This window comes from Ruditapes philippinarum, unplaced genomic scaffold, assembly GCF_026571515.1.
Source record: "Ruditapes philippinarum isolate M1 unplaced genomic scaffold, ASM2657151v2 ctg92_1_1_1_1, whole genome shotgun sequence".
Classification (NCBI taxonomy): Eukaryota; Metazoa; Mollusca; class Bivalvia; order Venerida; family Veneridae; genus Ruditapes; species Ruditapes philippinarum.
The window spans coordinates 240,102-312,190 of record NW_026864804.1 but is presented as its reverse complement, the minus strand read 5'-3'; the positions used below and the strand labels follow the sequence as shown (position 1 = coordinate 312,190).

Here is a 72,089-nt window from a genome sequence, read left to right as displayed (position 1 = left end):
GAAATAGTAAAACTGATTTCATTTCCGACATGTAACGTATACGTAGAATCCATTCAATAGTTCATGTAAAGAACAACAAGAGTTTTCCATATGACACCGCATTCGACTTTAATTGGTACATGATAGTGCAATAATAACAGGTCTTTATTGATCTATTTGAAAGGATATTAAGAAAGAGCCTTTAAAAACATTGTCAAAGGATACAGGACATTTATGAGATAGATAATGTTAACTGAAGTTCTAGGTAAATGGGCATATTTTTGTCTTTAAATTCCTAACGGATTTATGTTTTCTTGCCTAGAAGTGGGGATGATATTTTAAAAGTATTATAAAGTGTCAAAGCAATACATCGGAGGGTAAATGAAATTAATGGGTTAATACAAAAAGCTAACTGAAGTAAGTCTAAAAGGGGCACATTTTGTCAGTTATTGAGTTATATCCTCATTTATGAACATGGGGATGATAGTCACAATCAAAAGTTTTAACAAATATATTAATGGATATATGAATACTTTTGGTGGTTCAAAATGTAAATTGGAATTCTTAGTCGATAATATTCGAGCAAAAAAAGAAAGCCAAAGCGATCCAAAATTATAATAAATTTTCAAGAAATTGTATGATTCTCACCAAGAAAAGTGTTCAATTATTTCAACGCAAATGTATTTTATGTACATTTGTATATTTTAGCATTAATCAAATATAGTTATTGTGTCATCCTGTTTTAACTTAGATAATATTAATATAGTTATTATTGTATTCAAATATCTTCACATTGCTTTATTTTCTTACTTATCTTTGTTACATAACATGCATTCATTACAAATGCTGACAGCTTTTTCCGGCCAATATTCACTTGCGAATATTATGATACCGTGTTCTTTCTAAAGATCAAGTTCAGATCCGATATTTTTCGACACAAAAGTTTTATCATGATAATTTATAGTCGCTATTAAAAATTTTGATTTTTGTTTACATCAGAGACACCGTAAAACTCTTCAATGCGAGTTTTATCTTTTCTGCTCTTACAAGGCAAACTTAATCTTTCAAATGATAAATAACCACTTTAACCCGTTCAGTAACAATCATAACTAAGTTGTTGCAGGCGTTTAATGTCACATTTAAAGTTTTTATCAAATTGTCAAAGAGCACCCAATATAGAAAAAATAAAAATGTTTCAAGTTTGGTTAAAATAAATCGAAATCAACAAACGAAAAGTGTGTTATTTAATGATTATATTTGTATTTTAAAGTGCATTGTTTAAAGAATTTTTTTAAGTAAAGGTTACTTGGTAGATAAATTGTGCCATAGATTTATCCAAGCATCTTGGTCGTCTTGTTATCTACCTTCGTAGGTACTTACGGTATGTATTCTGCATATACTATATTATCTACCGTGGGTTATTTCACTGGAGACAACAAGTCAGATTGGTTCCGTTGCTAAAACAGATAATAAAACGGCGCTTTATCTTAGGTTATTTTTACGGATATATTTGCTTAAATCCCGCTCGTTCTAAATAATGATTCAAAATTATCACCATGTACTTTTCCTAAAATATTTTTAAGAAATATTAAAATCAGATGTCCAAAGTACAGTGAGTTAGCCAATAGCGGATCATAGCCAATAACGGATCAGTCAGTAATTTAACGAAATATTTTTCAAACACTTTTGAGCTTAAAAATGTTTTTACCAAACAGGCATGTACATTAGGATGTTAGCTACTTGACAGCGGACAAAAAATGTAAACATCCGTGTAATTGATATCAGATTCACTCAGATGCTTAACCAAGCGTTTCCGTTTTTCGTGAAATGTAGCGCCGTTGAGAACGCATGTTTGAAATTGTTGCCTTATTTATCATAAACACTCGAAAGATATTGGATCAAAGCTGGTAGATATTTGATGCCCAATATGTTAACTACCTGCAACACCGACTGTTTAAAAAAAACTTGAGGAATTATTTTGATAGCCCCAGTCAAATGAATTGCACCGAGTTTTCCAATAGCGAATCATGCAATTTGTGAAAGACTTTTTACAGAATTATTCCTACAGAATATGTGACTTCAAATGTACAAATGTATATACATGTATATATAGTATGCTTTAACTTAAAAATTTTGTTAAAAATTTTAAATAAAACTAAATTATTTTATTACTTAAATTTTATTACTCTAAAATGGATATTGGCTGTAATTTACCCCCCCCCCCCCCGCTCCCCATAGGCTTTAGATAATTTTTTTCAGACAGTTCTTTGTTGTCACTACTCAACGTTTTATTTCAAGAGTTACTTCCTCTTTGAACTATGATTTTCTTTTAAAACTTCACATAAGTTTAGCTCTTATCATTCTTTTTATTGGAGGGATTAATTTTTAGATTTCGAATTGTTGTCTTTTCCATTGGAGCATAGGAATTGTCTGACATTGATCACTTGCATGTCATATGTCACTCAAATATTGAACTTATACATGGATTCTTGATGTTGATACAGAAATATATTTATATGATAAGTTTGTCCATAGTCTTGTCTTCCTTTAAATATTGTGTCCAGTAATTGATTAGTCGGGTGAAGCTGTCTCCTCTGACAGCTCTTGTTTCATATGCTAACAAAGACATCTCAATGCAGAATGGGTCAAAGTATTAAATAGTAAAACTATACTTAATGAATCCATGCTAGCTCAATGTTAATTTGTTTTTATTGTTTAAGATTATGATGCTTCCAAAGGCCAAAGGAAAAAGAAAAATATTGTACACAGAAGTCCAGCCCTATAACCCTAAAATTGTGTTGGTGTGTGACGTTAAACCCAACAAAAATACAATTTTCAGTCACATGTCTGTTACATATAACAATAAAAATTCTTTTTTACTTAAATTACATATTTTTGAAGCTGTTGCTACTGTTTTATAACAACTAATTGTGACATAGAAGTTCATATCAGAACTATTATTACATTGCCTTTTATGAATGATAGTCAGAATTGCTTTACACTAGTACATGTATTTTGTTATGATTTTGTTCGTTTTTTATTGCAGATTTTTCTAAGGAGGAGTAAAGCAGTATATGTTGAAAATTTTGTTTGTTATTCTTACATTTAGTATATCCTAATCATACTGACCACATAGAAGAACATGAAAATTTCTAGGTATTGCACTTTAAGCTTTTGTTTCACAACAACAACAACACATTAAGGTTTCAGTTACTTTAATCAAGTTTTACATAGGTGTTTTCATGAGCTGCTTTGTCCCCTGTTATCTTGAAAAAAAAATTAATATGCATTTAATGTCAACCATTTGTCTTGTGGTTGTTGCCTACACAAATCATTGAGAGCAGTTATCTAGTTCACCATTATTACAATCATAACATTACTATGTTTACCACAATCATTCAGTTGACTCTTGAATTCTTTACTTAGTGGTACCCTTTAAACTCTGATATTCAGGGGTGACATATATTTGTGCAATATTTTCTTTGTTCAAGACGAATTTTGACAGAAAATTCGTGTTTTGAGACAATCCCCCATTCGTATGTCACGTGATCCGCTAATGGCTGATTTTGACCCGTTATTGGCATGTTTACTAGATGTTTGAAAAAGGTAAATGCACCATGATGCATTCAGTATACAAAGTCACAAGAAGTATACAGTAAAAGAGGAATAAAAATACTTCAAATCTACATACATTTATTTAAGAATTTAAAAATCATTCGTTCGTAAACACTAAAAGTTTCACTAGTGATCCGTTATTGGCCAACTCACTGTACTTTATTAGGTGCTAATGTAAAGTTTTTAATTCAAAACTCAAACCTTGGAAATTTTGCAATGGTTCATTTTTTGCCATTTGAAGGTCATGTCACTATCATCATCATCATAATAATAATCACAGTCGAAATCATCATCATTATCATCATCTTTTTGCCTCTTTGAAAAAACAACAACGTCCGATCAATTCCTAATGACGGCAAAATGTTCAATGAAATAATTTTTATATATCTTCTTATTTCTGAATGAAATTTATTTAACAAAACTTACTGAACGTAAATGAATGTTGGGATATAAAGTGACAAATGTAATAAAAAACCGCATAAAATTCTTAGGAACGAGATATTGATAATTGTGTGCATAAGACTTGAACTGTTGCAAGCTGATCACTGATAACCCCATAAATGGGAAGGTGTATACGCTAAGAAAAAGTTCACCTGCACAAAAACCCATCGCAGAAAAGTAAAGATCTGCAGGACAATCAGGAATATTAAAAACTGAATTAAACAGCAGATAGTAAAGGTGATGGTACAGGACTGTTTTAAAGATGAAAGAAATTGATTCCGAATCTATCTTTGCATATCTCCCTAAACCCACCCTCTTTACTTACTAGTATCCTCAAACATGAAATTTAGAAAAGAGGACATGGATTAACTTAGTTCAAAAGTATCCCCAATAATAGTTAAAGATATAAAATCAGTACTCAAAGAGGGTTTTCTGAAAGACCTTAGATAAGGAATTAAAGAATTAGTTCAAAATTAGACACAACAATTAAGGGGTGGAATTACTGAATTAAAAAGTATGAATCCAAAAAGAACAACCACACGCGTACATTCAGTTATTTTTTTTAATATTCAAATCGATTTCGAACAAATATGTTCTTCGTCAGTGAATAAACAGGAAGTGAATAAACAGGAAGAGACGTCACATGACGTCACCGTCCGAGATGGCGGGAAACATACATTGTTACGTTACGTTATATTAAATTTCATTAAAAATTAATAAAGTTAATAAAAGATTTCGATATATATGTAAATAAACATTCAGCGGAAATTATGAAACAAGTATTTTCCTATATAAAATACATTAAAAAACAATAATAGGAAACAACGTGAATGTTACGTAACGTGTATACATGCATTTTTTTTTTTTTTTTTTTTTTTTTTTTTTTTTTTTTAATTAAAAAAAGTGAAATTTCCAAATTTAAGGCTGACATGAAAGCAGCTCACGGTTTTGTAAAAGGTAAACTTGCTCAATATGGACGTCGAATGTGTTGGATATCTGGTGACAGCGGAAAGCCCGAACGAGGATGTTTAAGAAATATTTTAGGCCAACCAAAAAGAGATTGGACTACAACTGACATAATCCGATTATGATAATTTGTCACAGAAAGGGCAAATCCTATAGAAAACTATAACCCGTAGGGTAAAATTAAATTTACCAACAGAAGCCTTGACATTCTATCAAATAATTGAACAAATAAGATAATAATTAAGAAATAACGGCAAATATACCCCTGTGTACAATTAATAAACACAATGGCAACGTTTTTTGGCAAAACTCGATACAAATTTATCCAATTACACGGGTAGAAAGAAATCAATTTCAACAAAATGAGTTTAGCCATTTCGATAGCAAACTTATACCTTTACAACTGGATATCTTAAATAAAGCGTTACATGATAATGATTGCGAAATATTCATCAAATGTCAAAACAAAATATTTCGACTTGGACTCCATGCACTGAGTGCACTGAGTACACTGCTCCGGGCAGAATATATATTTTTTCCCTTATGCATAAGTTTATTTTTTTATGATAATCACCAAAAGTGTAATATTAAATGTTTGTATTACATTTTCCAACGATTTTTTTTTTTTTTTTTGGGGGGGGGGGGGGGGGGGGATTAATGTTTCGATTTAATAAAGAGAACACAAATGTGTAAAAAAGTTGTAATTTAGATTTTTTTTAAAAAAATTATGCTAAAGAAATAGATTATTAGGATTATAAGGAAAGAAATATAATTATTTATCACACATCCGTGCCGATTTTGCGACTCCGTAAATATGGTATTGTACGGTCGTGCATATATTTTGACGTGACGTCATTAGCGTTATACAAACATAGTGTAAAGAGCGCAAATGTTAGCGTAATACTATAGGCGCGTCAATGAATAATGACTCTTATTTTAAGTTTAAACGGTTCTTTATTTTGGGTATGTGATAAAGAGAATATTAAATTTGTGTAAGTTCATTACTGAATTTATTGCACTCGTTGAATAAAATAATATATGCTCGCCAGAGGCTCGCATAAATATAATTTTATTCAACTCGTGCAATAAATTCAGTATTGAACTTAACACTCATTCAATATCCTCCATATTATATATTTTATGTGAATTTACTGACTCTAAATGTAGAGAAAAAATCTACAATGTTAGAGAGGAGTTAGGAAATGGAATGTTTCTTCAAAAAGGTAGACCCCTTGCCGCGTATACTAAGGATCTGGAGCAAGAAAACTTAAACGTTCTCATCATAGATTGCAGGTTGTAAGGTTTACACATTATTTGGTGGAGAAACAAGAGGGCGTCTAATCAAGAATATGGCCGATATCAACTCACATGTTCTTTTTGGCACTTTCAACTTATGTGATGTTTCCAGTATTACTATTTGAGTATTTATAATCACCCTAAGGATATACGTATTGCCTGCTTTTTAAATTTATATTTTGACGTCTTGACTGTGATATGACTGTGATATGCAGGCTTAATTACAACAGGTTCCCTTTCCAAATTCCATTTTATTTAGTTTCGCCCATCGTTTTCTCGTTTAATGCACCTGAATTCTTTTGCTTGGAGACCATACGCCGCTTTTTCATGATATGGCATACCATGTCACATAACCGCCTTATGAACACATCTGCGGATGTTTCTAATTCAAAATTTCACCATTTTTCATGTGTAAAATATTGAATTCTGATTTAGCCGGTGCTAGTGGGCGTCGACGGCAATTTGCACTTTTCAGTACGTCCGTGAACCGGCTCAATCAAACCGAGCCTGAACATTGTTGGCTTTCTTTAGGACTTTTTTGTATTCTATAAAGTAACTTAAAACATTAAAAAAAGTTAAATTTTACACCTGTAAAAAATATGTAAATGTACATTCGGTTGATTATACTACCAAAAAAGCTCGAATTCGCTACTAGTATTCCTTTTCACTATCTGTTTACATCAATATTGACCCAAAAAGGGATGTCAATAATTCTTTTATAAAGCATACTGAGTATCGCCTAAAATCTTTTACCATCTAAACCCAAAACACCTCCTGTCTAGGTGTTGAACATAATAGCGCGTAGTGGTAGCAAGTTGTCGCCTTGTAAGTGTATAGACCCGGTCGATAATGAAAAAAAGGCATTTGCTAATAACTTTTGTTTTAAAGGTTTTAACAACGTTCCTCGTGCATTTTATTCAACCACCAATCGCTATTTGTGTAATTTAGCTATACAGCACATTGCATGGAACAGGTTTTTATTAAAAGACAACACAGTCCCGTGAATAGGTTGATAAATGATTAATGAAAAGAAATATATATTATATAAAAATGAAAGCCAAATTGGTTTAAAATTTTGCGTTTTCAAACAAAATTAAATTAATTTTACTATCAAAAATCTGTTCATAGACAGTTAAAATCAAAAACATTCAATTTTGCTTAACTGCCATGTTATATTTCAATTTGAAATTGTGCGAAAACTTTTAATGAAATTACCTATTCTAACACTATCGGAAATTTTCCTATATAGACAAAGAAGGCCGGAAGCGTGCATTATTCTACAACAACAATGCACTCGCCGTTCTTATTATCTCCCTGTAAATTTTCACATTGAGGGCGCCATTTTGTTTAAAATCTGATAAATAAAAACAATTTTTTGTCGAATTTTGTTGTGAAAAACTATTCTAGAATGATAGAAAATGGTCTAACTAAGAAAATGAATCAGAACACCAATATCTTTTATCCAGTCGTTAACGCTGTACAGACGTTTAAAGTGTTGTTTACGTGACGTCACAATGTAGCGCCAAACAGCACGTTCAAAACAATCAAATCAAGTACGTTATTTTAATATCGCAGACGAATTAGGTTTTACATTTATTTCACTTTTAATAATTTGTATTTCGCTTGAAAAATTATAGAGTGAAATAAAATGAACAAACAAAGTTTTATCAACGTTTTCAAAATTTGTTATTCTCAAAATGATTCTACACGCGGTAGATTTAACGACAGTTTTTTTTCAAGCCACTGGAACAACCTTTAAAGAACGTTTCTATTGGAAACTCTGAGGCGAAACAAATTTAACCACCAAACATAAAGTCCAACTTTATAATAATAATTATACTTTTTCTTGACGTGTTAGAATGGAAATAGATATTAATTCTTCGTGCATTATTGTATAATAATGCACGTTTTTCGTTCAAATGCGTTGTAATTAATCACTCAGGCCTATCGGCCTTCGTGATTATATTCCTACGCATTTGAACTCAAACCGTGCATTATTCTACAACAATGCACTCAGAATTGATATCTATTTCCTAATTCTAACACGACCTGCATTTTTCCCTATTGAACATAGAAGAACCGAAAGTGTGTGTTATTATGCTATAAAATCACTGTTTGGCGTTCTATATTTAGACATGTGACGTAATCATTATACACGTGTCGTAACCACTAAAAATGTGACGCGCTGACAATAAGTACGGAAGCAAATCAGGCGTAATTTAGCTTATTATCATGTACTTCAGCATTTATTTGTTGATGTTATGTTAGAATCGAAATAATATATCCAAATCAGTGATTTTATTGCTTGATAACATCACTGTTTGTCGTTCGGATGCGCATCATTATATCACTCGGGCTACGCCCTCGTGATATAATTCCCCGCATCCGAACTCCAAACAGTGATGTTATTGAGCAATAAAATCACAGTTTGGGATATATTATTTCTTAAACAATGCACTCGCCGTTCTTATTATCTCCCTGTGTATTTTCACATTGAGGGCGCCATTTGAAAAATCTGATAAATAAAAACATTTTTTGTCGAATTTTGTTGTGAAAACTATCTAGAATGAAAGAAAATGGTCTAACTAAGAAAATGAATCCGAACACCAATATTTTTAATTCAGTCGTTAACGCTGTACAGACGTTTAAAGTGTTGTTTACATGACGTCACAATGTAGCGACAAACAGCACGTGCAAAACAATCAAATCAAGTACTCTATTTTAATGTCTCAAACGATTTAATTTTTACATTTATTCTTCTTTTTATAATTTGTATTTCGCTTGAAAAATTATAGAGTGAAATAAAATAAACAAAGTTTTATCAACGTTTTTAAAATTCGTTATTCAGAAAATGTTTCTACACACGGTAGATTTTACGATATTTTTTTTAACCCACTGGAACAGCCTTTAGAGAACGTATCTATTGGAAACTCTGAGGCGAAAACAAATTTAACCACCAAACTTAAAGTCCAACTTTATAATAATAATTATAGTTTTTTTTTGACGTGTTAGAATGGAAATAGATATTAATTCTTCTTGCATTATTGTATAGTAATGCACATTTTTCGTTCAAATGCTGTGTAATTAATCACTCAGGCCTATCAGGCCTACCCCTCCCCCTCCCCCCCAAAAAAAAAAAAAAAAAAAAACAACAACAACAACAACAAACAAAACCACCCTGTTTGATTGTGATGCTGGAATACCTAACGACTGAAGCGGTAAATCATTTATCAGCTGTTAGTAAAGTTACAAATTGAATCTAAGTATTGAAATGCCATACTCGTTTAGTAAAGTGTATTTTACATAAATCATGCTAAACAAATGTTCAAGATATTGTTTTGATTGTTGTTTTTAATTAAAATACTCAGACGTCAACACTAACTTTATGCCATGGTTATTCATGATGCCAGGAAGATTTGTTTCTGTCATTTTCCTTTTGTAAAATCTTCAAATATATATAGATTGGGAATTCTATGTCAATCCCAAAATTCAAACAGTGTGATATAACTTGTATCTAACTGTTAAACATATGCCTATATTAAGACGCATACGACAAATCATCCAAGGACTTGAGTCCAAAATCATCGATGGTCACATTAACAAACACAGGAACAGTCATTTTTTCATGGATATAAGGAAATTCAAGAAATTTCCAATTTGAAATCATATAAATTAATTTCTTTTTGGCAAAAGTACTGGTATACCGCGAGCTGAAGACCCTGTTAATATTGTTTTTCAACATTTATATAATAAAATACTGTCAGTTTGCGTATTTGATGCACTTAAATGTATATATATAAGACGAAATTAATTCAAAATCAATACTCAAAACTAAGTGGTATTCATTATTATATTATTGAGGACACCTCAAGGTAGCCCCCTCCTAATCTCACAGAATCTCAACTTTCCTGAATACCACTTAACTGAAGGTGAGGACTATCTTGACCGTTAGGCAATTATATGGGATTTACTCATTGAGTGCGAGTGTAAGTATCGATTCTGAATACGGGTCATTATTTCAAAAGGCAAAATGTCTTCATCACTTGAACAGTTACCTAAACCTCCAATATGCCACGATACAATAGATAAGGCATACTTTTCTCGTTTCTCCTACAAATTTAGTACTCCACGAGATTCCGGATCGAAAAAAATATTGTTAATATAGAGTTTATCACGCACTAATACTGCTCTTTTGCCCTGTTTTCTGGCCTCGATCATTTCCGGTATAAAAGCCCTTCTTCTCTCTTTCACTTCTTGGGGATACTGCTCAGTTACATTATAATAACTGTGTTTTAAATTTACATGTTTTAACGCGCTTTTAATCACAAGCTTTGATTCTTTGTCTTTTAGCTTAACAACGATCGGACGTTCTTTGCCGTGAACGAATTTCCCAATTATATGAGCCCTATCAATCTGTACCTTGCTATTAACCTCCGAAATTTTCAGAACATTACTACAAAAATTTATTATTTTGGCTTCACAATTTTTATTTTTAAAACCTGACGTCATATCCGGTATTGCAGACCATGTCGTTGACTGACTGGCCTCATCCGTTACGTCACGGTTTGCCCATGCTGATATGGTTTTACCATGTCCTAGATATTGATCACCTATGAACTCCGTATGAACTACTTCTTGACCCATACCTGTTAACGGTGATTTTGACTGTAATTTGCCCTCGGGTATTCAAAAAAAATATAAGATTATCACGTCTGTTTTCAAATCACAATTTTCTCGTTTCAAAACTTTGATATCATTTTGTACAAGCGTTATATTGTCCTTGTTTACAGTAGTGCATGTAGAAAGTGTGTCAAACTGTTCGCTTATGAATTTCTGACTATTTTCAATGTCGCTCATTTTCTGCTCCATACTATTCAAATGTGAAGTAATATCATTAACCGATTTTTGTATAGAATTTAACTGACTTCGTTTCTGAACAACATTTCCAGCCTTTGAAATATACACTGCAAAATTTCATGATACTTTTTTGTTGAAATACAGGAGACCCTGAGTTAAGATTCATATAATTATGTTGGCGTATAAGGGTATACGAGAGGTACTGTAAAAGATTGATTACCCTGATTGCAAGCTGCTGGTAATGGTGTCGACATATTTGTAGACATAGTGTTTTGTTGTGCAGATGTATTGCTCGCCATTGCGCCTTTTGTTTGCCTCTTTGTCTGAGAGTCCTTCTCGTTAGGTGTAATATATTTCCGTTTCTTACCCATCAAAAGCAATAAATTCAATCACTTGAATAGCTAGATCAATAGTCCATAGTCTACCATCAAATACAGTTCAATTTATCCTTTAGTTCATTGCTTATGTATTATTTTTTCACGCAAGTTTCAAGAGAAAAAAATTGTACCGCCATTCTCGCGCATGCGTAACTACCCAAATTATCATTGAAAACAATTTAGTTAGTTTAGCAGTGTTCAGTGGTAAATTATCAACTGCATAACAAGTATAATTATTTGATCAGGCAATTTCTTTCATTGGTTTAAATTTATAAGTATGAAAAACATTTTTATAAGTTTAATATCGCTCTCATAACCACTTTATAAACAGAAAATTCATCCGAGGGGGATTTTGTCCTAGGTAGCAATTTAATTGAGTGTATTTTGTCCACTTCAAAATTTCAAACAAGAAGGGGATTATGTCAACCCATGGAAAGGATTATGTCCAGATGTACACAAAAACATGTAGGGGATTTTGTCCGAAAGGGGATTTTGTTTGACATTTATTTTATTCATAATTATCTACCTTCTATTTATGAAAAAGAAATAAAAAAAATAACGATGCAAACCGGTCGGTTACCCAAAGCTGAATGAACTTACACAGACCAAAATACATCACAAAAATATCGTGCACTCATGTCACGCTTTACTAAATATCCAGATAATGACTAGGTTACCGTAAGGGAAAATAATTTCCTTCTAATTCGTTACTCAATCGAAAGAAATGGACCTTTCCGGTGTTTACAGTTTTATGTAAATTGGCTTATTTGTTATCCAATCGCTACACTGAGATACTAAATATTCACTGGTTGACCTGGTTTGTATAAAAGAACACGTGCTTGTGTTTTGATACTGTTTGTGAGCAGTTGACCTAGCAATGAATGGAAAAGGTGTGGCTTAATGTTTCTCTACGAAAAACCGGAAAAGTCCATTATATATAACCTCGGTGTGTGTGTGTGTGTGTGTGTGCGCGCAATCGCGTGCGTGCGTGCGTGCGTGCGTGCGTGTGTGTGTGTGTGTGTGTGTGTGTGTGTGTTGAGGGGGCGGGGGGGGGTATTCTTTGATTTATGTTTTTAGATAACAGTACTAAACCCGTAATGATAATGTGAGAGTGCCGTTGCAATGTTTGTGTTCACAAATTTTACAATCTTTGCCTGAATAGGTAAAACAGCTTTTTTTAAGAAGAGAATTCAATTCAAGATAAGAAGTACAATTTGAAACGTCTTTATGTCAAAGTTGGTAAAGTTTTTGGCATGTGATACTACTGAAAATTTTATCATGAGTTCGAGCCTCTGAAGTTGTCTAACATTTTTCTTTCGTTATTTTTTCCAGTTTTATGATAAATGCATGATAGGGTGCATTTTCGGTTCTCAAAATGGCGGACGTCTTTTTTCACGCTGATTTTGAAGAAAGAAAACAAGACATTTTAGCTTAATATAAAATTGGTCAAAGTAACTTTTGTATCCCAAAAAAGCCCTGTGAATCTTAGATACTGCTACATTGTCTAACATCAATTCTGAAACCCAGAGAGAGAACAACGAGTATGTCCAAAGGCAGAAACGACGTTGATCAAAAGCAGAAACAACGTTGATCAACGGGTGGGGCATCAGTAGAACATTATTGTCATTCAACGTCAAATTCTAATATACATTTAAATTCACAATTCCAACCAGCCATGGACTTTGAACATATAAAACAACTCCCTGTTGATGAAAAGTTAAACTTTATTATTGAAAATATGTCAATATGTCAATGATTGGTCTCCTAAAATATCGAGTCGATAATGTAGAGTCAACCATTTATTTGAATTGTGCTAAACATGAAGTCACTAATGATAGACTTATAAACAAATTGATATTGAGGCCCGGTCAAGACAAGTTAATTTTATAATCACCAGGTGAAGATTGTATAAATATAACCACATACCTATTAGAAAATCACCAAAACTTAGACCCTTCTTCATTTCTTATCCTGTGTGCATTACGAATTGGCAGAATATTTAGATCACGTGCATCACAACTAGCTGAAGACAAACGTTTAGACAAAGTGTCGATGTTGACACAATCATGAACAGTGTATATAAATTGAAAAATACAGGTGTCGGTTTCTCAAGAGACTACCCTAAAGAAATAAGTGAGGCAAGGAAAGCACTTTGGTGGGAATTCAAAGAAGCACGAGCAACATATGGCAGCAGGAACGTGCAAATTGTCTATCCTGCTGCCCTCATGGTGAACAAGCGTATTGTAAGAAACGTGTTCCCGACTGGTTTGAAGTTCTGCAGGGTTTCCGCCACTCAAATATTCCTAACAGAGTCTCAAGTACAATAAAGAAAAACAATGAACTGATACAACACACCTTCAATGAACATGCGACATGACAATCACAACCGAGGAATAAATCAGGCAATTACGTACAAATGGAGTGCATTAATGTAGAAAGCGTACCAGAGGATGCTATTTCTTACACAGTCAAAATCTTTTAGCACTGTCAAGGTCAGGGACCATGACTTACTCAATCATCCTCGCAGTCCGCAGTCAGTTTCTCGCGGAAAGGGCAATCAGTCTCAATTAGAAGCAACACGCATTTCAAATCCAGCTGGACATCTGGACATCAAACATCTAAGAAATGTACTTCAAGTAAAAATACACCAAACTCAAGTAAATCGAGCTCTAAACAAGGGAAACTTTATTCTCATGCTATGAGTGATACCTTAAGCAAAGAGTCTGTAATGAACAAAACCGGATAAGATTACTCTGATCTCAAACTATGACTAGGATTTACAGGGGATATTAAGCGTCAGTTCATTAGACTGTGCGACAGATGATCTAGCACCAGAAAGTTTAAGTCATGACAGTGTAACTTTTTTCTGTAGTAAATGCATTAATCTACCTGGACCATCACATAAAATGTATTGTGTACATGTTAACATAAAAAATATCGCTAAATGGATGATTTTTTGGCAAGATACTTTTGCTTTGATGATGACTTTCTATATAATTATAACTCGCTGATAGCTCACGGATACCCCGCTTAAAGATGTTCTAAAGATTCTAAAGTAAATTCAACCGGTCTTAAACTTCTAGATTTATGTAAAAATAATAATATATTCATATTAAACGGTACTGGGCAGGAACCAGTTTCCGGACAGAATTCGAGTTTATTTAATTGTCTATTTTTTAATAGTAAACATGCATTAATAAAACTAACATACCAAAAACCTGCGCCTAACTACATCCGATAACACAATTAATACTGCCTGGTGACGTAAGCAATGTACAAACTGAAGGGTTAAATTAGGTCATTAAAAGTGTAAATTGTTCACTCTTGCAGCAGAACCAGTTTCCGGACATAAATTAAGCTGCTATTCATATCTGTTTTTAAGTGATAATTATTCTAATATAACAAAAATTTCTTCTCACATATTAGCTTTCTTATATAAATAAGCTGATTTACTGAAAAATGTTTATCACGTGATGGGTCTCGGAATGACTGAAAAGTGAAACGGATATGTTTGTGTGTACGGCAGCAACGAATTGTAAAAGTGGAGTAACCTAGCTAAAAACCGTTTTCCGATACGTAACAGATTTAGCTCTGGGAATTTACACCCAATGAACTCTGAATGAAGTACATTTTGCATTAATTGCTACCCCAAATTATATTCCGAAATAAACAAAATATTGCGCATGAGCAGAAAAAATTACATGCCCCAAAGGGATATAAGACAGGAAAGATATCCTCAAGAAATTTTAATGATGTTTCAACTCGGAAGGAAGTTTATTTTCACAAACAATCAAACCAAGCATCTTCATGACATATAATGCCGATCGTCATCGATAAAGCCAAAATTAAGCCGTTATAATACTTGTGCGGAAACTGGTATTGTCTGGAAACTTGTTCCTACCCAGTAGAGTAATAGAAATGATAGAAACGTAGGAAATTTTACTTTTCGTAATACTTCAGTAATACTTCAGTAATCGATTTCGCAATAGCATCAACAGACTGTCTAGAACACATTATGTCATTTGATATTTCTGAAGTTGACTCATTTTTTTCTGATGGTCATAGCATTTATATCAGTTACGCTTAAAATATAAGAACATCCGACTAAAATGATAAAAAATTAAGCAATCAGCGAGTGTTCAATTACTACGAACCTCCCAAATGGCAAGAATCTTTAAGCAATCAATTTGTTTAAAATATCAATAAAAATACATTGTCTTGTATAGAAAACTCTCTTCACTGTAATCCACAAAATGTGACATAACTTGAAATTAATGAAATTGCAAAAAAAACCATTCTGATTTATTTATGGATTCTGCTTTCGATACTTACAAAAATAAAACTAATAACAATAATCATTCAAAACAACCAAATAATAAACCCTGGTACGGGCCTTCATGTAGTAAAGCTCGTAGATTATACCATATCGCACGAAAAAAGTATAACCATAGCAAATGTGACCTAAATAAACATTCACTAAACAAAGCAAGTAAACATTATAAGTGCACTATAAATTAATTCGTCCTTAAACATAAATTTATGAATGAACGTAAACTAAGGGATAAACACTTAAAGCAACCGAAAGATTTCTGGCGAATATTGAACAATTTTAATATAGATACACACGATAAAATGCCCGATATCCAAGATTTGTATGACTATTTTCGAAAAGTTTAAATACGATGAGTCATAATGAAGATTCAGTCATATATCCGGACCAAAGTGCACAATATGATACCGAATGTTTAAACTGCCCAATAGCTACCGTAGAAATAAATAAGATTAAACTCAAAGGCATCATCCCCCAAGATAATAGTATCAATGAATATATAAAATGTACAAAGCACTTAATGCTTCCAATTTATTGTTTATTTGTTAACATGATCTTTAACTCGGGAATTATACCCGATACCTGGCTTATTGGGACCATTAAACCTTTAAACCTATCTATAAAAAGAAAAGCTCACCTTTCAACCCAGAAAATTTTAGGCTCGTATTTTAAGCTGTTTAGGTAAAATCTTCACTGCTATACTTAATAAGAGAATGTCTACCTTTTTAGAGAGAAATAATATATTGAAAGAGAACCGAACTGGTTTCAGGTCAAATTACTCAACAACAGATCATATTTTACACTTAAATTTTTAAAAGATGTTTTAAAATCTCAGAAAAAGAAATTGTTTTGTGCATTCATAGATTTTTCTTTAGCCTTTGATAAAATATGGAGGACTGGCCTCTGGGGCAAGTTAATTAAGAATGGGATCGATGGAAAATTTTATGACATGTATTCAGGTATTAAATCATGTATTTCTGTAAACGATATTACATCTCCATTTTTTAAAAGTAACTGTGTGTCACCAGCGTTATTCTCTATTTATCTTAACGACCTAGAATCGCATCTTGATGGCATTATAATTGAACAACAAAATATTCAAGCTGACCTTTATCTTAAACTATCTATGTTACTATATGCTGATGATACTATAATTGCAAGTGATGTCCTGAATCATTACAAAAATTATTGAACGACTTTTACGAATATTGCTCTAAATGTAAATTTACAATAAATAAAAGTAAAAATAATAATATTTGGATCGCATAAACCTGGTAATTTCCGCTTTCTTCTTAACAACAAACCAATTGAAATAATAAAGGAATATAAATACTTAGGAGTACTTTTCTCATCTTCTGGAAAATTTCTTAAAGCTAGAAAATATTTAGTAAATCAAGCAAATAAAGCAATACATATACTTTATTCAAAACTATTTAATCTTGATATCCCAATTGATTTACAGTTGAAGTTATTTGACCAAACTATTGTTCCTATACTTACGAGGGGAAGTCAGAAAATATCCGGACTTTTGACTCGTTGTCGAAAACCATTCAACATTTTAAAAAAAAATCTTTCTACTCTTTTTCAAAATATTCTCAACCTACGTCTACGTATTTTTGCCATCTTCGTGGGAGCTTTTGTATTCCCGCTGTGAACCATGACGTAGACCTATGTTTTAGGTACTGTGTAACAGCAGATATCAAAGCCGCCCTGGTCTTATATTTCTTTCCAGCAAGCAATTTTTTCAGTTCTGGAAACAAATAAAAGTCACAGGGGGCAAGGTCTGGGCTATAAGGAGGAGGTGAGACAACAATTGCCATTTGTAAGAGTTGAAAACCTCCACTGTAGCTGCGGCGGTATGGGAGGGGGCGTTATCGTGAAGAAGGAGGACATTTTTCTGTGCTAACCTGGGACGCATTTGCTTCAGCTTTTCTCTGAGATTTTTCAGAATTACTTCAGAATTGTACTTGGCGGTGACAGTTTGACCTTTTGGCATGAAATGAGTAAGTATCATTCCTCGTGAATCCCAAAAGGCAACAAGCATGACTTTGCCAGCCGAAGGAGACAGCTTAAACATTTAAGGAGGTGGGGAACCAGCTCGTTTCCACTGCTTTGACTGAGCTTTTTGTCTCAGGTTCGGAATAATGAACCCACATCTCATCTCCAGTAATAATGCGGTTCTAAAACTTATCTCATTCACGATTAAAACGACTTAAATGTTCTTTTGCATCGGCTACTCTGGTTGCCTTTTGATCTGCGGACAGCTGTCTAGGCACCCACCTGGCAATTACCTTGCTCATGCCTAGGTGTTCGTGTAAAATCTTGTGTGCCGATGCCTTACCGATGCTAAACTTGTTGGCTACCTCCTCCAAAGTTACTCGACGATTTTTGTTGACAAAAGCTTTAACATTATTTTGCTACCATTGTTGGGGTCACCGCCTTAGCTGGCCGCCCAGTCCTAGGCCTGTCACAAACACTTGTTCTGCCTTCATGAAACTGAGAAACCCAGTTGTAGAAGGTTGAACGTGATACACATTTATCAGAAAATCTTTTTTAAGCCTCTGAAAGATGTGGCAGGGCTTTTCACCTTCTGCAACCAAAACTTTATTACAGAGCTTTGTTCCTCTGACAAAGAGTCCATGATAGACGAAACACCTATTTTAATTTATATCAGAGGGCAAAATACTGTGTATACACAACTATCATTAAAAATAAACAGACCACGTTATTGGCGAATGAATGTAGTTTTCATCAATATATAATGTGTGTATATAGCTGCACGCGAGAAGAGAGGAGCATGAAAAGTCCGGATATTTTCTGACCGTCCCTCATACTTTTAACTGCGAGTTTGGGGATTCGAAAATCTAGATTTAATTGAAACGGGGTACAAAATAACTTCCTAAGAACTATTACTAAAAGCAAAGAAGTACACCATTATATAAGCTATACGGAGAGCTTGGGTGCTATCCAATGGACATAGTCATTCGAGGATGGTAAATTATTACGGGTAACAGAAATAAAATTTCTAAAGTATGTTATGATATCATGCTCAATTCTAACACAAGTTTAAAATGGTTACAGTGTATAAAACAAAAAATTTTAAATAATACAGGTAACACAAACATATGGGAAAACCAAATGAATAAGATTTAAAAATTTCAGTATGACAATAAAACGTACATTAATTGACAAATTCTTGCAAAACTGGAATAGTTCACTTACAGGTTCTTCAAAAGGTCTGACATACCAATCGTTCAAAACCGACAATAATTTCGAACAGTACTTCATTACATTGCCTTATCATCTAAGATTGACCTTTTTTCACTTAAGAACAGGTAATCACAGGCTCCATATAGAAACAGGCAGGTGGAGGCAGTCTTTTGTCCATCATGCTGAACGAAAATGCCAACACTGTCAACTAAACGATTTGGGAGATGAGTTTCATTATATTCTCAAATGTCATTTTTTCATAGTCTCTAGGAAACGTTATATAAAACCTTACTATTTCAATAGGCCCAATATGCTTAAATGTCCACAACTTATGTCTTCTAAGTCTAACAAGGAACTTAAAAATAACGCCCTTTCTCAAGAGAAATAATGACAACATTTAAAAGATAGTTCGTTCAAATAAACATTATATAAGTGGTCCATTAAGTTAACCGTTCCCTTTCGTTTCGAGAAAGGTCGGCTGTAAATTGGAGAACATTCTCCGCCTAATAGTTCCAAGCAAAATATTTTCTTCTACTTCTACTAAAAACGTGCGCAATAATTTTATATTTGATAATAAATGGTATAACATCCTAAGCTCAAAATTCAAATTGCATTAATAAACATACCAGTTTATTTAATAATCCTTTTTTATACATAATTATCCCCCGCCGAAAAGGCGGCGGGGGATATAGTAATAGTCTCCGTCCGTCCGACCTTCCGTCCTTCCGTCCGTCCGTCCTTCCGTCCGACATTTTTGTCCGGAGCATATCTCTAAAAGTATTTGAGTTATCAACTTGAAACTTCATAGGTGGATAGACCTCATTGAGGAGGAGTGCAGTGCACAAGAATGATAACTCTACCCTGCATAATTTTTGAGTTATTGCCCTTTGTCATTTTTCAAAATTGATTTTTGTCCAGAGCATAACTTAAAAAGCCTATGAGATATCAACATGAAACTTCATAGGTGCATAGATCTCACTCAGGAGGTGTGCAGTGCACAAAAATGATAACTCTACCTTTCATAATTTTTGAGTTATTGCCCTTTGTCATTTTTCATACTTAATTTTTCACCTGAGTGGAGCATAACTCAAAAAGTGTTAGAGATATCAACATGAAATGTCATAGGTGGATAGATCTTATTGATGAGGAATGCTGTGCACAAGAATGATAACTCTTCTCTATACATTTTTTGAGTTATTGCCCTTTGTTCTTTTTCATGCTATTTTGTCCGGAGCTTATCTCAAAAAGTATTTGAGGTATCAACTTGAAACTTCATAGGTGGATGGATCTCATTGAGGAGGAGTGCCGTGCACAAAAATGTAACTCTACCCTGTATAATTTTTGAGTTATTGCCCTTTGTCATTTTTCAAAATTAATTTTTGTCCAGAGCATAACTCAAAAAGCCTTTGATATATCAACATGAAACTTCATAGGTGCATAGATCTCACTCAGCAGGTGTGCAGTGCACAAGAATGATAACTCTACCTTTCATAATTTTTTGAGTTATTGCCCTTTGTTATTTTTCATACCTATTTTTCACCCGAGTGGAGCATAACTCAAAAGTGTTTGAGATGTCAACATGAAATGTCATAGGTGGATAGATCTTATTGAGGAGGAATGCTGTGCACAAGAATGATAACTCTTCCCTATACAATTTTATGAGTTATTGCCCATAGTTCTTTTTAATGCTATTTTGTCCGGAGCTTATCTCAAAAAGTATTTGAGGTATCAACTTGAAACTTCATAGCTGGATGGATCTCATTGAGGAGGAGTGAAGTGCACAAGAACGATAACTCTACCCTGCATAATTGTTTAGTTATTGCTCTTTGTTATTTTTCAAAATAAATTTTGTCCAGAGCATGTCTCAAAAGGCCTTTGAGATATCAATATGAAACTTCATAGGTACATAGATCTAACTCAGGAGGTGTGCAGTGCACAAGAATGATAACTCTACCTTTTATAATTTTTGAGTTATTGCCCTTTGTTATTTTTCATACTTAATTTTTCAATTCAATTTTTTTCTCAAAAAGTATTTGAGGTATCAACTTGAAACTTCATAGGTGGATAGATTTTACTGAGGAGGGGTGCAGCACACAAGAATGATAACCTACCCAGCATTATTTTTCAGTTATTGCCCTTTGTTATTTTCAGCCATCAGTATTCACATAGGTTTCAAATCTGTAATCACTATAGCCATCAGTTTTCATTACCAAAAGACCTCTTAAAATGGAATTATTCTGCTCTACTACATATACATTCTTCCAATGAGCAAACACATTCGGCGGGGGATGGCCATGTTGACATGGCTCTTGTCCATTTTTGTTTTGTTTTCTTCCCGATGCACTTAACCTTGTAAAAAGTAATCTGTATGCCATGAAAAAATCATGGAAAGCGTGCCTACTTTAAAAAGTAATACTATAGTAAATAAAAATTCCCACGGTATCTGTTACATTTACTATAGGTTTGACTGCATTTTTGATGACCATCATTTGCTGTATTTGTTGTCTTTTTATTTGTCACTATTTCTTTTCACATTTGACGAATAACATGAACATTGTTGTTAAATGGATTTATTATTCTGTCCCCGTAACATTATGCTCATTTACCTTATCTTGATAACTAGCTAACTAATATATGATCTAACCCACATATTATAAATATTTTAGATAAATCGTCATGTTGTTACCATGTTTGTAACCTAACTTACCAATAAAGAGTATTGTATTGTATTGCAAATAAATTGGAATATCAAGGTAGTTTTGTCATAATATCTAATAATTTTAATATACCGAGTATAATATTTCTATCCTATGTTTTGTGTAGTATGTAGAAATCATGTAGTACTTCTGCAGTGCACGAGTATTTTAATTTGTGCCAACTGAACTCTAGTTGAAACAGTTTATGTAAGGTTTTACTAACTTGCTAGATAGGCCTACATTGAAAACAAAAGAAAAAGTGAAATGAGAAGTAAATCAAAAATAACACAACATAGTAAAAAACATATTCTTCATACAGAAATAACTTTTGCGAATAAAACCTGCCTTGCATTGATATTCAACTAGAAATTTAACTGACAGTCTTACCTACTGTGTTACGTTATTTACATTGTTAAAGGATGATAAATACAATATGATAACTGTTTTACACCGTTATAGTGGACTTGACCGCTTTGCCACTAAATAAGTACATGTATCTTAAACGTACTCAACACCTTTACCTATGTCTCTGATATATGTAATAAAGACAATAAAAAAAGTATTGCTTGAAAATTTTCTTAATATTTGCTGGAAATCACTGACCGCGAAGTGCGTAGCTCATCTACACAAACGCTATCACTTATCTATTTGACTTTAATCTTTAATGTACAAACTGGTTTTAAACAACATTAGAACAGAAAATGATGAAGGGGATTCATAATTTATTATCTCTCATGAATATAGTTCAGAGAAAATAGAGACTGCAAGTGTCAACTGAATATATTTGCTTTGGAATATTGCTCTTGAGAGATCTCCATTTTTCCATAATACAACACACATTCAAACATTGAAGAATTTGTACATAGAGGATAGAACTACACAAAATTAAACTTAATACGAGCTCGAAGAGCCTATATAAAGGGCCTGCTAAAAAGTTAGCATCACTGTAACGCAAGTAAAAAAGTATCATGGTAACGGATCTTTTACTAACTGTGGAGGGGAGTGATGGAAATTTCTAGGGGAAAATGCTGTTTCTTAAATTTGGAGATACAAATAATGTTTATTTAATATTATATATTTATATTTTCAAGTGTTGTATGTCTAACATTTGTCGCATCTATTTTTCTTCTATATATATGATCCACATTTATATCTATGACGAAGCAAAAGTATATTCAGCCAATACTTTAGTAATATAAAGCTTACGGTGTCAGTGGTCAATGAATACAGCATTTGACTCCTCACCATCGGGTCAAATATTCTAATTCTGGAAAAGTAATTAGGTCACGACACCCATCTCCCGCCAAAGTATGTCTTCTTTCGTCTTAAGCACTGTTTAGTAACAAGAAAGCAGTCATCGTGAATGGTTTTATATAAGCACAAAATGGATTCTAAAAACCGATGTAAAACTGAAGTTTGAACAAAAATTAGTTAACGGATGGTGTTCGGGCAAAAACATCTTTGTCTAAATGAGCGGCATGCCCCTAATTCAAACAAGTATAGGGACATACTAGTACATATATTTAAAATAGTGTATGCACTTCATACTACTGTATAGTTTCGGATTTCAAGATTATTGTTTATTTCGTGGTTTGAATAGTTACAGAATATTAGTACATAAAATAAACGTTATTTGCATTTTTTTAAAGAAATAAGTAGAACATGCCCTAAATAAACACTAAACAAGGGAAATATTCTGTTCCTGAAAGTTTTCTTCTGATTCCCACGACGTCCCATTAGGGCCATCGCGACACACACATAACGCAAAACAACATTAAAACAAATTTATGATGGTTAAAAGTCGAGAGAAAAAAAAAAAACAAAGAAAAAAACACTATGATGAAAATTCGGTATAATATTGTATCATCGTCATCGTACTTTCGACCTCTGGCCATCCCAGTTTCGTTGTTTCGTGGCCTCGGAGCCATTATTCATTTGTGTTAAGTTTCTTGCTTAAGAAAATAACAGCTTGCCCCTGACGGGGTTTGTGCCAACATAGCGAGCGATACATAGATGACTAGTCCGACGCGATAACCACTCACCAAACTAATACTTTTAGTTTTTACAAATATACATGCATAATAATTATTGAAATATAATGATATGGTTATAAAGATATTTATTTCATCTGCTTGTTAGTTTTTATTTTTTTAAAAGATGTTAGAAAAAAAAAGGACGGATATAAAAATAAGATTCTATTCCAAATGTTGGCACCATTGTAACAAAAAAAGTAATTTTTACCATAATTCCTGGGGTGTTGAGGTATTATTATGTCATTATGCGATGCAGATCGAAAATGGAAGCAAAACTTTAATAATTTTAATTAGAAAGCAAAGATACTGTACATTCATTCTGGGAATGTACGTATATACAACACCATAGGAATGAAGTGTTTAAATACATCAATAGCAAGAAAGATGTATTGGCAATCATGTGCTTCATGATAATAAATTAAACAACTATATACATTTACAAGCAAAATACAACATAAACAAATGTTAATACAAATCAATGTTTAAGAACTGTATTGAACTTAAACAAATAATAGAGTTAAAATGACAACATGTAAACATTCAATACAACCTGGCAACGATTTGTCAACCGAATAACGACTTATTTACACTTGTGCAATCGGAATCCCAATCATTTCTCCATTTTTTTCAACATTTCAGTTTCATCCAATAACAAGGAGGTACTAATTTAGGGTATGACCAAAACCTCATGCTATAATCATGAGTTAATGTTAATAAATTTGTAAGCACAATTGTTCAAAAGTTATTCGATTAATTTTGGAATTGTTCAAATGTCAAAATTGTGGAACATGTTCGATTAAGAAAAAAAAGAAAGAAGGAGGAGGTTTTGATTGATATGTGAAAGCGTGTTTTTCTTCGAAAATTAACAAATAAATATAGAAAAAGAATATAATACTTCGTTATACTTCTAATAGAGGGCTCATATAGAACATTATGGTAGCAGAGCGAGGTTTAATCTACATGTTATCGGTAAATTACGTTGCATAAAGGATTTTGGACTACAAGTGTATAATAGTTGCACAATTTCGGATACTAATTTCGGATACCGAGTATAAAAACCATGGAAGATATTTTAGACTTGAAATTGCGGAAGTCAAAAGTGAAGACAGCATTTACAAAGACTAAAAATAAACTGTTACATGCATTAGAGGTAGAACTTGTTGATAAACAATATGTCAAGGATCTTAATGATAAATTCGATGCAGTGTTGGATGATGCCATGGTTATTTTGGAGGAACTTTGTGGAATGTATAAAGGTAATAAAGACTATGACAGTGCAAATAAGGTAACTGAAGAAATTGATCAGTTGAATATGATATATAGTGAATCTACACAGACAGTGTATGATAGATTATTGATACTACAGAGCACAAAGTCAATAAATGATGAACCAACAAAAAATTTAGAAAAAGATCTATGGCGTCAAATGAAACGTGCTGGTATTCCAGTTTTTTATGGTGATAAACGTAAATATGAAACTTGGAAGGCTGCATTTATGGCATGCATCGATAAAGCACCAGCAACACCAGAATATAAATTGTTACAATTACGTCAGTATTTGAAAGGTGAGGCATAACAAGCTATAGATGATTTAGGACATTCGGCTGAAGCATATATTGCTGCAAAGGATCGTTAGACAGAAAGTTTGGTGGTGAACGTCGAAAAATAATGCGTTTTTTATGGATGATATTGAAAAATTCCAGTCAATTAGAAGTGAAGATCCAAGGACAATAGAAAAGTTTGCTGACTTGCTGGACATAGCGGTAATTAATATGAAAGAAGCTAACCGTGAAGGGGATCTGGGTGATGGTACATTGTATTTTGTCATTACAAAGAAAATTGCCAGAAGAAATGTTGTGTAGGTTTCATCGTTGGCTTTATGAAACAACAGAAGAAGAATCTGTTGAAACTTTAAGAAATTGGATCAATCAAGAATCAAAGTACTTGGCAATAGCTTCTGAAACAAAGCACGGACTAGCTAATAATGAGAGACCAAGAAAACAGTAATAGATCTTTTCTTGCTGACAAACAAGCCGAAGTTTAATGACAATAAGCCACAGTTTAAGAAAGATTGTAAAATTTGTAGATCAGATTTACATAATGTCTGGGAATGTGAAATATTCAAATCTATGGATACTGTGAATAGATGGCAGAAAGCAAGAGACATAGGGTTGTGTTTCAGGTGTTTAAAAGATAACCACCGAGGAAATGAAAGTAAAAACTTTCGTGTTTGTGGTATTAATGGATGTACTAGAAATCATCATAAACTCTTACATCACCAGCAATCATTAAACAGTGATGCACAAGAATTTGTTCCAAAAAGAAAAGAAACATTTGGTGAACCAAAGCAGCAACAACAACAAGGATTTTTCGCCAGAAAAAATCAAATAGCTTTACGTACAGTTCCTGTGGTAGTGTATACAGAAAATTCTAGAAAAATCTTGATAAATGCATTACTGGATGATGGAAGCACAAAAACATACATAAATCAAAGTCTTGCTGGAGAACTCGGACTTCAAGGAAAAATAGAAACAATACAAGTAAACACTTTGAACGATAGAGTACAAAGCTTCGAAACAATGTCAGTGAATTTAAGTGTCGAAAGTCTGAATGGTCAGTCACATACGGACATAGAAGCATACGTGGTTAGATAATGTAACAGGTTTCGTTACAAACAGTGAACTGGAATAAACACATAGATAATGGGAGCACTTAAAAGGGGATCAATTTTCCATACATAGACAAGAATAAAGAAATTGACATGTTGATAGGTCTGGATTATGCTGTCTTACATTCTTCTCTGCATGAGATTCATGGAAAGACTGGAAGAACCAATGGCACGTTTGACGCCTTTAGGATGGACATGTGTGGGACAGCTCGATAAGGGATAAAATACAAGTTTACTATCAACATATTTTGTAAATGAACCAGATGATCTGGATCAAATGTTGAAAGGTTTCTGGGACATTGACAATTCAGGTGTAACAATGAAAGAGCCATTGACGCAAAAGGAACAAAATATTTTGAAAGACAGTGAAAAAGAGATGAAATATGAAAAAGGTCAATATGAAGTGAAAATTCCATGGAAAATGGATCCAAACGATATTCCGAATGACTATCAGATGGCTGTGCGCCGTTTAAATCATACCGAGAAAAGATTGCGTAAAGAACCAGAGATTGAGATGGCATACAAAGAAACTATTAGGAAAACTATGAGAATAAAGGATACATACGTAAAGTTCCCACAAATGAAGAAGATCACAAGAACAAGTGGTACTTACCTCACTTTCCAGTAGTACGGCTTTGAAAAAGAAACCTCGAAAGTACGAATACTCTTTGATGCTGCGGCAAAATTCAAAGGAGTATGTCTGAATGATTTTTATTGAAAACAGGTCCTAAACTACAAAATGAACTTTTTGATGTGTTACTTAGATTTCGAAAATATGACGTTGCTCTGGTTTGTGACATTAGTGAAATGTACTTACGAGTCGGGATTCACGAGACAGATAGAAGGTTTCATAGATTTTTATGGGACTCTAGTGAATATGAGTTTAGAACACTAGTATTTGGCGTAAACGCGTCGCCTTTCCTAGCACAATTAGTCGCACAGACAAACGCAAAACTAAATAAAGAAGAATTTCCATTAGCGTCTGAAACAGTTCTCAAGTCGACCTATATGGATGATTCTATGGATTCTATGCCGACAGAAAAATCAGCGTTAGAACTGTATGAACAATTATCTGAACTATGGCTGAAAGCTGGAATGTATGCCAGAAAGTGGCTTTCAAATTTGCGTACTGTATTAGAAAAAATACCACAGAAAGAAAGGGCCAAGGAGGTAAATTTGGACACAAGTTACTTACCAATCACAAAAGCACTGGGAGTAACATGGCAAGCTGAAGAAGATGTTTTTTACATTTAAACTGAATAAAGATATCTGTTCAGTGCAAACCGTCACAAAAGGAAACTTACTGAAAAGAGTCACAAGCTTATTCGATCCGCTCGGGTTTCTCTCCCCTTACATCATTAAAGGAAAAATTCTTCTACAGCAGTTCTGGTTAAAAAGATATGATTGGGACGATAAAGTGAACAGCAACTTGACTGATGAAACTACGGAATGGCTGGATGGTCTACTTGAGTTAAATAAGGTTATTATACCACGAAGTTTATCGTTTGATGAGGCAAAAAATCCATCACTGCACGTCTTTGTAGATGCCTCAGAATTAGCATTTGGAACAGTTGTTTATATGAGATGTAAAAATGAAGATGATCATATAAGTGTCAAGTTTGTGTGCAGCAAAACCAGAGTGTCACCCCTCACTGCTGTCAGTATTCCTCGTCTTGAACTTATGGCGGCAGTTTTGGGACTTCGTTTAGTATTGAATGTTACGAAAAAAAAATGCAATTGTTATGAGTATGAAAAAGTTACATTTTGGACAGATAGTGCGAATGTATTCATTGGATCAGCAATGAAAAGCAGAAGATTCAAGCCTTTCGTGGCACATAGAATTGGAGAAATACATACCCATAGTGTGCCTAATCAGTGGCGGCATATTTCAAGTACCATAACCCAGCAGATGTAGCTTCAAGGGGAACAACTGCTAAAGATCTCATACAAAATACTTTGTGGTGGAACGGTCCACAGTTCTTACATGAAGATGAAACACATTTGGCCTGTCGTTCTATTGACAAAAGTGATGTAACAGAAAAATGAGTTCAAGAAAAGAGTCAACTGAATGAAAGCTCCGAAACAATCCTTTATTAGTAATGTTACAACAGAAGATCGTTTGGATCCAGAAAGATTCTCTGATTGGTTACGTCTTCTTAGAGTTACAGCATGGGTCAAAAGGTTTACAGATAACTGTAGGAAAACAAATGATAGAAACAAAAGCAGAGTATTGACATTGAAAGAATTACAAGAAGTAGAAAACATGTTTATACATAAAACACAAGTAAAACACTATCCAGAAGAATACTCGTGTATAGTGAAAGGACAACCAATGCCGAGAAGCAGTAAACTAATTCCTTTGAATGTGAAAATTGATGAGCAAGATCTTATGAGATGTGATACAAGACTAACACACGCAAGATTTTTACCATATAATGTGAGGTATCCAATCATATTACCTCGTAAAAGTCCAGTAACCAGACTTTTAGTAAAGAGCTTCCATGAAGCAGGGAACCATTACGGTACAAATCAAACACTAGCAGCAATGTCTTCAAGATACTGGTTAATAGGTGGTCGTGAAGAAATAAGAGATTGGGAGAAAAAATGTAGCAAATGCAAGAAACTTAAAGCAAAAGTATTGAAACAGGTAATGGCTCCATTGCCACCGATTAGATTGAAGAAATCAATGAGAGCTTTCGCTAATAGCTCTGTAGATTTTGCCGGACCATTTTTAACCAAACAAGGACGTGGAAAAGTAAGACAAAAGCGATACTTGTGTTTATTCACATGTCTGTCTTCGAGGGCAGTGCATTTGAAGATAGCTTTTGGATTAGATACAGACTCATTTTTAAATGCTTTCTATAGAATGTCCAGTAGACGAGGCTTTCCAGAAGAAATGTATTCGGATAATGGAACGAACTTTGTAGGTGCTTATAATGAGTTGTTAGAGTTATACGAGCAGATGGACAAACAAAAAATTACTGAAAAAGCAAATAATCACAGAATTAAGTGGCACTTCAATCCGCCTCTAGCGCCACACTTTGGTGGAGTTCATGAAAGTATGGTTAAAAGTGCAAAAAGAGCTATCTATGCAGTGCTAAACAGTGCTGATATCACTGATGAAGAACTTCTTACAGCAATTACTGGAGCTGAAGGACTAATAAACAGTCGTCCAATATCATATCAAACGTCACATCCAAAAGATGACACTGTTTTGACCCCTAACCATTTCATTCACGGACAAATAGGAGGACAGTTCACACCGGAAGCAGTTGATAGCACAGTTTTCAATGTAAAAAAACGTTGGCGATATGTGCAAGAGATAGTCAAACATTTTTGGCACAGATGGTTGAGAGAATTCATTCCAACCCTTAGTAATAGAAAGAAATGGCACCAGGAAACACGTGACTTGAAAGTGAATGATGTAGTTCTGGTGATTGATGCTGATAAATCCCGTGGAGAATGGTCACTTGGAAGAATTGTCGCTTTACATCCAGGTAACTGATAAACATGTACGAGTAGTAGATGTCCGAATGGGGAAAAACATCTATAGAAGACAATTACGCGTTTTGTGTTTAATAGAAGCTCCAGACGAAACGTATTAGAAGTTAATTAAAATTAAGAATCGTGAAAAGACTGAAAAAAAAAATAATAAAAAAAAAATAAATATATATTTGTTTTAATTGCACTGTGTAAGGGGCATAATTATCCCCGTGCAAACGCGAAATATGTAAAAAGTTATTCTAATAAGATAATATTAATAAACATGTACGTTAAAAGTGAATTGCACTGTGTTAAGGGGCATAATAATCCCCCTGCATATAAGAGCATGGATTAATTTAACTTTATAATATAAAAGTAATAGAAAAGGTATTGGTATCGAGATGAAGATCTGCTTCACAGAATGAAAAAACATGACTATTTGATTATTTTAACTAATAAAGACAATGACCTGAGAAAAGATTAAGTAAACTTTAAATATAAAAAACTTTTGAGAATTTGTATTATTCTGTGTTATATTCCTTTCATAGAAATGACTGCAAGAAAAGTGTTATACTGTAATATGTTTGTTTTTTAGAATTTATAAAAAATGATCTTAATTGTTTCAATAAGAGAAGACTAGAAATTTATATAGTGCAAAGATAATCTGAATTAAAGTAATGTTATTTTTGTTATAAGACAATAAAGCATAAATAAATTTCAAAGTTAATATTAGAAATTTTATCTATGTAATTAGAAAATTGTTTATTTTTTAAAAGTAACTGTATGTTGTAATGTATATTATGTGAAGGTATGTAAGAAACATATTTTTCTTTATTTGAAAAGTTCTTTTAAAGCTTAAAGGATAATTATCGGTTAATAGGAATAGATTTTTTAAATGTGTTATGGCATTTTACAAATTCGAAATAGTTTATTGATGTAAAAATAGTAAGTGTAATTTGCTGTAAAACATAATTTTCGATTCGTTTTGTTTTATGTATTTTAGTCATTCCTATGTCACAAAGTCGTTGATTATAGAAAACTTTATGAAAATGTTGTTAACCACAATTTGTCATGGAGAGGGGAATGTTCAAAAGTTATTCGATTAATTTTGGAATTGTTCAAATGTCAAAATTGTGGAACATGTTCGATTAAGAAAAAAGAAAGAAGGAGGAGGTTTTGATTGATATGTGAAAGCGTGTTTTTCTTCGAAAATTAACAAATAAATATAGAAAAAGAATATAATACTTCGTTATACTTCTAATAGAGGGCTCATATAGAACAACAATTGTTCGTAAAGTCAGTAAAGGATGATTACCTGACCTATACTCATGGTTTGGACGGGGGTAATAACTTGGATGGGACCCGAAAAAAATGTTTTAAAACTTCATTAAGGACGATTCAGATTTGTAACAGACATTGTACACCATATATTAGCCTGCGTTCCAGTCTATCAATTTTAATGTACTTTTGTTCGGCAAATCGATAGTATCAAAAACACGAACAAGTCTGAAATAACACATGTTTATGTGCTTCTGTTCGGCAAATGGATATTATCAAAAACCCGAATAAGTATGAAATAACGCGTATATTATGAAAAAGCAAAAATATCAACGCCTGAATACCATGTGTACCATGAGTGTAGGACAAAAGCCCTCCCGGACAAAAGCCCTCCCGTCCAAAATTGACAAGGCGGACAAAAGCCCTCCCGTGAAAATGACAGGGCGGACAAAAGCCCTCCTGTAAAAATGACAGGGCGGACAAAAGCCCTCCCGTAAAAATGACTGGGCGGACAGAAGCCCTCCCGTGAAAATAACAGGGCGGACAAAAGCCCTCCCGCAGCAAATAAATATATCATCATATGTACATTGAAAAGTTTGTATTTTCAATTCAGTGCACTCAACATATTAAAATTGTAATCATGAATATTTTTGTTTTCCAGTGTTTGTATGAGCTTGAGTACATTCCTGACTGACATCTGAATAATAAGTACTAAAATCTGTAAGTTCATATTTATTCACGTAAAAATGAAGGATTACTCAAATTTGAAATTATGATTAATAGAATAATAAATGATGAAAAGATGTTAAAATTAACTAAAATTGAAAGTCCAATTGCCTTGTAATGAGTCAATTACTTTAGAAAGTGACTTTGTTTTAAACGACATTCGTGTGAAAATATTACCCCGCCTTGTCATTTTCACGGGAGGGCTTTTGTCCGCCTTGTCATTTTTGGACGGGAGGGCTTTTGTCTGGGAGGGCTTTTGTCCGTTCCCCGTGTACCATATATATGACAATTTGAGGTACTTTTACAAAATGATAAAAGATCTCTCAAAGCATATATCTTTTAAATAACACGAATTTCATAAAATACAATTTATTTATATAACATTTCTTCCAACTTCACAAAAAATGATAAATAAAAAGATGTCTGAAAGTGTTTTTGTTTCTTTTTAATATATACCTTTGAAATATCCACAATAGTCATAAAAACTTGACAAAGTCACATTTTTATCATATTTATAACATTTCGATTTCCGGCTGCCAGGTCGCTAGAGAAAAAACTACTTTCTAATTGTGATTTTTGTTCCTTTATATACCTGTTAAATGAAAAGATATGTCTTTAAAAGTTAATTAAGAGTCGTTTTTTCAATTCTTTTCCAAACGTTTTTTACAACATTGAAATCCTGGGCCGCTGGGCCGCCAACTTTACAAAAAATGATAAAATAAAAAAAAATCGCAAAGTGATTTTTCTTTTTATATATCATTTAAATAAAAAGAATTGTCTTTAGAACTTCATTAAATGCAGTTTTAATGTTTAAATAACATTTCTGAAACATTAAAATTTTTGGCAGCCAGCCGGGGGGCTTGCCCGGACGAAAACTTCACCCCGGCCACCCGCCCGGAGCCAATTTACGTCGCACCCGCTGGTCGCCCGCACCCAAAACTTCCGGGGCTTTTCCCCCCCCCAAAATTTTCGCCGGTTAAGAAGTTTTTAATACGTTATTAAGATGTATTTTTCGTTGTAAAATCGTTTTGAAAAAAATTTTTAAATTTTTCAAACATTTTTTTAGATGTGGCTTAAACTTTTATAACATTTAGCATAAGTTAAATATAGATAATAAGTTGTTTAATGTTAATTGTGTTAATGCGAAAAATTTATATAAAGAAGGACTGTATGATTTCAACTGTAATAAATGATACAAAGACTATTGTGTCGCAAAACTTTGAAAACAGTGTTCATTAATCTACCTAAATCAAAACCTTACATTTTAAATGTCACGTGACAAGTAAAACTTTTACCGCTCTGTGAAAAATTCAATTTTACGAGTTATAAAGGATTTTTTGGATTACTAAATAGTTGTATATCTTTCTTTATATACCTTGCTAATATCGGATACTACATAAAAATCACCCATAAATAACTCAACATCGAAAATAAACGTCCAGCTACCTCGTCTTTGTTATCGGACTACACGAGTGTTTCATGCAATATTGTACATAGAAGTAATTAGTTCACAGTATATTAACGATTTTACCCCAACCGGATCTTGTGAGAAGATGTCAGCCTTTTTCTGCCGCTTAACTTGTTTAATTTATTGGTATTTATGTTGATACTTATGGACGTTAGAAGAGAAGAGAAACTTTATTAAACGTCTAAGTTATGCCAAATATAAATGTTAGCATTAATGCTATACAAAATTGAAACTAACGAACAACTTTCAGGTGTTCAACACTGAACACGAACAGAAATCCGTCTTATTTCAAGGTCGATTTAGTTATACATTTGGTTGTGATATCAAACTAATAAAATTATCAATAACAAACGATAATTTAGTCATCTGGAAAAAAATATTGCTGTATTTTGAACAATAAATTAAAGAGTTTTACCAAGGTGGTCAATTCCGTAAAATGAACGTTACTTGCTGGTGATTTTGAACCCTACTTGTGAGTTTACAATTTTTTTATCTGTACAATTTTTTATCTGTACCCTGACTTGTGAGTATTTTTTAAGATTTAATGTAAAAAATGTTTATGATTAAACTTGGTGTCAACATGTATTCCACAGATCCAACATTCATGTTGTGTTTTCATGTTGGCGTGCTTGGAGTGTTTGTTACACTAAGCTACTGTCAAGACCCCCAACTACAAACGATTCAGCCAAATCCATCTGAAATACATGTATATGGCGATTTATAGGAAGGAACTGGATTTATATCAATCTTTTAAAGATAACTATAGTCATTGATAAACGTTTTAAATTGTTTAAAAAGAAAACTAACACGTTACCTTATGTATACATTGACAATATTTTTTAATTATTTAAAAATAAGTTGAAATTAACATTTAAGAGTGAAAACTACCTTTTAGACATTTAACAATAATATGCAGAAAACTCCTTAAACTGATTTATTAAGAGTGATCCTAGTCGTACCTGTCAGGAATAGATAGTCAATGCATTTCTGATAATATAAAACTGTGTTTTAAAAAGCATAATAAAATCAACGGTAGGTGTAAAGCTTTTAAACATGTTGAAATAAGTAATCTGTCAAAAATATCCTGTGAATATCTTTCGAGGAGGATTGATACGTGACTTTATATAATTAAAGTAGACACGTTTATAGTACTTATGATATAGCTTAGCTTCATATATTTCCAAAGAAAACTGAATGGTAAAATAAGAATAGATTTGTTATCTTTCTGATTCGTATCACCAGCTACTTCATGCTGGTATTTCCATAGACAGTGAAAGCATGATGAAACTCCATTCATGTGCAGTATTGGTTACTTATATAGATCTAAAAGATGCGTCATGCTCTTGTGGCACAATAGCTTTATATTCTGCACGATAAAATATGGAACATAGGACAAAAACAATAAAAATCATCAACAGTGACTCGCAAGTTATGGTTCAGTGAAAACACAAGTACGGTACAGATCCTTTAAATTGTTTTAGCAAGACAGGTACATTTATCGGAATGTTCGCCCCTATTTTCAATAAAGTTTTATCAATATTCAAAGATATCTATACAAGTGTCTGTCCGGTAAAATGAGTTAATCTGAGTAAATATATAAACTCATCAAAAAAAATTGAAATAATTTAATGCAAAGAATTAAATAAATGTTTGAAATTTATAAGCATTTACTAAATTGTAAGATAGACAGTATTGTGCTGTTTAATTATAAAGAACTCTTATAATTTTCTCTAAAAAAAGGAAGTTTGTTGTATTATAAAAGCAGTATGAATAATATTCCTAACAAGTTATGGGACCGTATGCGGCTCAGGTGATCACAACAGCGAACTCAGAATCGAAATCTGTTCACAAAAAAAAAAAAACACCTTTAGAAATAAATAAAATAGTTTGTTGAACGTAGGCTATTCTATGAACATACCGGTCAATGAAATTTTCAGTGGAAGGAACATGGAAGCAGAACTCGAACATCTATATTTATATATAACTATATTGTGTTAAACACTCAAAACAAACGTTTCTCTTATGTCAAAGTAAAGGGTTGTGCTGAATTGAAAAATGCGTTATGTCTAGTTAAAACTTCACAGTAGACATTAATGTTATCGGACCTACCGCACTGCGTTGCAATCGAATCAACCTTTGTCTGCATTATAATCTTTTTTTTCAATTCTTTTATAACAGAAAATAACAATTCCAGAAGTTTTAAAATATGGTTGTTTTGTGCAAGTATCATACATACGATGTGATGCTGGTGTATTTAGGGGTCGTTTTTCACACGTTTCTACGTGTTTTAACTATAATTAGGCAAAAGTGGTGTCCCCTCGTTAAACTGTAGAGAAGTGTTTGCATAAATGGGAATACATTGTACCGTGTTCATATAATAAGTTAGAAGAGTACATATGTGAGCTCACGTCTCACCAGATGATAATTCAGTCATAAACTTACCGACAAAAGCAAACGGACATTTTTTTATCAACCGCTTCTGCGACAAATACTCCACCACCGCTGCGATGGACCCATCGCTTCTGCCAAAGCTATGGCCAGTGTGGTAACCAATGGTAGAATTCTACCATTGAGATACCAATGGTACCCATGCTTACAGACAAATTTGGTAGATACGTTTTCTGACACAATAGTGCTTAGGTACTGTAGCTTTTGACGTCAAAATGAGCAGGTTTTCAGCGATATATTGGTCCTCATTGATCATATAAGGCAGAAATAATTTATTTTTGAGTAACATTTATTGGTAGCAACACAAATCACAAAAAAACTGGACTAAACTATAGATCAAATTTATGACTAAGATCAGTCGACTGGGGTGCCATTGATTCAACTTTTGAATACCAACTTTTATTATAATGCCAATGACACAAATAGTATGGTAAAACCTTTCCGGAGTAAACTGCCAATTACTCGTACCAATGGTGATTGATGTTACCAATGGTATTTTAGTATTTGTACCACTAGGGATATTCTGGAACGTAGCTTCTGAGCAGAGATATATTTTTACTGTTTCTTAGTGTTTGTAAACGCATTAATTTAAACAGATGTTTAAGGTCACTCACTGCATATCACTGACCCTACATCGCTCTTGGTTCGAACCACGTCAGGGACCTTGTATTATTTCATATAAGGAAGCGATCAAGCTAGCTTACGGAAGGTTGTTGCTTGAAATAATGCACGTAGGGGTATCTGAGATTTACCTCTACCGGTATAGCTGGAAAGTCGCCATATGGCTAATACATTGTCATCGTTCCTTAAAATGCGACAACAAAAACAACAACAACAAAAATAACATAAAAATAAATAAAATAAAATACTTCATCAGTATTAATTGATTTTATTAGAAGCTAGTAATATAGAAAATATACATTATAATAAATCAATAAATAGTATGAAATATCAAAACTACAGTTTGCTTCACTTTTTATCCAATCAGAGACGCCAATTTCAAATCAATTTGAAAGTTATATCCCCGTGTGTCCCATAAAATGTATGTAGGAAAAATAAGTTGTTAATATTAAGTGATAGTTACAGCGCATGACATGTCGTTTGAAGGTGGAGTATTGCATTTAAGGTAAATTAAGATACGGGTATAATAAATCTGAAAAACAAACCATGTACAATAATAAATTATTGTAAAGACTTTATAATAAAGCTACAACATTTCAAAGCCATCACTGCGTTGTACCAATCTGATAGTGAATACTTGTAAATGTGGCTCTATGCTCGTTTATGTCATACACCGATAGCAAAGGCCTCTATTACAACGTTACTGATAGGCAAGTGCAATGGAATTATCAATCGTGAATAAAGGGCGGTCTGATCAAAATTTCAAATAAACGTTGCAGATGTGCGTTAGTAGCTAGCAGACTCTAAACAATTTATTGGTTTATACAAAATATGGAACTTATTGTTTCATGCAGTAAAACTAAGCAAATATAAAAAACTTACGAGAATAACATTTCTTTGTACAGTTATACAAAAACTGAAAATATGAAAAACAACCAAAATGATTCTGTGTTATAAACTAATACATTTAATTAGTAGTAATCCTTATTTTAATTTATGTTAACTAAAATGAATAGCAATTAATTCAATATGGCTGCCACTTAGGAAAGGAAGAAAAGATATTTATTAATCTTTAAAAAAAGAAATTACTAAAATTACTTAAAAATTGTTCAAAAAAGTTTCAGTGAAATTAGATAGTCTCTAAGGTTTACTTACTGCCAAAGTACCTAAACAGATTCATTAGTTAATAAATAAATTAATTAATAAACTTTAGAGAGCTTTCAGAGATGTTACTTCTTCAAAGATTAGCACCAGACGTCAAAACTCCATGAGATGTCTGGTTAAACCCAGAGTGAGCTAACATCTTCAAACAGGTGGCACTGTATGTAACAATTTATCTGATTCGTCTGCAAAAAGCCAACCAGAATTTACCTCACAAATGCTTTAGCTTATCATTTCTTTACATAATTATTCTAAAAATTGATAATGATTCATTGAAATTTGCAGCAGTATCATTAACAATGATTACAAAAAAGAGAAAGTATAACAAAACAATTTTAACAATAAACTAGAAACTTATATCACACGTAACTTATTTATAAACATATAAAAGACAAGAAATGTCAACTACTTGTAAGTTCGAGGTCTGGCAATGTGAAAGTTTACCAATCTGTGTATTGGCCAGGCTAAGTGAAAAAGACATCAGTGCCCTGTAATGAGTTCCATCTACTGTAGGATAAAAATTAAAACTCACATTTCTTAGTTAAAAATAAGCATAAAAGTTTATGAATGATGTTGTTTAAAGAAATGGGTCTTTTAATCAGTATTATGCAAAGTCAAGTAATTCTAAAAATATTCTGTAATGTTATATAATAATAATGTCAAAGTAAAATCCAAATTATACAACATATGCATACATGTGTGGGTGTTTGCGCGTTTATATATAGTTTGTTATTAATATAACCAAGTCACACCACGGTATCGTATTGTTTGGCAGTATTGACTGTTTAATTTATTTGAGGGTTTTCGTTAGTTTTCGTAGTTTACTATGAGTTACACATGAGTCTGAATAAAAGTACAAATGTAAAGATATCTATACTGTCACCTATAACTACTAATTAATGGTCTAGTGGTAAGTGCAACGGAATTGTGTTCAAGTAGTTGCAAGTTCAAATTCTTGATAAACCATTTTAATTTTTCTTACTTTTTTTAAACTTAATAACTTTTCTTTAAATCATATTTTACACCTTGTTAGTGAAGGAAGTAGGACAAAAGTTCCGCTGGAATACCTATAACGTTGTGCCGTTCTTGAAAATCCATGTTATCTATTTTGGATTCCGATAGTTACCGAACGAACAAATGGTCATTGAATATACAGTAAATTAATTTGAGAATTAGGCATTTTGTTTATGGTCATAGAGTTTAAAATTTGACATGTCAGTTTAATATTTATCAAGAAAACCATTTAAATAATATTTCATTGTTGGGAGAAATATAAAAACCAGTAAATATTTTGATTTGTTTAAAGGAATATGTTATCAGTCATTCATTAATTGCATGGGTGTCATCAGTTTCCTGTGTATTGTTTTCCGTTTTATCCAAAATCGCTGCTAATTGGGCGGCCATATCCTCTAACTTTGTTTCAAGAGTTTTAAATTTCGTGTCTAATCCGGCTACCACTCTTGAATTATCACCCTGTAAATAAATAATAAATGAAAAAAAATGAAAATGAATAAAAATAATGAAATCAAATCAATTGGAAAAAAATAAAATAATAAAAAAGTATATACAGCTATATAGTTTTTTTTCTACAAAAACATTTGATTATATTTATGACATACAGGGTGTAACATAAAATCTGTTTCATAATATCTGTCCTTAATGTAAGCTTAAATCATTTCTACACAAATTAATGAAAAAATACACATGTTTTACAGACATAATACTATTTTATTTGCTATATTTTTCATAGACAATACTTCTATATGAATTGATGTACTGAAGTATTTTTACCAGTCAGTTTTACAGCAAGTACTTAACATGACGTCCATTCTGAGAAATTATACGTAATATTAATAATGTGGCAAGCGACATTCTTGGCCGACTGTTTCTTATAACGTTTTGGTTGGGACCGTACTTACGGCTATACACAATGGTATTACTTATGAACTGCCGGTTATTAGGGCTTTACACGATAGAATTACTTATGAACTGTCGTTTCATTTTTCAGGGATATACACAATGGTATTTCTGATGAACTGTCGTTTTTTTTCAGGGATATACACAACGGAAAAACTTATGAACTGTCAGTTTTTAGGGATATACACAATGGTATTACTTATGAACTGTCGGTTTTTAAGGGATATACACAATGGTATTACTTATGAACTGTCGTTTTTTCAGGGATATACACAACGAAATAACTTATGAACTGTCGGTCTTTAAGGGATATACACAATGGTATTACTTATGAACTGTCGTTTTTTAAGATCTATACACCATGGTATTACCAATGAACTGTCGTTTTTTAAGATATACACAATGGTATTACTTATGAACTGTCAGTTTTTAGGGCTATACACAATGGAATTACTTATGAACTGTCGTTTTTTAGAGCTACACACAATGGTATTACTTATGAACTGTTGTTTTTTAGGGATATACACAATGGTTTTACTTATGAACTGTCGTTTTTTTCCAGGGATATATACAGCGGTATGACTAATGAACTGTCGATTTTGGTCTATATAGGGATATACATAATGTTATTACTTATGAACTGTCGTTTTTTTAGAGCTAAACACAATGGTATTACCTATGAACTGTCGTTTCTTTAGATATATACAATGGTGTTACTTATGAAATGTCGTTTTTTTGTGTTTTGTTTTGTCTTTACACAATGGTATTACTTATGAACTGTCGTTTTGTTAGGGCTATACAAAATGGTATTACTTATGAACTGTCGGGTTTTTAGGGCTACATACAACAGAATAACTTATGAACTGTCGGTCTTTTAGTGCTATACACAATGGTACTACTTATGAACTGTCGGTTTTTAGGACTATACTCTATGGTATTACTTATGAACTGTCGTTTTTAGGGCTAAACACAATGGTATTACTTATAAACTGTCGTTTTTTAGGGCTATACACAATGGTATTACTTATGAACTGTCGTTTTTTAGAGCTACACACAATGGTATTACTTATGAACTGTTGTTTTTTAGGGATATACACAATGGTTTTACTTATGAACTGTCGTTTTTAGGGCTATACACCAAGGTTTTACTTATGAACTGTCAAATGTTTCATCCTATGTATTTACATTTTCTATCTCACTCCCAGCAATAGACGATTATTCGCATTGACCTTGGTCATAAAACATTTTCTACATTTCGTTTTTGTGCGATTTGTAGATTAATATCATAAAAAACGTTAACATGCAAAGTCAACGTAGTTTTCTGTAATTAAATAATGCATCGTAATTTTGTCATGTATATATAGATTTTACTTATAAAGTTAATTGAATATCATTCATATATGTTTTTTTTACTACAAAAATTATTATTCTTTATTTATTCTTATTATTCTTGATAAAGTGTTCCTTAACATTTATGATGTACTTTTATTTTATTGTATTTGTATTACGCTTGTAAGTACATGTATATCGTATCTTCTTGGCGGAAATAATTAAATTGAATTCTGATAAAATTATATTAAATCATTAAGCTTTTGCCTAAATCAAAGCACTGCATATTCATCGTATATATCCAGTAACGCAGGAATGTAAAAATAACACATGAATTGTTAAACAGTAACGCCGAGTCTGTTGTACAAAGCTTTGTCCAAAACGAGTAACACCGTAAGTAATTAAGGGACCAAAATGATATAATGTAACTCAAATAAAAAGAAATGAATAAGCACAATATACTTCAACCAGCATTACAAATATTTCCAAGAATATGTTTACTGTTACAGATCATTCGTCTAAATGACGACCTTACTATCGTTTTGAAAGTGCCTTTCGTGTTTCGCCAAATAACGTATTTAATTTTTTGTTTGTTATTGTATCCGGTATACCTTAGACAAACTACTAGTATCAAAAAATAGCAAATAGATGCAAATACAATATAATTATTTACTTTTATGATGTAACCACCGTTTGTGCATCATTAATACATAACCTCGTAAAACTGGTCTAAACTGGTCTAAGTCACATTTTCTCTATCATTTTAAGTGTAATAATAATATGACAATAGTAGATTGGCAGGTATATCTGATATTTTAAACAATAATTAATAAAATGTGCAATTGTAGAAAATCATATCGCCAAAGCTAAGACAATCAGGTTGGACAGAATGCATTTTTATCAGTAACGCAGTCTACCTGGTGGTAAATTTGACTGGACTCGGTTGGCGGATCGCTTACGTGGGATGTTTGCGTGACAGGTGTATTTCATAACACAGAACCATCAATTAGGAAATCTCTTATCATTTGAAAATTAACCGTAATATTTGCTTGTTCATAGATTTTGATCTACTTCTTGTATTTGGCTACCGAACTTTATTGAACCTACCTATAAATACAATGCATTCAATTAAAAACAAGATCCAAATCAATACACTCCTATAATATTTCTCTTAGATAGATATCGGAGGGATCACTCAAACAAGATCCATACATATGACTACATATGACTATTTATCACGAGTTAAACCTTAGCCTGCTTGACCTTATAGTGGTAAGCCTTTAACAACTGTATATGTCAGGCTACCCTGCACATCAGCACAGTCTCACAGACTTTATACTGAAGACTGACCATCTTCAAATTTTCATTTTGTTTTTATTTTGTCATGTCATTAGTACTAACTAAGAAAACCATTGAATGATATTTCACTGTAGTAAGGAAATATGAAAATAAGTAAATATTTTGATTCGTTCTAAGGCATATGTGATAAATCATACATTAATTTCATGGTTGGCATCAGTTTCTTTTGTGTTGTTTTCCATTTTATCCAAAATCGCTGCAAATTGTTTGCCACTATATTGCATATGTTCCTCTAAGTGTGTTTCAAGGGTTTTTAATTTCGTGTCAAATCCGGCTACCTCTATTGATGTATCACCCTGTAAATAAGTAAATAATAATAAAAAATTAAAAAATATATAGAAAGTAAAAAAAAAAACACACAAATATATAAGAGTATATAGCTATATATAGTTTGAAATCATTTGTTTTCTTCACAGAGTTTGGATTAAATTTATGACATTCATGATATTAATAATTTTACGAAAGTTTAAAAGTAACACACATTTTGACGAGTGTTTCTTACAAACTTTTTGTTTTTAAAATTACATTATTTTCTAAGAAACGGAAGTAGCTTTTCGCACATGTCCATTCTGTGTCGGGCAAAAAAAAAACGATATTGGATTTTTATGCAGACTATGTAGAGACATTATGTCCGTCGTGGGTTCTGGTGTGCACAAAATATGCAATGCGTATGAAGAACATGTCGCTAAACGAATTCAAAGTACAGAATTTATATAAAATCTTACCACCAATTGCTGCTTAACATTCAAACAAGGTCTTACTAAAACATTTATTGAGATTTGGCTCAAAACAAAGGAATTGCTGGCCACAATTCTAGTCGAGCTTCCTGTGTGCTGAAGAGATCCTTTGGTGATAAAAGAAACCATATAGAAAAATACGGATCACTTTCATATAACAATTAAATAGCCAATTTTAATGTTTCGTAGCATTGGCTGAACGTCCATAAGTCAGTGTTTGGTAATTAAATATAACTACATCAATAGGCTAACTATTATACAGCTGACAAGTAAAATTGACCAAATCTGTGTAAAGCTGTAATTGTTTGATTCTTATTTGAATGAATCATATCAAATAAATCTTATAGATTTTTACTCACAGGCACTATAATTTTCGTATTGATTGTCATGCAATGAATTACAAGTAAACTTCGTCAAAAGAAATATTCTAAACTCGTGTCGAGTAACAAGGCAAAAGCAAATGAATATTTGTATGATAATGGTAAATGAAGAATCATGAACATAAATCTATTTATAATTTTGGCAGCAAACTGTTATTGTAACATAATCATATAAAATGTTTAAAATCAACTCATCAACGTTCCGATAAGACATGCCATTATTTGTAATGGTTTATATTGACATAGTGAAACTGAATAGAAGTAACGTGTTATTCCCTGCGGTCTGGAGACCGCAGGGTATTGGTACGCGTTTAACTTTTGAGGTATGGAGGAGCACGTGACCTGTTTTCGGTACATGGAGGAGCATGTGATCTATAAACCGTACATGATTGGTTAATTAACCTTTTCGAAAACCTAGCTAAATACCGTTTGCCGGTACGTTACGGATTTACCTCTAGGGAATTAGTCCGAATTACACCTAATTAAGAAAAAAAAACTATTACATACGTGATATTTCTAATTTTCTATAATTATTTAACCGTTTTAGGTGGAAAAACTTGAATGATGTGTTTGAAAATTATCAATATTTCTTTAATATCTATCTCACATTCTACAAAATACTTAAATTTTCAAAATTAAAATATTCGTCGTGGCATCTGCCATAATAAATATAGATATTTTCCGCGTGAACTTGTGTGTTTACTTTATATATTTATTTTTTTTTTGCTCGGAATTATCAATAAAATGGTAGGCCTATTTAATCATTTTCTAAAAAGAAATAATTGTTTTATGTTCGACCTTCTCGGGTCTTCAACGCAACGGTCACCAGTTTCAAAAGACCTTCTTCTATATTGGTCGATTATTGTCAACTATATTCCTGATACAAATGTTGAAAATAGTTAAATGAAATAATTATCTTTATATCATTAAAATATTAAAAATGTTCCCCGCAGGAAACCATTTTACTTGTATAATAAATGTTTTAATGAGGAGTTGTTTCAATGAGGAGTTGTTTCAATGTTAAGCATCGTTTGGTGGTAAGATTTTGTAAATTTTGAGAATATCACACCGACGACTTAACAAAAATGGGTTAATATAGAGAAAAGTCAGGTGGGTAGAATCACATTTCGATTTATGTTTAAAAAAAAAGCTTTTAATTTTATATAATGTTTTAAAAGTTGAAAGGTTGCCATGCGATTGACCTATTTCTTTATTTATCGAGTTTTAGCGCACATCTGGATCAGCATATTCACAAATACTTTTTACCAATGCTAAATTTTGAGACCCATATGGGCTTCCACCCCCGTAAATTTTAAGGATTATAAACCATTATGTATATTTTAAATTTGGCATCATTCGGAAACCTTTCGACATTTCCGATAGCTAACATGCTCAAGTAGGAAGTGAGACGTCTGTGGTTCAAACCATGGTCCAGGCAACCGCATAGATTTTAATTTCTTTTTTAGTGGTATTAACGTTTTTTCTCAACATTTTAGCCAATATATATATAGATAAAATATGGTTGTCTTAAAAAAATGGAAATAAATGTATATGTAAATAAATTATATTTTAATGCAGGCCAAGCCAAATTCCATGTGTATCAAATTCAAACTGTTATAGCATAATCTATATGGTAAAAGTGTTTTATATTTTAAGAACTTGTTTATACATACATGTATCAAGTCTGTTATTTTACGCGCATGCATTTATTTAAGATGACCAATTGTAACATTTTTTTACTAAAAATTACTTTGTTAATTGTATAGGTAATAAAAGAAAACAAATCATGATTAAGTTAAACAAAAATCTTCCTTTATATGCAAAAATAATCCCTCAAAATTTGACACCTTTGCAAAATGCAAATATGGCTGTAGAACTAAAAATAACAACAAAGTATTAGATGATGAAATTTGCTAATATTTGAAAAATAAATGTCTGATTACAATAAAAGTAATGAAAAGCTGAATCTGAGAGGTGCCCATTAGGGTCGGTAACTCTTTATACTTTGTACCATCCAATTACGCGGCATTGTCTAGATACTTGTAAAGGAAAGTAATCTTTATGTACTACGCACATTGCGCACACTTGACTAAATATTTCATTTGATAAGTTTGCACAGCAACGGCTTACAGCGTAAAATGTATATAACGGAATGTCTGCAAGGTAACGTGTGGGTCCCTCATTAGTCCCTTTGATAATTAGGCATTTAGTTTACGGTCAAAGTGTTTAAATTTTGACATGTCAGAAGTACTTATTAAAAAAAACATTGAAATGATATTTTATTGTAAGAAAGAAGATGAAAACAAGTATATACTTTGATTCGTTTAAAGGAATATCTGATCAAAAATACATTTATTACATTGTTGCCACCAGAATCAGTTTCCTCCGGTTTTTTTACTATTTTATCCAGAATCGCTGCTAATTGTGTGCCCATGTATTTCATATGTTCCTCCAAGTTTGTTTCAAGAGTTTTCATTTTTGTGTCTAATCGGGCTACCACTCTGGAATTATCGTCCTGTAAAAAAATAAATAATTGAAATATTTAGAATGAAATAAAAAATATAATAGAAACTATGATAAAGCAATGACAAAAAAAAACTAGAGCTACATGTATCACTTAAGCTGATAAATACCCCAACTAGCAACCTTTTTGACCTTTTGAAAAATACGTGGTTTGAATCAAAGTTTTAACTCGACCTTTAATTAAAGAGGTATCAACTATGTACAAATAAATTCTTATATCTCATTCTTAACTATTGTTATTGTCCAGAAACCAAGTTATTGTCGGACACACATTTTCTTTTTTTAGTAACAATGATCTTGACCTTGAGTCCAGGGTGCCCAAAAGCAATCCCAACACGGGTCTTTATACAAGCTTGTAGAACACTATGTTTGATAACAATATCTCAATTCTATCTCTTGAAATTGTTCGAAGACCATGTTCTATTTTCAGAAACAGTGACCTTGACTATGACCACATGGGGTCTTAAAGCAATTCCAAACCGGATTTTAACATACCAAATTTGATTACAATATCTCATTTCTAACTCTAGTTATTGTTCGGAAACTAGTTTTCTATTTTTCGTAGCAGTGACATCGACACCAGAGAGTCAAAATGCAATACCAACAGAAGTCTTCATATAAGCTTGCTGTATACCAAGTTTAATTACAATATCTTATTATCTTTACGCATTGATCTCCCCTGAATTTTTCGGCGTTAGTGTACATATAAAGGGAAGTAACCGCTTCAAAAAAGTGGACTACTTTAGGCATTTGCAATTAACAGCACAAGGCTCAGAAATTTCGCTACCATTATTTGTTTGGTCTGACAACCCAAACAGATAAAAACAAAAACAAAACATAAATATATACAAATATATAGTTTGGAATCATTTGTTTTCTACACAGAGCTTTGATACAATTTATGACATACATGATATTAATAATGTACCAAAAGGAAATGTTTGCCGTAAACTCGCCGCAACTTTGCCGCAAATTCGCTGCAAACCTTTTAGTTCGCCGAAACACTGTGTCAAGTGTTTGCCAGATATCGCCACTAGTGGCAACTCTGTAGCAAACATTTGGCGACTTTGCGGCGAATTCACCAGAATATTAAGTTGTTCGCCAATAGTTTGCCAGAAACTTTCAGTGGAAAACTAATTTGCCAGAGATTGCCAGAATCTTTCTATCAAAAAAAATATTCGCTGAAAGTTCACCAGAAACGTTTCTATAAAAACAAGTTTGCCAGATAATCGCCACAAAAATATCAGTTCTGAAAGTTAATCCAACTTTGTTCAGTAAATAACTATTTTGCCAAGGAATTATATTATTATGCACATATAAAAAGTCCTTCATGTACCTACCTATAACCACGGATTTATATTACAATAAATGTAATATAAATCCGTGCTATAACCTACCTACCTACCTACTCAACCCTATTTTAATGGGTCGGGAAGTGGAAACAAACATATTTTTATTTTTTGCCTAAGAGTTATCAAATTGATACATCATATGTATCATGGAGGGTATTGTAGTTCACAATAACAGTTAAAAAAGTATAAGGTAGAAGACCCATAATGAAATCGGCAATCTTCGACAATTACCGCAATATCTCGCCATTTATCGTAACGAACTTCGTTTGTTTACGTATAAAGTCGGAATTCTAATAATAGCGGATATCCCCGGTCACGTGGTAGTATTCCCCAAGAAAATGACGTAATTTCCGTAGATATCTAACATGGCGTCTTACAGGCGTGATACGCTCGGTCGATTAAAAAAAAGTTTAAAAAGATGCAGAAAACCCAAGTATTCCGACTTAATTATAAAACATAACTATAGTGCAGGTAACCAGTATTACGGGTCAACCAAACCAGCTCTACAAAACATCAACTCTTCCTAAATCGGTTGATAATGAGGGTTGGAAAGAGGGAAGAAGAATCGTTGAGTTTGGCGTGTTACGGTCAAACCTAAGATTTTGTAAAAAATGTAGACTTGGACCAATAGGCTACCATTGACTTTTGACAACATGTTAGGTGAATTTAAACAGGGTGCGTCTGGATATTTGTATACACAGAATGTGGTCATGTGAATTGTGTTCCCTATGGAAAAACACATAGACTCTAGTAGATTGAAGACCTGGGAAAGTTGGAATGCCATGTTTCGTTGTCAACACAAAATTAGGAACAGGTACGTAAGTGATTAATGTATTGCATCCTACTTTAGATAAAGTACTATATACTGATTTATCATTATGAATTCATAGATGTAAGGTCTCGTACCAGAATGAATATACATTTATCAGTGTTTATCTACTTGTCTTCCAATGATGTCAAACATGTAAAATTATGAGAGAAATTATGCGAACCAAATTTATGTTTCAGATTTATAAATAATTTAAAATTAATTTATTATACAGAATACATGTATCTTGTTTGTGTTGAACTGTAAAACACTACTCCTTATTTAGTCCTAATATTATAAGACCTATACGTAACCTATTTCATATTTATCATACATTAATCTGTTATTTTACATTTTTCATTTTCCATGTTACGTTAGGTCTTAACAGATCTTTGCAAAATCGTGTAGCAAAAAAAATGACATTAGACATCGATTTAGATCTAATGCATTTAAACAATTTAAACAGCGTGTATTTACATTAATTTTGACCTATTTATGAACAAAACTAAAAAGTAAATATCTTTTAACAAAATAATTGAACTGTCACATCCGAAAAGTCATGATTAAATCCTCTCATTTAATTAAATACCTTGTACAGCCGATATACAAATGGCAGCCATACAGTGCGCGAAATCTAATTGGCTAATTTCAAATGCAAGCGTTTAAATGAGTCCAGATGTTTCTTACGGAATATTTTTTGAACGAAATAATTGTCCATGCACCGTCAGTGTGTTCGAATATATTTTTCCGTTCAAAAAATTGGAATCAATCTGTAAAACGCTGATGAGCGACATAGATTGATATTTATATTTTATTTTTAATTGATAAGTACATTGTTTGAAAGTTTTTGTTAATGATAGACCATGTGATTGAAAGAACAGAAGATAGGCTTTTGAATAAAGCTTGAAAGGCAAGTCAACAGACATTTTTTAAATTTTTCAAAATGCTACGCGTTGATGAGCAATAACTATTAGACGTCAGGCTTGACCAACATAAAACTATAACAAGCCTGTAACGTCTAATCTATTGGACTACTCCTTATTGTGAAATTTTTAGCTCACCTGAGCTTGCTCAGGTTGAGCTTTTAGGATCGGTGAATGTCCGTCGTCCGTCCACAATTCTTGTGAACACTCTAGCGGTCGCATTTTTGACCCAATCATCATCAAACTTGGTCAGGATGTTTGTCTAGGTGATAGCTCGAATGAGTTCGAACATGGGTCATCTCGGATGAAAAAGTACGTCACAGGAGCTATAAATAGAAAAACATTGTTAACACTCTAGCGGTCACATTTTTGACCCAATCATCATCAAACTTGGTCAAGATGCTTGTCTAGGTGATAGCTTAGATGAGTTCGAATATGGGTCATCTCGGATGAAAATGTAGGTCATGGGAGCTAAAAATAGAAAAACTTTGTTAACACTCTAGCGGTCACATTTTTGCAACAGTCATCATCAAACTTTGTCAAGATGTTTGTCTAGGTGATAGCTCAGATGAGTTTGAACATGGGTCATCTCGGATGAAAAAGTAGGTCACTGGAGCTAGAAATAGAAAAACCTTGTTAACACTGTAGCGGTCACATTTTTGCATCAATCATCATTAAACTTGATCAAGATGCTTGTCTAGGTGATAGCTCGGATGAGTTCGAACATGGGTCATCTCGGATGAAAAACTAGGTCACAGGAGCTAAAAATAGAAAAACCTTGTTAACACTCTAGTGGTCACAATTTTGACTCAATTGTCATCAAACTTGGTCAGGAAACTTGTCTAGGTCATTGCTGGAAATAAATCGAACATGGGAAATCTCGGATGAAAAACTAGGTCACAGGAGCTAAAAATAGAAAAATCTTGTTAACACTCTAGTGGCTACTGTTGTGATCCAAATATTCTGTTAATTGGTCTGAAAGTTTGTTTGATGATTTCTAAGTCAAGATCGAACATGGGTCATCTTGGATGAAAAACTAGGTCACACCGCCCAAATATAGAAAAACCTTGTTAACATTCTAGTGGTCACATTTTCGACTCAATTATCATCAAACTTGGTCAGGATGCTTGTCTGGGTAATTGCTTGGATGAGTTCGAAATTGCATGTGAAACTAGGTCACCGGAGCTAAAAATAGAAAAATCTTGTTAACACTCTAGTTGCTACTGTTTTGATCCAAGTATCCTGGAAATTGGTCTGAAAGTTTGTTTTGATGATTTCTAGGTCAAGTTTGAATATGTGTCACCTGGGTAAAAAACTAGGTCGCACTGCTCAAATATGGATAATCCTTGTTAACACTGTAGTGGTCACATTTTTGACTCACCTGTCATGAGACTTGGTCAGAATGCTTGTCTAGGTAATTGTTTGGATGAGTTTGATAAGTCAGTTGAGCGATCTAGGGCCATCATGGCCCTCTTGTTTATAAACTTCCCTCTGAACTGTTTTAACTTCCCCAAAGTCACTGAGAAATTTGAAAAACAAATGATAAAACATTGCTAAATTAAATCTTGCAACAATGCAATTTTTAGTAAGACATTACAGAATCCTACATGTACATTTATACAAAAGACACAGTTTACACTAGGCTGCCAATACACACAGTCACAGTAATATTCAACATACATGAGGCAGATAAAAATAGCTCTATATAAATTTATGCAATGTGTTATTATCAGGGTTATGTAAATTACAATCCATGTGAAGTTTTTTTTGACAAAATATTTGTATACTTAAATGAAATAATTTGTTTCTTTTCATTTTCTTACAGCAATGATTGATAGTGTAGGTGGGCCGGTGAGGGTCAACAATTTGTTGTCAACACTCAATATACCAACAATTGGAAATAAAAACATGAAAAAAATGGAGAGACGTGTTGGAAATATCATTGAGACAGTGGCTTCTATGTCGACAGAATCTGCTGCGAAAGATCAAGGAAATGGAGTAAGACACATTTAACAATGATATTTTCGAAATAACATGTAATTGAATTGGAAGAATTTCAAAAATTATTTTGTAATTATATGTCTATGCAGCTTATCATGGTATAATGCTATATTGCTGGCACACTCGTGGTTTAGGGAACCAAAGAATATTATACAATCCATATATGAGAAAAGAATTTTTAAACAATGGCTTTGTTGTTTTTGCATGTTACTCTATATTCATGTACATAATTTTTTTTTTCAAAATAACATGAATGTGTAATTGTTTTTTAAAAAAAGTATTTATTTCTACATGACAAACTTACCTTCATTTGTTTAAGACTTAAATTCTTATTAAATACATGCATTCTTTTTAAGGGATGTGCATCATGAAGAATCAATGCTATCAGAACACAACATCATGGAAGGTCTTATTGACAAGATCTTGGAGGATGTCCTTTGCCAGATGCCTCGCCAGCACTAAAGTGAGTACTGGTAGTTTGTTTTCTGTATTTTGTTTATTTACGAAAGTAAAGGACAGTGCAAAACTGACTGGTGTTGTTGAACTGTTTGTGTTGGGTCAGTTGCTTCAATATATGAATATCTCTCCATATACTGTTTGTACATATGTATTTTTTTAATTTAAGGTCTATTCTTCAGTCAGATGCTACAATTACAAATGACAGTGAATGGTCAGATTTATACAATTGTGATAAACAATCCTCAACAATACATCAAACAAAAATGCCTATGAAACTGAAAGTTGAAATCTATGAGGTTTTTTATATATATTTATAATCATGGTGCAGCAATTCAATGATAATACTGTGATAATTTTGTAATGCTATTTGGGTTCGTCTTTAATAGAAATAATTTGATGTATCTTCATGTGATGAATAATCGATATGCAGTCCGAATTATTTCATAAAAGTGATTACCAAAATTGGTCAGGAAAAAGTCGTGCAATCAGCATTAATAATTAACAAAACTTATTCTAGTATGAACATTGTGTTACATTAATTATAAATAAGTTATTGTCAATTCATTGGTGTATCTTCAATATTTGTCAATATTACGTTTAAAGATGAATTTTAAAATACAGAAAATATGTTTGAAATATGTTTTTACAATTACAGTTCTCACAGACAGTCAAAGGTTGAAAACAAAATCAGAAGTGGTCCACATCTTGAAAAACCTCACAGCAGATTAAGACTTTCCCCGAAATTTCCCTTTAAAACTCGCAGTGGTATGTCCAGTGCAGTAGATACTGCCTGGCACATAAGAGGCTTTGACAGTTTAACATGTAAGTAAAAAAAGATTATTTTTATGCCCCCACAATGTTGCACTTGTCAGTCCGTCCGTCCGTCCCGAAATCTTGTGAACGCAACTCCTCTTTAACCGGATGGCAGATTTTGCTTAAACTTACAGGGATGAACAACGTTAATGTGTAGATGGTAGTAAAGGAAGGAATTTTTGCTGCGACCAAATTTAACAGAATTATGGCCCTTTGTTGATTTTTTCACTATATACTATGTAGAAATTTTGTGAAAGCAACTCCTCTTAAACCAGATGGCAGATTTTGCTTAAACTTCCAGGGATGAACAACCTTAATGTGTAGATGGTAGTAAAGGAAGGAATATTTGCTGCAACCAAATTTAACAGAATTATGGCCCTTTGTTGATTTTTTCACCATATACTATGATACTATGTAGAAATTTTGTGAAAGCAACTCCTCTTAAACCAGATGGCAGATTTTGCTTAAACTTCCAGGGATGAACAACCTTAATGTGTAGATGGTAGTAAAGGAAGGAATTTTTGCTGCAACCAAATTTAACAGAATTATGGCCCTTTGTTGATTTTTTCACTATATACTATGTAGAAATTTTGTGAACGCAACTCCTCTTTAACCGGATGGCAGATTTTGCTTAAACTTCCAGGGATTAACAAACTTAATGTGTAGATGGTAATAAAGGAAGGAATTTTTGCTGCAACCAAATTTAACAGAATTATGGCCCTTTGTTGATTTTTAGTTTTCAACTTGTGGCACATGTAGTCCAAAAACTATTTGACCTAGAGTCATAAGATTGACAGAACAGTGGCGTGTGGGGGCATCCGTGTCCTATTGACACATTTCTAGTTTTTCTCAGTTATCATGTCAGTAATGATTTAGAATTTGTCAGAAAAGTATCTGTGTATATTTTAACCACTGTTATTGATGTATAATTGAAAAAGTGAGTTTTGCATACAAGTAAGACTGGTTAGTCAACATTGTTCTTTCAAACAGTGGCATTTAGAAGAACAATCCTAATGGTTATTTGAATAACCTTTGTTTTAACTTTGAGCTCTGACCTGGCTGTCATGTTCACAGCATGCATCATTTTTGTGTCGCCTCTACGGAGTAGTGGCGACATACAGGGATCATTTCTCCGTCGTCTGTCCGTCCGTCACAAAACTTGTTCGGACTACTGGTGCAATTTCATCCAAACTTTACAAGAATGATCAGTACCAAGTCTAGTTGTGCATATTGTCAGCATTTTCCGGTTCAATGATTTTTGTCAGAGTTATGACCCTTTAATAATTTTTATGCCCCCACTTCGAAGAAGAGGGGTATATTGCTTTGCACTTGTCGGTCCGTCGGTCTGTCGGTCCGTAGACCAAATGGTTTCCTAGACTAAAGAACCCTTAGGCATAGGAACTTCAAACTTGGTATGGTGATTGGTCATGACCAGTAGATGACCCCTATTGATTTTGGGGTCAATGGGTCAAAGGTCAAGGTCACATTGACCTTGTAAGCAAAAACGGTTTCCGATCAATAACTAAAGAACCCTTAGGCCTAGGAACTTCAAACTCTGTATGGTGATTGGTCATGATCAGTAGATGACCCCTATTGATTTTGGGGTCAAGGGGTCAAAGGTCAAGGTCACATTGAACTCTTGGGTAAAAACGGTTTCCGATCAATAACTAAAGAACCCTTAGGCCTAGGAACTTCAAACTTGATATGGTGATTGGTTATGACCAACAGATGACCGCTTTTGATTTTGGGGTTAAAGGGTCAAAGTTCAAGGTCACATTGACCTGTAGGTAAAAATTGTTCCCAATCAATAACTAAAGAACCCTTAGGCCTAGGGTCTCCAAACATGATATGGTGATTGGTCATGATCAGTAGATGACCCCTATTGATTTTGGAGTCAAATGGTCAAAGGTCAAGGTCATATTGACCTCTTAGGTAACAACGGTTTCCGATCAATAAGTTAAGAACCCTTAGGCCTAGGAACTTCAAACTTGGTATGATGATTGGTTATGACCAGCAGAGGACCCCTATTGATTTTGGGATCAAGGGGTCAAAGGTCAAGGTCACATTGACCTTGTAAGTAAAAACGGTTTCTGATCAATAACTAAAGAACGCTGCGGCCTAGGAACTTCAAACTTGGCATGGTGATTGGTCATGACCAGCAAATGACCCCTATTGATTTTGGGGTCAAGGGGTCAAAGGTCAAGGTCACATTGACCTTGTAGGTAAAAACGGTTTCCGATCAATAACTAAAGAACGCTTTGCATAGAAACTTCAAACTTGGTATGATGATTGGTCATGACCAGCAGATGACTCCTATTGATTTTTGAGTCAAGGTGTCAAAGGTCAAGGTCACATTGACCTCGTAGGTAAAAACGGTTTCCAATCAATAACTAAAGAACGCTTAGGCCTAGAAACTTCAAACTTAGTATGATGATTGGTTATGGCCAGCAGATGACCCCTATTGATTTTGGGGTCAAGGGGTCCAAGGTCAAGGTCACATTGACCTTGTAGGTAAAAATGGTTTCTGATCAATAACTAAAGAATGCTTAGGCCTAGGAACTTCAAACTTGGTATGATTGGTCATGACCAGTAGATGACCCCTATTGATTTTGGGGTCAAGGGGTCATTGTCATATTGACCTTGTACTTAATGATGGTTTCTGACCAATAACTCAATAACTCAAGTTGCCTTGGTTGATATTTTTATATTAAACTAAAAATGCTTTTGGTATTCACATTTGAAGGTCTTATGTAATATAACAACTTGGCTGTCATTAATGAGGCCTACATGATTCATACAATTTATGCATATATTATTTGGTAAGATTTGTAATAACTTAAATTGCTTCACACAACCTATGGGGTCACAATTATTATTATCTTGTGACTAGTCATGACCAGTAGATACTAGATAACTGATAACCCTTATTAATTGTTTGTTAACTGGGTCAGAAGTCCTGCATAATAACCTGATCACATGACTAATTGGATGCCGATAGGGGGCATACATATTTTACAAACATATCTTGTTATTTTTAAAGATTGTCCGGACTACTTCTCTTACACCACTAATGCAGTTTCAATGAAACTTTACAGGATTGATCTGTAGCTCAAGTCCTTGTGCATATTGCACGGGTTTTCCGGTTGAATGATTTTTGGCCGAGTTATGGCCCTTTGATAAAAAGGTGTTTTTTTTCTGTGTGTTGCCAGATACACAAAAGCTTGTCCAGACTACTCCTCATAAACTACTGGTGCAATTTCATCCAAACTTTACAGGAATGATCAGTACCAAGTCTAGTTGTGCATATTGTCAGCATTTTCCGGTTCAATGATTTTTGTCAGAGTTATGGCCCTTTTTTAAATTTTGTCTGGACTACTTCTCTTATACCACAAATGCAATTTCAATGAAACTTTACAGGATTGATCTGTTGCTCAAGTCCTTGCGCATATTGCACAGGTTTTCCGGTTGAATGATTTTTTGGCAAGTTTGATGAAAAGGTGTTTTTTTTCTGTGTGTTGCCAGATACACAAAAGCTTGTCCGGACTACTCCTCAAAAACTACTGGTGCAATTTCATCCAAACTTTAAAGGAATGATCAGTACCAAGTCTAGTTGTGCACTGTCTGTCTGTCTGTCTGTCCGTCACAAAACTTGTCCCAACATGAAATTGGCCATCATGAGGCGACACATGTGATCACTGATCGCTCTTGTTTGTTATTTTGGTGTTTTTTTTAACATAATACCTTGATTTCTTAACTAAGTTAGATAAACTTATAATATATGAGCCACTTGTCATTTGTAAATAAATCTAGGTTTTGCAATGCAAATACATGTTCATCCCAACAGATCAAAATCAAGCCAGCACCAGTGTATTGACCAATAAATAATAACTGCCTTTGGTGTTTATTTTCTTCATTTGTAGGTGGGCTTTACTAATAGATTACTGCCACTTTATTTTAAGGTGGGGTTTTGGGGTATCATTCACCTTCAGTGATAGTTCTAGTTTTATCCAGTATAAACATGGTAACATGTAAATGAAAAATAAACCTTGTTTTTTTCAGTGTACTGCATCAATAAACTTAATATGGAGAGTAGCTTAGTCACCAAAGCAGTCAACACCAAAATACACACAATGGCCAGGGCACTGAAACTTGGAAGAGTGAAAGAGTAAAGTAGTGCGTTTTTAGCTTACAAAGTGACATGGCGAGCTTTTGTCTATCTTTCGTCCGTAAACTTGATCTTTAAACAACATCTCATAAATTGCCAAGCCAATTTCATGCAAACTTCACAGAAATGTTCCTTTGGTGGTCAAAAAAGCTGTTTAACACGATTGGCACAAGTCCCATAACTCTGATTTGCTTTAATGCATAATTATGCCAATGTTTCGACTTTATGTATTCATATAGGTAAGCATTATTATAGTCAATGAAACACCCTTGTGACAACTTTTTCGAATAGTCAAGTGTTGCTGTCCTCCAACAGCTCTTGTAACGATATTGTCTAGTCAGTTTTTGTTTTGCTTGCAATCGTTATATGACATGACTAAAGACATTTAGTTTTAATCTTTAGTTATTATGTCTATGAGGGGCGTCCGTGGCCGAGTGGTTAAGGTCATTGACTTCAAACCACTTGCCCCTCACCGCTGTGGGTTGGAATCCCGACAGGGACTTTGGATTCTTTCATGTGAGGAAGCTATCCAGCTAGCTTAGGGAACGTCGGTGGTTCTACTCAGATACCCGTTCGTGCCTGAAATAATGCAAGGAAGGGCACCTGAATGTCACGATATGACCTATACTGTGTCGATGTGACGTAAAAACCCAAAACAAACAAACAAAAAATTATGTCTATGAAATTCGTTGTTTGTATAAGACTCAAATATATTGTTGTGATTAACTTGTCCGTGTCAGATATTGTTTAGCTCACAATCATTATGTTATATGACATGAGTCATGTTTGAATGAAACTTTTTGTCCAGATAGAAGATTTCAAACTGTAACTTCTCTGATTTTAAGCTTTTACAACAATATTATATTTCCCATTTTTGATGCTAAGAAATACTGCAACATGTGCTGAATAATAGCTATTGTCAAACATTGTTTTAATGCTCCCCGAAAAATTTCGGGGGAGCATATAGTCATCGGGTTGTCCATCCGTCTGTCTGTCTGTACGTACGAACCCGAATTCGTGTCCAGCCCATAACTTTGTTATTTCAAGTGGGATTTTAAAACTATTTCACAGAAATAATCACCATATTGTATTAAGACGACGTGTCGCCCGCAACATTTGGGTGGCTACCTTGAAGGTCAAGGTCACACCATGACCTTGAACAAAAATTGTGTCCGGCCAATTACTTGGTTATTTGAAGTCGGATTTTAAAACTATTTAAAAGTAATGATCACCATATTGAGACAACGTGTCGCACACACCATTTCGGTCAATACCTTGAAGGTCAAGGTCGCAGCATGACCTTGAAGCAAAATCGTGTCCGGCCCATAAATTCGTTATTTGATGTCGGATTTTACAACTATTTCACTGAAATGATCACCATATTGAGACGATGTGTCACACGCAACATTTGGGTCATTACCTTGGAGGTCAAGGTCACAGCATGACCTTGAAGCAAAAATGAGTCTGGCCCATAACGTCGTTATTTGAAGTGGGATTTTACAACTATTTTGGAATTATCACACTTTGAACTTTGTCTGGACATAACCCTGAAACTACAAAAGATATACTTTTCTGTGTCCAAATCCTAGTCGGGGAGGATCACCCCGGTTCAACCGGCTGTTTTAATTGATTATTAAGTAATATGAACAATTCATGATAACATCATAACTATAGAGTGGAAATTTATGAAAGTCAAATATGTATAGAATCAGTTTCTAATAAAATGTGTGTAAAATTTATCTCTTTTTTTAACTCAAGGAATTGAATTAATTTCTTTATTTTACAAATTTATCAAATTTCATTTTATTCTACTGATATGTTTGTAATATTTCTTTTATTTTCTTTTGAAAAAATGTGTTAAACCAATATGTATTTGTTTTCTTATAATTCAGCTAGTTTTAATTATTCCAATGTTTGAAAAAATTGTTCGCCAGAACTTTACCAAAATGTTCGCCAAAATATCGCCATAACATATTTGCTGAAACTGGCAAATATGCAAATGAAGTTTGCCGCAGTGTTACCAAAAGCTTCTGGCGAACCTCCGCAAACTTACTATGCAAATGAAGTTTGCTGCAAATTTGCCGCAAACTTTTGGCGAACATCTGCAAACTTTTACCATGCAAATGAGGTTTGCAGTAAATTTGCCGCAAACAGAAGCTACCTCCCCCTATAGTTAGCGGCAAATTTGCCGCTAACCTCATTAGTTGCGGCAAATTTGCCGCAAACCTCATTTGCATGGTAAATAATTGCTGAAAGCAGTTTACTGCAAATTCACCGCAATGTTTGCGGCAAACTTGCCGCAAGGTTCACCAGAGAGCCCTTATTTTGGTAAGGGACATGATATTAATAATGTGACAACGATTTTCTGGCCGACTGTTTTTTGTTTGGTTTCTGTTTGGACCGTACTTAGCGCTATACACAATGGTATGAACTGTCGACTGTTTTCATCCTATGCATTTACATTTTCTATCTCTCTCCCAGCAATAAACAATCATTACCATTCGTAGATTGATGTCATAAATAAAAACATATATGCAAAGTCAACGAATAATGAACTGATTGTGCGTAAAACGTTAATTTGCCAATAATTCTTGTTTATCATAAAAGCTATAAATTAGCCTTAATAATGTTAATCGGTCAAGTTCTTTATATATATATTGTGTGTGTGCGTGTGTGTTTGCGCGAGTGTGTGATTTATGATATTGTGTTGATAAATATTTATGTTGTGTTCAGTTCTTGTCAGTACATCGTATCTTTTTTCGTAATATAAAAGGCACAGCATATCAACCATGCATATCCAGAATCGCATGAATGTGAAAATAGCGCAAAATTATCGCCAAATCAGTGCAGAGCTATAGCCGAAAAGAGTAACATGGTCAATAACTCGAATACAATAATTCAACGTAAATTGAATCAAAATAAATGAATAAGCGCATACGACTGCTATGTCATAATACTTTATTTTTATCACCTTTTTAGCTCGACTATTCGATAAGAATAAGTAGAGCTATTGTAGTCACCCGAGCGTCGGGGTCGGCGTCGGCGTAACCACTTATGTTAGAGTTTTTGTAATAGTTCAAATATTTTCAAAGTCCATTGACATATGGCTTTGAAACTTTGCACACTTGTTCACCATCATGACCCCAACCTGTAGACATAAGGAGGTAACTGTATCAAGCATTTTGACAGAATTATGCCCCTTTTTCGACTTAGAATTTACGTTAAAGTTTTTGTAATAGTTCAAATATTTTCAAAGTCCATTGACATATGGCTTTGAAACTTTGCACACTTGTTCACCATCATGACCCCAACCTGTAGACAGGAGGAGGTAACTCTATCAAGCATTTTGACAAAATCATGCCCCTTTTTCGACTTAGAATTTACGTCAAAGTTTTTGTAATAGTTCAAATATTTTCCAAGTCCATTGACATATGGCTTTGAAACTTTGCACACTTGTTCACCATCATGACCCCAACCTGTAAACAGGAGGAGGTAACTGTATCAAGCATTTTTTTTTACTATCAAGCACTAAGAAAAGTCGAGCGTTGCTGTCCTACCGACAGCTCTTGTTGTAATTACTAATAGTAATTTCTCATAGGCCACTGTGAGTTATTTATACTGTTAATGTCAGTGTACATGTACGAAATGACTAAAAAATTTGCACTGTTATATAGGTAACATTAGTTGCCACAAAGGGACACCACCAGAGTGACTATTACACCCAGGACATTTAGTTTTTTGTTCTATTCGCGTTTTAAACATCTTTTGGTCGAATATTAAAAAGTAAATATTCGTTTTCATCGTAAGTTATTGCCAAGGGATGGCACTGAACAAGCAGACGATAAAAAAATGCAACAAAGGATTATTAAACGAACTCCCTGACCTGTCTACTGCTAATTATCAGATAAGTGGATACAATAAGAATTTCACCACAATGTTCTGCTTACAAAAGAGCACGTGTCAATGTTTATGGTTAAATATATTGTTATTCAAATAAAAGGTCAGATAATGAATCTATCTATCCGTGAAAAAGGACAGATGTGGTAGGCAGAAATAGGAAATTATCGTAAATGCATATTATCAATATCAATATGAAAAATATTCTGGTTAGGATCAAATTTCACAGATTAAAAAGCTTACGCCTCAGGTAACAGTGTTTTCCTTAACTGTAACCCACAAACCTATGTGCTATTTATACATTAATCGGCATAATAAACTTCTTGGAACTTGTTTCCTTTTGATATCATTTGTGTAAATGACGACCTAACTATCCATAGGAACTCTGGAACACGACCGCATATTGCGACGCATAAATCCGAAACCGTACCGGCTTTACATATTGTTTGTCCGACCTTTGGATATCTTTTATATTATGCGAGTAGGTGGTCTATAATTATATAATCTCAATTTAATATAATCTGCTAATTTAAAAATCAGTCAAATTTACGGTATATTGAAAAAAGAAAATGAGTGACATCCGCCATTTACCGCAGCGTTCGGCGTAAGTTATTCCCTTGATATCTTGATTTTTTTTAAAAAAAAATTCTAGTACTCTCTTTATATCACTTAATACATGGAATAGATAAATACAGAATCCCTAAAGAAAGCCCAACACGGCAAAATTGAAAATGTTGCAGGCTCGGTTTGATTGAGCCTGTTCATGGACGGTACTGGAAAGTGCAAGTTACCGTCCACGCCCCCTAGCACCGGCTTAAGCAGAATTCAACATTTAAACGTGAAATAGTAAAATTTTGAATTTAGAAACATCCGCAGATGTGTTCATACGGCGGTTATCATGGAACCTTCAATATGACACTTCCGTGCCATTCCATGAAAAGCGGCGTATGGTCCCCAAGTAATAAAAAGCGTGTGCCCTAAACGAGAAAACAATGGGCGGAACTAAATAAAATGGAATTTTGAAAGGGGATCAGAGGTTATGAAGCCTGCGTATCACAGATAAGACGTCAAAAGACAAATTTAAAAAGCAGGCAACATATCCTAAGGGTGACTCAACATTATTCAAGTAGGAATATTGGAACCACCCAACTAGAAAATGCCGAAAAGTTGAAACTAAAAATACCACTCACTTTTCATAGTAATGAATACCAGATGAGTGCCTAAAATATTTACCTATGAATCATGTATAATATACCTTTTTACAGTTAGGCAAAATCAACTAAAGTGTCTGTTTTCTCCAAGTTAACATATCAAAACACGAATACGCCCGTAAAATTGCCGCATATATATGTCAACATGTGTAAACAATAAACCGTGAAAGTTATATCCGGACGATACCTAATAGTTGACAACTATAACGGAATAAAAAATAGTGATCAATTGTAGCCAAAGGGGAAAAATTTTGCCGAACGTTGCGGAAAATGGCGGATGTCACTCCTCGTTTTATTTATAATACCGTGAAATTGGACCAGTTTTTAAAGAAACAGATTGGGTTCAATTGATAATATATTTTTGAGGCCATATATAATCCGATAATACTTAAAGATATTTAAATGTATGATTTGAATGCAACGTTTGTGTTTCAGCAGTAAACATAAGCGCAAGAGCATATTTAAAACTTTATTGTTTTGATATCCGGTATATCTTAGACATTTGCCAAACTACTAGACTAAGTATCATTTAATTGTTAATAGAAACAATTGTAAATACTATTCCAGTAATACTGTCATTAATGGTGTATATGCTCCTTTGGGAGAAGTCCATGTCCTTGCAGGAAATTATATTACAAATTTAAAGTTTATACGCTCGCTCTTTGTGACAGTCGCTAACATTGCACATGTAACCTTCCGCGGTTAATAACGGAAATAATCTCGGTGTGGTGTAACGTTATCTTTTTCTAGAATTGTTTGTTTAAATTATTACGCCACCCGTTATAATGCTGTTTTTAAAGCTCACTGATGAAATAAATTTTCCTCATACATTAAACAAACAAATATTTTCTATAAATAAGTATTTAGACTCTCAACTTAATAAGCATCATATCATTTATATTTAAATATGAATATGAAAATATCATTGATGTAATGACCAATCAATATTAAACGCGCGTGTGATATCAATATAACGTATTCAGATATAGGTATTGCCCTTAATCATCATTTTTAGGGATTATTTCAAAATACATACTGACTGAATAACGATAGATCCAGACATTGATAAGACGACACGAATCTTGGTAAATACAGGTCGTATGTGTGAAATATGTTATCGGAAGATGCCCCAAATGTGTTTGAATTAAATTACTCTGATATATGATTTACATTAAAAAGCAAAAATAATAAATTTTACCTTTTCAGAACTCATGGCTGCTTTTATGTCCCGCTCAGTTAATTTCCAAGATTCACCAACCTTTTTTTTAAACCAGGATAACTCGTTTGGTATCAGCTTCTCTATGCTCTCATTGTTACTTTTACACTTGAAGCACAAGCATTTTAAAATGTTTTTTAAAAACGTGGATGTTGCCATTCTTTCTAACTCTAGAGCAAACTTGACCTGAAATATATTTCAAACAATGTTTGGTGAATGTGAATTATAATTACTTAGCTTTTATTTTTCATCTCATCTAAGAATAAACTGAAACATGCTTTTCAGAAAATATTGTTTATAACATGTCGTCTGTGCGAAGCGTCTTTTTTACTTTGAAACCGAAGATCTATGCTTAAGTCAATGCCGTAGGAAAAACAACCCAATAATTGTTTCAGGAATCTGACAACACGAGTGTTATATGTATGCCACATTGCTGAATAGCTCATTTAGGCCTTTGGCATTAATAAATTATATCCCAATTGAACAACACACTAGCTAAATAAGCAAACATAAATATAACATTTCTTAAAGTTTAGAAGTCCATCATCATGATGCAATTGATCGTTGCAAATTATACCATTTAATTTTTTTCCAGTTTTATTTTTATGTAAATGTTTTCTTAAACGTAATAAAAGTAAAAAAAAGTAAGTTTACTTTGTTTTATTTTGTCTGTTCAATTCAAAGACGAAAAGCTCGATAATAGAACCCAAAGATAATATAACCCAAAGGTTAACATGTTGTATTTAAGCGGTTCGCGATATTTCGCGAATTTTTACACTGTTGTGGCGGACAAAATTCGTATTTACTGCTGAATTGCAGAGAAAATGGCAAAGCAGTGTTATATTTCTATTTTACACGATTTTTTTTAGCGATGAAGTAAGCTTTTGTTTTTTGTAAGCTTTGGAAACTGGTCTCATGTCTTTTATACCTTAGTAACAAAATATAAAGAGCAGCTAAGCCTATAAAAAATTTGGAAGTCAAAACCATGTCCGTACATCCTAACAATTTCAATAGAAAAAAAATACAAAACTAAACAAAAATCTTTAAAAAAAAACGAACTTGTTTCTACAGATAAAGTACATAAGGTAAAGAATTTTCCATGTATGGATAGATGGGAAAATTCAGATTTTTTTCTGACAATGGAAAGAAACGGCTTTTACACTGATGCAAGACTGTAACAGTGGTCTACGTAGGGTTTACGCTGGATCCACGATAAAAGTGTTTTGCATCAAGGCAAGAAAGTAAAAATGGATCAAGAAGCATTAAGCGTATGTATGTGAATGGTTTATGTTTTTTTATCATTATCGAGAACTTCGCAGAGATGCGTCTTACAAAACTCGTCTGCCTCGAGGCTGAAAAATCCTTGTCTTTATATGGGTCACTAACATTGACGATCTGGTAAGTCCTTACGTGCTTATTGCTTACAGGTATTTAGCATTGTGATCCGCGCTATAAACGTGTTAATTAGAGTCTCCGTGTTTAGTGCTATGCATATCATAGTCCTAGCTCAGTTTCGAATAGTGTCAGTTATTTTTTAATCAAATAAATATGGGTCCTTTAGAGAGTTTAATGACAAAGTGGCAGCTAGATATAAATGAAAATACTGAACAATCACCAAGGTTAAAGAAATTAACGTCTCCGCTGATTGTTGTTCTTGATGTGATGACTTTTAACGGTCTCCGTAAGGCACACAAAAACAGGCAGGTGTGACAACAAAAAGTTAATATAAATAGGACACTTATGGAAATAAAGCATCATCTTTCTGAAACATAGTTGTATATGAAATACTTTATTCCGTATGTAGATTTGTCTCAAGAGCCCCAACAAAAGCGATATAGATATAGTACATGAGGGAAATCATTACCCTGTCGATGTCAATATTTTTGATTTCTTTGGGGTAATTGCATCATTTTTTCAATTATGGTGCCTATTTCCTAATTTTATGGTATTTGTGATTACACTCCGGATCACGACAGTAACCCGCACTTTATTCGCCAGAGCACATTCCAGCCGCCACCGTACAATGCCCAAGCAAGCTGTCAAACAGTTAAACATCACTAGATGTCTGTCCGTTCGTAAAAAAACTTGTTATTCCTTGTTCAGCAGTCCGGAACTATTTGAGCATTTTTGTTTTGTATAAGGACCATCTGTTAATCATTGCTGCACAATTTTAACTAAAAGCTACCGAGTGGTTGAGGAGATGTCGTTCAAAACTTTAAACAATTTAAGCCAGGTTTTGATAGCTTGTGTGCAATTTTAAGATCAATACCGAATACCGAAAGTCGTTTGTTGCTTGGGATGCCGAGCTTTTATTGAAATATTGAAAATATGTCTTTCTGAAAGTTTAAAGACTCTATCAATTATATTTAAAGCGTAAATAATAATATCTTTATAAAGGAGAAAGTTCCATTATAAAGTACACAGTTTTATACATGTATAAATTATCATAATCGCCCTGAATGAACCTTCAAACTGAAATTTTAAGCATTTTTTAAGAACTTCGGACATACTAGACATCAATGATATCTAACTTGTTGTTAAGAAACGGTTTACCTAAACCAATCCATTTTGATTGTTGAGGATAAGAAAAAGTGATCAACAGAAACCGAGCAGATTTAGTAAAGAATGTAAAATATGATAAACAAGATCAACAAGGAAGGCGGCGATTGGTGAACGCAACCCCCACTCGACCCAGTTACAAGAGCCGGTGGCAAGGAGCCCAGGAGGACCCCAAACAAAAACTGGACAGTGCACAAGGCAGAGCATGGGCAGGCTTACCACTAAAATCATAAATAATAAGTAACTGATTAGGAACTAAAAGAGAACAAATAAATGATTGAATAATAGGCCCATAAAATGGCAAAAGGCACAGGGAAGGAGACCCGAGGAAGGGAGGGGATAAATAAAATAAATAAAAACTAGAGTGAAAGGGGAAGATACTTACCGTAGACGAGAAAAACAACAAGGGACACAAGTGTCACAAAAACAGTATGAAACAACATAGACATACATCTGAGGAACACAGAGGGGGGCCTTGGAACGTTCAGCAGCATTAATACTGCTAGGGAGTTTAAACCGGTTAATGGTGCTCCAAACCTCGCTCTTAGCCCCATCATCTTCCTATAAACGAGACAGTGTAAATAAAATGAATCCCCGCCAAGTGAAATTCTAACAGTTGTCATGGTTACAAAATATTAAATAAGTAAAACACCAAAATGACCATGTAGAAACATATAAAAGTAAACCTAATGACCATGACAAAAGAACTGAACGTCTTAAAGGAAGACAGAGCAACAAGAAAATCACCTACAAGGGCCCGACGAAGCAAGGCAGAAGACGAACATTAAGGCAATTCAGTCCCAAAGGGCTTTAATAACTGTCCATCATAGAGTCTCCCACTTGGCCCATCAGATGTAATCAAAGGAGGAAAGCGTTGCTTCCATTTGTTAATGGGTTGATCATAAGCATGCGGTATGTCTTAAAATAGTAGGGTCATAACCTAAGTTCAGTTTTCACTGTGTCAAGTTGTAATATGATGCTATTCTGTTAATGTTTGTGTTGGTTGAAAACTAAAGTATATTTAAAATAAAGTTGCAAGTGATCAATATATCATCAATATAATTATAAATTTGCTAACTCTAAAGTATTCTTAATATCTTTTATGCTAAGTGATAAAGTTGGACGCCCTTTGAAATGTGCCAGAAGGGATTTTCTGTGTTGGAGAAGAAGTTCTTTCCATATACTCTTGACCTCTGAATCTCTATTTCTGTTCTTTTAAGAACCGGAATGTGGTATAAACATAGATGAGTAAACCTCTATGGTTATCTCAACGACAAGCTAACCCTTGAGAATACCACACTTGAGGAGTCTCTTAGTTGAGACAACCATGAGACCCCATGCACAGTAACGCAGATGGAACTACCGAAATAATTGCAAATCGATAATTAACGTAAATGACATTTCAATACAGTCTGCATCACAATTTCATTAATTTTCGAATCTTACGTAACACTATTTTACTGGAGACATTTGGAGTGGCAAACATTCAGGGAATGTTACGAGTCAAGTATACATAACAACATGTTACCATCTTAAGTGCTGAAACTTTGCTTTCATAAAACGCAATTGACTGACGATGCTGACGATGCTGCCAGTGTGATTGATAGTTTGAATGTGATACACTGAAACTATTCAGGAGTTATACATTTACTCAAGGAACGTTTTGGTCAGACACATTAAGTTGAAGATGCGTTCATGCAAGGTTAACTTTATTAACCTAGACCAACTTCCCAAATGTTTAGTCTAAGACCGATTCAAGAAAAGATTGACACATATATCAGCCGTATACAGTCCTTTAGTCTAGGTCATGAGTCCTTTGGAAATTTACTTATACGTGTGTATGTTCAGTTTTCACTATGTCATGTTGTACTATGATGCTATTCTGTTAATGTTTGTGTTGGTGAATGACTAGATTAAAGTCACAAGTGATCAATATATCATCAATATAATTATGAAATGCTATCTCTTAAGTATTCTTAATATCTTTCATTCTAAGAGATAAAGCTGGACGCCCTTTGAAATGTGTTTGAAGAGATTTTCTGTGTTGGAAAAGAAGTTATCTATATACTCTCGACCTCCTCTGAATTTCTATTTCTGCTCTTCTAGAACCGGAATGTGATATTAACATGTATGAGTACACCTCTATCGTTATTTCAACGACGAGTTTAACCTTGAGAATACCATATACTCTAATGAGAGAAAAGCCATTATTTATCGCAAGAAACTGTGTTTCATTTGTTTAGGCAAACACTTTATTGTCGCTCGGAACACCCTTGTGGAAAATGCAATTTGAAACACCATACCAGCATTTGCGATAATAGTATCAGAAGCTCACTGAACTCATTGGCTCAAATTTTGTTCCTATTTCCGGCAATGAAACAACGACGTATCTTACTTCTGGTCATGTCTGTACTAAGCAAACACTTATTTGATGAATGAACTCAATAATCGTTTATTACTTATGAACTTGCTAAACAATACGGGTCCGACGTTATCCACCTTGTTGTTATCGAGTCGGAGTCCAAGGCCGGTCATTTTGAAACCGCCACAGTTTACCTGATAACTGACAACTCAGAGAGAATTGTCATTAATGTTTTAATTGTACCGTCCATTTTTGTGCCTTTATGTAACAAAATACGAGCTGTCATCCTTTAACCTTATTTACAAAGCGGAAACTAGAATCAATCGGAATTTTACCTGCAGCGGAGGGAAAAGCTTCTGACTACTTGCATAATTATCAGAAGAACTGCATTACCTTTGAAAATGGTCAGTATATGGCCATACAAACGAAACCCGATCACTCCTATTTACCCGACAACAACAGCATCACATCAAGAAGAACTAAGAACACCATACGACGACTTCGTGAATACACTTTTTTGTAAAAAAGCACGACGGCAGGATGAAAGGCCACAACACCCCTGACTGTAGTTATCTTCAAAACAAATATTCAGCCAGTCTTAATGATTTTCTTGAAACAATCCCTCCTGTGATCAATTTAGTAAACACAGAAATGCCGTCTGCAAAGATATTGGGAAGGCTCTTCTTCAAATACAAATCAACGAATCACACGAATTATGTGACTGAACGACATTCATTCATGATCCATATAGTGACCACCTAACAACATACAGATTCAAGTCCGTGCTTTTCGGTGCCACATGTTCACCATATATACTTCTTCATGCCATTTTAACTAAGCATCTGATTGCTAAAAATCATATTTGCGTGAGAGCAATACTTAAGAAAGACTTGTTTGTTGATAACGTGATGCCTAGTTTTTCTAACGAAAGTTCCTTACTTGACTACTTCCAGAACACACAAAAATTGATGACATCTGCTGCCTTTAGCTTGTAGGCTTGGAGCTGGAACTACAGTTCAATGCGCAGCCTGGCAGAGGCATAAGAAGTAGCCAAAACTGAAGACATAAAAACATCTTTGGAATAAAATGATATCCGCTATCAGACAGCGAAGATTTACGAGCCCCTTGGCTTCCTGACCCCATTCACTATTCGTCCAAAAATCCTACTTCAAGATATTTGGCAGCAAACGTTTAAGTGGGGCACGTCCCTTACAGATGACAAACAGACCCACTTATTAACTTTGCTAAAGACTTAATTATTGTGACCCCTATCCGATACCCGAGAGGTTATTGTAAGCAAACTAGCTATATGGCATTTACTTCCGGTACAGGCGACAATGCAGCTTGCGCATCCTTAGAAATTCATATTCATGGTTTTGTGAAGCCAATCTTAAGTCCTATGAAACAGTGATATACATTGCACGTGGTGACCAGTCTGTTAGGACACGTGTCGCAATTATGAAGCTTTTGCCATAACCAAGACTTTAACTTATGGCTGCAATGATTGATTTAAGACTTCTTCAGGACGTATTACAGACGATACCTACAACATCCGTACTCCTGTGGTCTGATAATCAAATTGTTCTTCGCTGTTATCCAATCGAAAGTTCAAAATTTGAAAAGAATAGAGTGGCTGAAATACACCATCTTAAAGAGAACAGGAGGTGGGTGTACTGTCCGACCGAGCACAATCCGGCTGACATGCTGACAAGAAAAATTACAGCTACTAAATTTCTGAATCGCAGAGAAATTTGTTAAAAGGTGAAAGTCGGTACCCGAACCAAGCTGCTGTTGAAACAAATGTTTAACTCGCAGATGCAGAGGACAAGATGATACACTTGTTACCATGACAACCTCAGCTATTCATAGCCGTCATAGAAAGCTACTGAGAGTGACAGCCTACATGATGAGATTCGTTCAAAAATGTCGATCTGCGAGACCTTACAATAAGAAGTCAACTATGACGTAAACTGTTAAAGAACTTGCCGATTTTGAGAAGATGAGATTTATATTTGCCAAGCAACCACCCATAGAGCTATGATTTCATGTTTAAAGTACGTAAGGAGAAACCTAACACTTCGATTATTCCTTGACAATAATGGCTACATTCGCTGTGGTGTAGAATTCATAAAGCCACTCCTGTTGAACAAATCCGATTCCCATATCTGCTTCCGACGAAACTTAATATTATGGACACCCATGCAAGTCCATGACACTTACACGTAGATATGAGTGCGTTTATTACCCATGTACGCAAGAAATACTGGATTCAAAAAATACTCAGAAGGGGAAACCAGTGCTAGTCAGGTCAATTTGTAACAAAATATGCCAAAATACTTCAGAAAATGGGAAAAGCATGAAACTTTGCACAGATGTTTATTAAGACAAAAGAAACATTTTGGGCATGGGACCCATTTGATATATGCCAAGATGGCCGCCATGGCGGCCATTTTCAAAATGGCCGCCATAATAATATGTTTTTACTATTGCCATCCAATACAAGGCTTGTATTATAACAATTACACTAAAAATGCACCAAAATGTTATTAATAATAAAGTGTTTTAATCATTAAATAATGTTACCCACTAGTAAACATTGTTTTATAATGTTTTTATTGTCTAGTGTTACTGTGACAGCGTAAATAAAACAATAAAGTCTATATATTTAGTTATGCGCTTTATTTTTATGAATCATACTTATTATTTCATCTCATTTTTTTACTATTTTATTTCATTTTATTTGATAAACAGAACAATGAAAACTCATTTGATAAAACAGAACAATGAAAACTCATAAATGTATGCTATAAATGAAAATAATTGAAACAATATACTCAAATATAACTAAAGAAATGAAAAGTAAGATTATATACTTTAACGTAAAACTTTTCATTATAGTCAGATGCTTTCATTCAATCTGTACCATCTGCATTTTGTTAAATTTTTTAACATTAGAAATATGTCACAGAATAGCTATTACATGATGCAAGACCTTTTTAGCTTAGTTTAAGAAATCTTAAATCTTAACTGTAGTTAATGACTCCACCAAAAATCAGTTCAAAGATGACGTTGATGGCGTAATCATATTATGTTAAAAATACAAACACCTCACTTTTAATACTAGAATATAATTTTGTGAACATTTAACCTCTGTCACAGTTTCCACCACACTTGCATAAAGCGGTACAAAGCATTTCAGCTTTTTTGGCATTTACATCTAGCTCGACAGCCTATAAGAGGATTGCATCCACACTTAAGCAACTCTTGGCATGAAAATGCTGCTTTGTGGCAAAGAAGACCACAAGGGCTCCCATTTATTAGAAGCACTTAGAGCCCACCCCCACTCTGCTGGACTTGGAAGTTCTGGAGATTGTAATAATGCTTGCCCCCAAAATGTAACCAGCTTGGTAAGCAACCCTTTTAATATGTTGGAGAAGAGCAGCAGAAGAGGAGGGATAGTCTCAATAGACCTACCCTTTTGTGTGAACAAATGTTTTCGGGCCTCATTCACATTGGTTGCTGGACAAGTTTTGTCGTTCAAAAGAACAACAAAACGCTCTATTGTAGGCATCTGATTTACAACTGACTCTAAAGAAGGTGAAGACCCTAGAACTAAGAACGAGGTTGTGATGTCAGTATAATTTTTCCAAGTTTCCCAAGCGGACTTTTTACCGCGCCCACAGAAAGCAGATGTCTGGTCACTTCCAGTAAATGCATGGAAAGCTGGAAGGGCTTTTGACTTTGATTCCCCAAGGCAATTAACTATGTCATGAACTGCTATATATCTTATATTTTTCCCAGCCCCAAATGCTACCCATAGCTAATTTAAGGAAATCTTAGGATAAACTGCAACAGCAAGGACAAGAACGTCTGTATCTACAGTCCTTATCATAACTCTTTTATACCCTTGACCCGACATATCTGCTATATGTAATATTAGTTTCACATCAGCTTCTTCGTGATTACATGGGGAGATTGGGCTTGTATCAAACAACTCGGACGAAGCAATGACCCTACCGCCTTGAGTAGAGACAATAAGTTTCTGTCCTTGTTCTACAGAAACAGCTTGTTCAGCGAGAAAGTGAAACAATTCTGTTTTATTGTCGTCAACCCGCAGAAATGAATCCCAGTTACCAGGGATTTTGGAGTCAGGTAGAACTCTGCGTCGCACGCCATTTCCTCTTTGAGATCGTGTGGCTGCTTTAAGGCTGTTTACATTATACACATCCCATACGACATCAAGTCTCTCTACACACGAGAGTTGACGAAAGAGGTAAGGCTTGAATACAAAATCTGCATAGTCCTGGAAAGACTGACAGCCTGTAGGTTTCAACATATTCACAATGACAGCACCATCTAAAGCTGCAGCATCAACCTCAGGAACCTCAAGTCTGACTTGTGAATAAACCTCAAGGCAAGAAACAA

The 72,089-nt window shown here is 33.7% G+C and overlaps 2 protein-coding genes across 2 annotated transcripts; one reads left to right on the top strand and one right to left on the bottom strand.

The window, feature by feature from the left end:
* Positions 1-28,536: 28,536 nt before the first annotated feature.
* LOC132726871 (uncharacterized) lies at positions 28,537-29,973 on the top strand. Its single transcript, XM_060712277.1, has one exon. It carries the CDS (start codon positions 28,537-28,539, stop codon positions 29,971-29,973), a length of 1,437 nt encoding a protein of 478 aa, XP_060568260.1.
* Positions 29,974-36,750: 6,777 nt separating this feature from the next.
* On the bottom strand, positions 36,751-62,927 carry LOC132726870 (uncharacterized). The gene is made up of 4 exons (XM_060712276.1): positions 62,726-62,927; positions 45,735-45,890; positions 42,396-42,554; positions 36,751-39,126 (listed from the first exon to the last, which is right to left on the bottom strand). Exons 1-4 carry the CDS (start codon positions 62,900-62,902, stop codon positions 38,974-38,976), a joined length of 645 nt encoding a protein of 214 aa, XP_060568259.1. The 5' UTR covers positions 62,903-62,927; the 3' UTR covers positions 36,751-38,973.
* Between the last annotated feature and the right edge of the window lie 9,162 nt (positions 62,928-72,089).

What these genes read in the sequence shown, in the direction of transcription:
- LOC132726871 (XM_060712277.1), top strand. Translation starts at nt 28,537, where the DNA reads ATGAAAGCTCCGAAACAATCCTTTATTAGTAATGTTACAACAGAAGAT.
- LOC132726870 (XM_060712276.1), bottom strand. Translation starts at nt 62,902, where the DNA reads ATGGCAACATCCACGTTTTTAAAAAACATTTTAAAATGCTTGTGCTTC. An exon ending in CTGATTCTGGTGGCAACAAT is followed by an intron (nt 42,555 to 45,734) that starts GTAATAAATGTA and finishes ACTTATTTACAG; the next exon opens with GGTGATACATCAATAGAGGT. An exon ending in ATGCCAACCATGAAATTAAT is followed by an intron (nt 39,127 to 42,395) that starts GTATGATTTATC and finishes ATTTATTTACAG; the next exon opens with GGTGATAATTCAAGAGTGGT.